General features: G+C 34.3%; 7 protein-coding genes across 7 annotated transcripts; 3 read left to right on the top strand and 4 right to left on the bottom strand.

Moving 5' to 3' along the window:
* The first annotated feature begins 21,902 nt into the window (after positions 1-21,902).
* LOC131612435 (short-chain dehydrogenase TIC 32 B, chloroplastic-like) lies at positions 21,903-26,055 on the top strand. The gene is made up of 8 exons (XM_058884229.1): positions 21,903-22,123; positions 22,308-22,539; positions 23,607-23,686; positions 23,878-24,034; positions 24,140-24,218; positions 25,318-25,402; positions 25,507-25,553; positions 25,674-26,055. The coding sequence occupies exons 1-8, from the start codon at positions 22,003-22,005 to the stop codon at positions 25,845-25,847; spliced, it is 975 nt and encodes a 324-aa protein (XP_058740212.1). The 5' UTR covers positions 21,903-22,002; the 3' UTR covers positions 25,848-26,055.
* Positions 26,056-32,374: 6,319 nt separating this feature from the next.
* On the bottom strand, positions 32,375-32,728 carry LOC131614724 (uncharacterized). The gene has a single exon (XM_058886282.1). It carries the CDS (start codon positions 32,726-32,728, stop codon positions 32,375-32,377), a length of 354 nt encoding a protein of 117 aa, XP_058742265.1.
* Positions 32,729-33,145: 417 nt separating this feature from the next.
* Positions 33,146-36,860, bottom strand: LOC131612436 (UNC93-like protein 3). Its single transcript, XM_058884230.1, has 9 exons — positions 36,476-36,860; positions 36,228-36,391; positions 35,950-36,127; positions 35,820-35,864; positions 35,101-35,357; positions 34,893-34,983; positions 34,634-34,746; positions 34,413-34,536; positions 33,146-34,247 (listed from the first exon to the last, which is right to left on the bottom strand). Exons 1-9 carry the CDS (start codon positions 36,653-36,655, stop codon positions 34,059-34,061), a joined length of 1,341 nt encoding a protein of 446 aa, XP_058740213.1. The 5' UTR covers positions 36,656-36,860; the 3' UTR covers positions 33,146-34,058.
* A 1,271-nt stretch (positions 36,861-38,131) lies between these two features.
* Positions 38,132-39,740, top strand: LOC131614725 (uncharacterized). The gene is made up of 2 exons (XM_058886284.1): positions 38,132-38,511; positions 38,885-39,740. The coding sequence occupies exons 1-2, from the start codon at positions 38,132-38,134 to the stop codon at positions 39,738-39,740; spliced, it is 1,236 nt and encodes a 411-aa protein (XP_058742267.1).
* A 780-nt stretch (positions 39,741-40,520) lies between these two features.
* On the bottom strand, positions 40,521-43,418 carry LOC131612437 (UNC93-like protein 3). The gene is made up of 9 exons (XM_058884231.1): positions 43,057-43,418; positions 42,754-42,917; positions 42,439-42,616; positions 42,293-42,337; positions 41,697-41,956; positions 41,491-41,581; positions 41,237-41,349; positions 41,016-41,139; positions 40,521-40,837 (listed from the first exon to the last, which is right to left on the bottom strand). Exons 1-9 carry the CDS (start codon positions 43,234-43,236, stop codon positions 40,649-40,651), a joined length of 1,344 nt encoding a protein of 447 aa, XP_058740214.1. The 5' UTR covers positions 43,237-43,418; the 3' UTR covers positions 40,521-40,648.
* A 6,080-nt stretch (positions 43,419-49,498) lies between these two features.
* Positions 49,499-56,363, bottom strand: LOC131610078 (eukaryotic translation initiation factor 3 subunit A-like). Its single transcript, XM_058881947.1, has 13 exons — positions 56,239-56,363; positions 55,856-55,928; positions 55,276-55,757; positions 54,637-54,852; positions 54,185-54,553; positions 54,060-54,089; positions 52,292-52,519; positions 52,046-52,207; positions 51,343-51,771; positions 51,060-51,266; positions 50,833-50,913; positions 50,468-50,669; positions 49,499-50,177 (listed from the first exon to the last, which is right to left on the bottom strand). The coding sequence occupies exons 2-13, from the start codon at positions 55,899-55,901 to the stop codon at positions 49,759-49,761; spliced, it is 2,871 nt and encodes a 956-aa protein (XP_058737930.1). The 5' UTR covers positions 55,902-55,928; positions 56,239-56,363; the 3' UTR covers positions 49,499-49,758.
* Positions 56,364-69,973: 13,610 nt separating this feature from the next.
* On the top strand, positions 69,974-71,671 carry LOC131612438 (organelle RRM domain-containing protein 2, mitochondrial-like). Its single transcript, XM_058884232.1, has 3 exons — positions 69,974-70,225; positions 70,966-71,034; positions 71,141-71,671. The coding sequence occupies exons 1-3, from the start codon at positions 70,120-70,122 to the stop codon at positions 71,374-71,376; spliced, it is 411 nt and encodes a 136-aa protein (XP_058740215.1). The 5' UTR covers positions 69,974-70,119; the 3' UTR covers positions 71,377-71,671.
* The last annotated feature ends 213 nt before the right edge of the window (positions 71,672-71,884 follow it).

Here is a 71,884-nt window from a genome sequence, read left to right on the forward strand (position 1 = left end):
GAGATGTGCACGATGGGCGACATGCCCCTAGTACTTAGCATGATGCCCCTGACTGATCGGGACATAGCTTGAAACCCACTTGGGATGCACGCCTTTGGCTATTTGGCATTTGAAAGATTCTTGGGATCTTGACTTGATTGCCCCAGATTGATTGGGCACAGCGTGCCATGCCCCTTGTATACGTAGAGACATTGCTTCTCGGAGTAATCTTGTCTGTCGGGATAACTTTCAGTCATTAATTGTACCCTGTGCAAGTTCTTTCTGATGCTAACATTTGAAATTATGTAGCAGAATCGTTTAATAATGAATTCATGAGCTGCAATGCATACGTTTGTCTTGATTTTTTTGTTGAAAAATATTAAAACAGGAGATGCAAAAGTGTGATGTTTGTAAAAACGTGATATTTGTAACAATGTGATGTTTGTAAAAACTTGATATCAACTCAGCATTAGTGGTAAACCTTAAGGAGTCGGGATACCTTTGTTGTGTCAGTATGCTTTCGAATTAACCATGCTTCAATTAGGACTTTCAAGGGTTGTAACGTGGCTTGGTTCACGGTTTAAGAAACAAAAGATAAAGGCTCAAAATTTATTTGTACCCATCCCAATCTTCGTGATGTTCTTCGATCCTATGCTCAGTTAATTCGACTTATGCATTCATGTTCCAAGAGACTTTTGGATTTGCACCTTCGATAATGACGATAGTTCGCAAGCAATGAGAACTTTTGAGATGACAGTCACTTCTTCCTTTTGGTAGTCACAACTTTGAGTCGTTCCGGAATTTATTGACTTCTCTTTTTTCATCTTTTTGATATCCCTAACTTTTGCCTGAACTGTCTTTTTTGATCTTACAGTCAGCGGGATGCCTTGATTTTTGCCTAAGTCATCTTTTGATTTTTGACTTAGCAAGCTTTTCTTTCTATATATGTTTTTCATTTTTTCTTTTTGAAAGATATTGACTGTCTTGCTTAACGATTGATGAAACATCTTTGGCTTTTGATCGACATCTCCAACACTTCTTTGATGTGTGCGGATGAACGCTTGTGATTGAAACCTTTGTTGAAAGGTGTACTGAATGATTCTCTTAAAATAGAATGCAAAGCCAAATTATTCTAGCAGTCGGCACCGTCTTAGATACAAACTACGCAGAGAGTCGATGAATATAAGTGTATGATCCTCATAATAATTATGTGTTCAGCTATAAGAAGAAATGTGCCTACTAAGTAAGGTGATCCTCACAAGATCATTTAACCTAACGGTCGCAAATCTCATATACAAAGAATCTAAAAACTCACTGTCGATTGGTTCAGAAGTCATCTGGTAATGAACTTGGTAGGAAGGACTATTGTCCGATTCCCCACAATCTACAAGTGAATGCTAAGGAGTATACCACATATTGTGCCAGAACTCCATGAGAAGGATCATAGTCACTAACCGACTACTCTGCTATGTGCGTGTCAAGATAATGGGCTTAATGTGATTGCGCGCGAATGAAAAGGGTGAAACATGATGACAAGTCAAATAGGTCGAGCTATAATGGCATGATTCGGATTGGTATGCATACTGGGAGTTGTTTAGTGTTGTTACTATAGGTTTATTGCTAAGATTCGTTATTTCCGAATAAGAACACTATGTAGCTAAGTATGACTGAACGACGTGGTGGAAGTGTGTTTCATTTATCTTTATCTTCTTATTTTGCTTGAGGACAAGCAAAGGTTCAAGTCTGGGGGAATTTGATAACACGATTTTATATCGTATATTTAGCCTAAAATCCATAGATATTTATAGCATTTTCCGTTTATTATGTTAATTTATTATGATATTACGCGTGTATTTGCTTTGTTTCAGGTTTTACACTTCAATTACGACTATTTGCGAAAAGGAAAGAAAATCGAGCTTAAATGACCAATATTTATGCTTAAAAGACGAAAAGGGGTGCTGAAACGAAAGAGGGGTGCAATTAGGACCCAAAAGGCCCAAAAGAGCGAACCAGCCCACAAAGGAACAAAATTGCGTGGCCCAAACCTGCCCAGCAAGTGGAGACGCACGTCTCCACATCCTCTATGCCACGTCAGCAAAGGGAGACGCACGTCTCCATGTTCCTACATCTTCTCCACTTGAGACGCACGTCTCAAGTCACGTACCCAGTCTCCCTGAAGAATCGGAGACGCACGTCTCCAAGTCCTGGTCTGCAAAAAGCTCCGTTTCTCACGCAAAGCAACTGCAAAGCCTCACCTATAAATAGAGGCAGTCACTTCAGTCCAAAAGGGGGTCCGATTTCCTGCCAACGAAGTGCTGCCGAAATTGTACCGCGAACTGCTTTTCCTTATTCTGCTTTCATTTAACCGTCTATTTTCTCACAACGATTTCTACACTGGAAATTGTTGTGAACTTTTCATAGATCTAGCCTTACGTTAGGTTTATCGCTTTATTTTCCTTGTTTTTATTTTCTGCCATTTAAATTCCGAAGAACGATCCAGCCAACCTGTGGTGGAAGTTCGAGTACTTCAAGATTCAATTCAATCCAGATTTATTTTAATTCAGGTTTTTTATTTACCGCCTTATTTATATTATTTATTTGCATGATATATTATATGCCATTTAATATGCTTATTATTATGAACCGAACCGATTTATGCATGTTTAATCGTATTAATATGTCTGGCTAAAATACTAAAGGTGTCGGTATGTAAAGTAAGTTAACCGTAGGGGTCCGAAATAAATTGGCTTAAATTATGTTTTATTAATTATCACTTATTTTTGGTTTATATGTCTAGTTTGAGTTAGTAAGTCTTAAAACCAATAGAGCGAAAGTTTGAGGGATTAGGACGGTCAAAGGTTAAAATCAATAGAGCGAAAGTTTGAGATCTTTAACTGGATAGTAGACATAGGACATTAGTTTTAAGGATGGCGAAAGCGTATTAAAACTAATTGGAACTTATTTATTTTCAAAAATTGTTTTTACACTCGAGCGGGATGGCGAAAGCGTACGTTAGGGATATTAGCATGTTCCGAGTCAACAGAGCGAAAGTTTGAGATTAGGAGATTTAAATAGATAACGACCTCGTAAAATAGGCATTTTATTAATTACATTGTTTCCAAAAAGCTCTTCTAAAATCTAATGGGATGGCGAAAGCGTACATTAGGATTAGGATAGTAGTCTGACTCAACAGAGCGAAAGTTTGAGACGAGGATTTTTAACCAATTGGAATTAGTAAAGATTTTTAATTTAATTATGCAAAAGCCAATGGACCTTCGGATTACCTTTAGTTAAACGAAATACATACTGATACCTGTCTTTTATTATTATTCTTTATTCTCTCACAATCACTTTCCCTTAGGAACAATCGAAATTTTAGTACTCCTAGCTTTACATAGTAACCTTAGATAACGGTAGATCGATTCATAGTCCCTGTGGATTCGATATCTTTTAAAACTACACGACACGACTGTGCACTTGCAGTTATCAGATTTATAGACACGTAAAGTCGCGATCAATATTCTTGTAAACACACAAAATATGGAATACAGAATTTTCCAATTCCACTCTCTGCTATTCTGTTAACACCTTATAAGAAAAATAAGATACAAGGACAAAACTAAAAAGTACGCTAATTTACAGGGACCAAAAGACTATTTAAGCTAATATTATCAGTAAAATTGCGGAAATTTGAGATGAATGTCATGTCATAACTATTTAAATTTAAAATAGAAGATTAGTTTCATGAATCATCTAAAATATGGATCAAAATGTATGAATTTAAAATAAAAAAGTTAAGGTTGTAAATTATTTAAAGGGAAAGGTTAACCATTGCCCTTGGGACACTCTTTAATTGATTAAAATAGTAAGTTTTTATTAAAATGCGTGTATTTAATGCATTGAAAATATATTGGAAATTGAAATATTGACTTTTATAAAGAATATTTTCTTTATTTAGTATGTTTAAATAATGCCCTGAGAACACTTGGCAAGACCCTTATTAAAAATAGAGAGAACAAAACATTTGAACTTAAAATAACTAGATCACCGACCCGTGCTTCGCACAGATATATTAGAAATAAAATTATGTTTATAATAATTAATATTTAATTTTTTATTTACATATAAAATTATTTTATAGGCCATTTAGATTATGTTTGCAATTATATTATTAATATTTTAATGTGAAAGCATATAAAATTATGTTGTAGCTCATTTAAATTATGTTTGTAATTAAACTATTAATTTTTTAATGTGAAAGACAATAAATTAAAAAAATACTATGATAATCTAAAATGTATAAATTTTAAAAAAAAAAAATTAATTAACAAAAGAATATTATTAAATACTTCTTTGTAAACTACATTTGATGTTGTATCTATATCTTCACATTCATCATTGGCCACTAATATCTTTAACCATTTCCTTGAAGTAACCCTTGATATGGCAACATATAATTGTCCATGAAAAAAATTGATTGTGGTAGATATACTCTAACATGTTTGAGTGATTATCCTTACTTTTATTGATAGTGGTGCCAAATGAAAGAATAAAAAGAAATTGACGTCGTTGAAATTTGAAAGAGATTCTTTTGTCAAAAGGATAATTAAAAATATAAAAAATAGTTAATTGAAAAAATAAAATATATTTTAGAGTTTTTACTTAAGTTTAATTGTCCCTGGAAATTCATCATAGTATAATATATTCGTAGATTCTTTTACATGTACATGTATATGTATATGTATATGTAGATTTTTATTTTTATTTAATTTTATTATTAAAATGATTAATTACACTTCAAGACATTTGATATGTACTACTATTAATGTGTATAAGACCGTGAACCAATACATACGGAAAAACTTATACACAAATATTAATTACACCGCTTATGTAAAACATAATCAAAGAAATATTTGAAGAATAAATGATATATTTTTTATAATTAACATTTCTCTAGGTGATAGATGATTATGAAATTTTACTCTACACTAAACATTATGTCCAAACATAATACATGTTTGTTCAATAAACACTTTATATGATGATAATATCACAAAAATTTGAGAAATCATTATACTTATTCTACAATACTTACATCTATTTCGAATTGAAACATTGCACCCATAAAATAACAAACTAACAAATACTATATCAATACAATAGGATTTTTATCGATGTATATATTAGAGTTAAAGACATTTACTTGTGCACCTACATGAATAATCATTTCACAGAACTCCCAAGCATGCAACAATGATTCAACACAAAGTTATGATCTTCTCCTGATTCAAATCATCCAATAAAAGATAATTAGATAGAAAGTTACAATAGTAGAGAAATAAAAGTTGTATCAATATAAAAGAGAATTGAAATATTTATAGTATAATAATTTGAGTCTCTATTATGTCACAAAAACTAATATTGAGGAGTATAAGTTAAGAGATACTAAAATTTTTATCATATAAAATTGAAGAGAACCACCAACGATTTGTATTTAGAACACATTGATACTTCAATATCACATATTTATATACAAAATAATAACTGACATCATAATAACAAATAATGACTAATAAAATTATTAATTAAAATTTATATTAATGCAATAAAAGGGATAAGTGTTCATTATCATGAAAGAAAATGAGTTACAGAATATTAAAAAATGTAGCTTGAGGATTATGAATATGAGTTCCGCAATATATTTATTTAGTTTATCAAAATCTTCTAGTAATAATCTAATAAATTACTAAAAAAAATAATGTAATCGTTTGATTTATGTGTTTTTCCTCAATAAATCAGGAAATTAATATATATAAAATGATAACTGACATGTTATTTTGATATAATAATTAAAATATATACAAAATTAAAATATAATTACTATCATCTAAATTTATGTAATAAAAAATTAAATGTTCAAATGATTTACATATCATTATAATATCATTAATAGTTTTGATCCTAACACAATCACGTGAAAGAACATCACAGAAAGAAAACTTCAAAATTGAACCATCATAAAACTAAATAACCAAATAATTATGAGTTGTTAAGCCAAGAACTGTTCTTGGATTCTTCGGAAAATTATGGATAGGAGAGTAGACATTGCTAGCTTCCCCACGGTATGGGCTGATATGTTGATTGGCATCATTTGATGTGCCATAATATTGCTAGGCCTCATGCGAAAATGTTGTTGTGGCTGGTGTGTCAAGGACGTTTGGCGACCAAGGAAAGACTGCACAAAATGGGAATGATTCATCACACGAATTGCGAACTCTGTGGTGTAGCTATTGAAAATCTGAGCACTGTATGTTTGAATGTAAATATGCAAGCAGCATCTGGAATATTATTCTGCAGTGGTGTTGAAAGAGTATACTGGAGTACTTTTCGTTTATATCGTATCCACAGGGATTATTGCGATACCACCGCCGTTCTATAGCCTATTTTGTCTTGAGTTAAGGTTACTTTGGTTTTGAGTTTGCAAAAGATCATTCAATATTTTAGTAGCAAAGAGTAAATTAATGAAAGTTCTAAGTTTAAAAAAAAATGTATCAAGATTCGATTTCATCGACCTAACTTTGTATGTCTCCTTATAAATATATGTATATGAACTCATTAACGATAAATATAATTACATATCGACGTCTATACCGTCCGTGTCCGCAACGATATAGCTGGATTTACCGTATTATTTAATCGTCGATTTCTCCACCGTTTAAACAATACAAATAACGTTTTAAAACCGATACAAAGTAAACATCAAACACTAAATCCATGTCTGCAACTTATAGTTTGATAGATGATAAAGTTAGGTCTAGATACAAAAATTGATGTCTCAAACATTTATACCATAGAAAAGCTTTAATAAACAAACTAAGCCATCTATGTTGATCATCATTTGTTCATACATAACATATTCACAAGAAAAACATACAAAAGTCAAGGAGGATTACATCTTATCTTGATACAAAAGAGATTTAGCTATCCATAGAAATGGTAGCTTGCTCAATAAGGTAAGGATGAAGAATGACAAGCATCTACGACGATTAATCGACGATTAAGGCTTTAATTCTCCAATTCTTCAGTTGCTACAGTAGTTTGTGGTTCTTTGAGCTCTCAAGAAGATGGAAAAATATCTTATTTGCTCCTTAAATAGCAATTCTGTTTTCTGTCCAGGGCGCGTCGCGCCCTCTAGCGCGCATCGCGCCATTACACTAGAATGTTAAACCGCCCAAGCGCGCCACGCGCGCTTCTCTCTGCTGGAAGCTTCAAGAAAATATCTGGCCCAGGGCGCGACGCGCCCTATTACCGCGTGACGCGCGCTATGCTCTGCCCACCAGTCTTCAAACATGGCCAAAACAAGCTCAAAGCTTCCCAAAATTAGCTAAGACCTATAAAATCATAACTAAAACACATATTAACATAAAATAAAAGCTAAAAATTATAAACTACAAATAATTATCTAAAACTACAGGGAATTGTACGAATACTTGATAAAAACGGTCGAAAGGTGCCACTAATTAAACTAAATATTAACACAATTTGGCACCTAACAACTCTCCCCAACTTAAACTCTTGTTTGTCCTCAAACAAAAAAATGATAAATTACCGGGAACACAAAATATCAACAATGAAACAACCAAGCAGAAACAAGAACAATTGAATGGTTCAAATTCCAAAAGTACACAAAGATCAATCCTTACCAATTTCAATCAAAGTACCATGATAAAGATGCTAATCCTTTATGCAAATTCTATGTCAGAAATTTCACAAGCAACAGAAGTTCAAGAATGAATCACACCTACGCACTTCTCTATTGAGAGAACAAAAATGGAGGATCCTAACACTCACCAGACAATGACGCAAACATCCAGAATTGATTATGAACTCATCTAAACAAAAGATATATAAAAAGCGTAAAAGCATGAATCACAAAGGACTTCAGGGTTGTATCTTGGCTTGGTTAACAAGGAAGTGTCATTTCTCACGGTCATTGAAACGAAAGTGTCAAAACCTAAGAGAGCATTCAATTACAATTCAATCCTCACAACCACACCAACCAAGTTTACCACATTATTCTATCCATCATTTCCTTTCTTCTACTTGCTCAAGGGTCACAAAAAAATTTCTTCTCTTTTTTTTTTCTTTTCTCTTTTATTTACTATATACATATATACATATATATATATATATACCCCTTGAGCAACATCTTTTTTTTATCCCCACCAATGTACACCTTTATTTCATTCTCCCCAACTTGTATATTACCATCACATAATTAAGAATGCTCCCTATTCTAAGGCAAAAAGGAATCAATCCTAACCATCTTTCATGGCAACAGTTCAAGGTAAAAAGGAAATCATCAAGATTCTATCAAAAATCGGTAGAGAGATCAATATACAACACAAGCTTAACCGATAAGAATCTTGGCAAACAGCTCAAAGTGGTTAGCAAATACTCACACACTCACCGGGTAGGTTACATTTGGATAGGAAGTTATTCTCATAGTGCGGAACAAAACGCCTTGATCACTTTCATGCTTAACACAATTTAATAAAAATGCAAGATTAATCATAAGGAAAACGAGTTAAAACGCACATTGCTGGTATCCAACACAATTATATATATACAGTGGAAAGTCTCCTCACAACTAAATCTGGGCTAAAGTGATTCACAATTGAACTAATTTTACCAACAGAAATTACTGACAACTAATTTGTACAATTAAAAGCATCAGAATCAAAGGTACTTGATAAATAAAACGATAAAGGATGTACCTTGCACGTACAGTTTTCAACTTATATCATCACCACTCAAATTGTATTGCATCACCCACATTCATCGTGACAACAAAAATTCGTGTTCCAGCTAATTAATCATCAGGACAACTATCAAAAACCATTATTTCTTCAACATAAACACTAAAATAAAACTACTTAAAAATAAATGCGATAATAAAATAAACTGAACTTATATATATAAAAAAAGCCACACCAAACGGTATTAACTATCCAAAGGCGTAAACTTAGCCTTTCAAAGTACCTCATCCAAAAGGATGGAACAAAATTAAAAACAAAGCAACAAAAAAATATTGTTCTAACATGCTAACATAAAAAAACTAAAAACAGCAAAACATAAAAAAAAAAAAATCTACTCCTCATCGGAAGTCTCCTGATCATCCTGCTCCATCCCCTCCTCAGGATCTGGCCTGCCCTCAGACCATGAAGCATAAGCAGAAAGATCATCCCTGGAACCTACAGGCTGCTGGAGAGATAACTGCCGGATGGAATCCTGCAAAAACATAAAAGCTCTTTGATGCGCCATGTGCATCTGATAGTTCCAATCACTTGCATCACCATACTGAGAACCAACAGGCGATGCAGCAGCGACCGGAATAGCTCGAGCAGCATCAGGAAGGTCAGGTGCATTAGCAGCAACACTATGAGGACGGCCTCCAGGAAGACAGTACCTGTTAGCAAAAATATCATCTATAACACCATCCATGGGAATCATTCCGCCAGGTGGAAACCGGACTCCAGCTTTCCTGCACAAACCCATAATAAGTCCAGGAAAAATCAATCTATATTTTACCCCATCACCATGACGAGTCCCATTTAGGGCGACTCTCTTCAGCTCATTCGCCACAATCCTCGATACATCCATATTATCGCCATTCAAGATACACTGAACCGGTCCTGAAATATCAATGGTGATGGAGGAATTGTGACTTCGTGGCCTTATGTTGTAAAGGACCACCGAGGTCACCAACTGAGCCTCCTCCGTCAACTGAGTACGAGTAAATATCTTTAGTAGCCCAGCCCTAGTCAGAGTATAAGTAAAACCAGGACAACAAATCTTTTCCCTAATACTCTCCACGTCCCAATTGCCTCTATTCAACTTGGGATGGTACTCACATTCTTCCACCAAAGCTAGAGGATTGTCAAGATAATCGAATATTGCATATTTGCTAAAGTCAATGACCTTACCTCTTACCCATGTTGTAAACGGGTATGCTTCAGTGCCTACCCAATTGCTCGGAGGCAAAGCGTTTGCATAGAACTCTCTGACAATCTCCACCTGATAGAATTGCCCTGGAGTGAACAATTTGTCCCAGTAAGTGTCAGACAAAGCAGTCCACGCCCTTTGGAAGTGGCCGTGGTCCACAGGAACTACCGTGCGCTCGCTCCATACGACACAGCTTTCAAGATCATGGTACCTAGCCTCCTGATCCGGTCCTTGAAATTTTGACCGATCAAATCTAGCAGCCTTCTTTCTTTTCAACAGAGGTGCCATATCTGCACAATTTAAACAAACGAGACACACACAAATTGAAACAAAGTTAGCACTCTTAAGCAAATCCTCACAATAGAAGCACACATCAGTCCACATTCATCATCAAACTACTAAATAGGCCTTACTACACACTTAGGGCAAAATAAAAAAAATTCACATCAGCATACAGGGCGCGACACGCGCTTAACAGGGCGCGACGCGCGCTCTGCGAAACCCAGAAAAAAACTTCATTTTTTTTGGAAAACAGAAGAGGAGAATATGCTTCTCCTCCCTTCTAAGGGTCTCAGCAAGCATTATATACAGAAATTACATGGTTTCTACCCTAGTTTTTCAAAATTATCAAGAAATTCCTAAATCTAAAAACCTAACTTCTAAAACTATATTAATGGAAAGAAAAGGGAACAAGAACAAACCTTTGTTGATGATGACAATGGAGAGATGAAAATTAGTGAGGAAATTTGCACAAGAAACTAAGAGCTTTGTGTGTGTTTTGTTTTTTCTTTCTTGAAACAAAGAGGAAAAGGGTGAATGATGGAGGCAACAGACCTCCAAAACCCTAACTTCCTTTCTAAACTCGGTTTGGGTCGGGCCCAGCATGGGTGGGCCCAAACAAAAGTTATTTTTTTTTCAAAAATACGAACAGCGCGTGACGCGCCCTCATCTCTACCTGGAAGGGGTAATTGAAGTCAATAAGCGCGCGACGCGCGCTTTTGGGGGCGGCGCGCGCTACACCAGAAACAGCTGAAAAATTACTTTTATCAGCACACCCTAAAATACCGGTAGATCAGTTCTGGCTCGACGACAACACAAAAATCCCACCTGCAAAAATAACACAAACACAAGTGAATATATACAACTAGGGGTGCCTCCCAAGAGCGCTTTGTTTAACGTCGGTCAGCTCGACGGTTAAAGGCAATCAAGGATCACCAAACGATAAAACACATGTTTCACGATTAAAATCACTCCCTCTATAAACCTTTAACCTCTAACCGTTAACAACCCACTCTTGCTTCGTTTTCTGGTCCTCTATCACTATAGCCCCTTGGCTTCTAACTTCTTTGACCAGAAACGGTCCTGACCATTTCGATTTCAATTTTCCCGGAAAAAGTCTTAACCGGGAATTGAAAAGTAACACCAATTGTCCTACCTTAAAGTCCTTCATTCTAATCTTACTATCATGATAGAATTTGGTCTTTTCTTTGTAGATTGAATTAGACTTGTAGGCATGCAATCTCTTCTCTTCCAACTCATGAAGTTGGATTTTTCTTCTTTCACCACACAACTTGTGGTCAAAATTTAAAAGCTTCAAGGCCCAATACGCCTTATGTTCTAGTTCTACGGGAAGATGGCAACTTTTACCATACACCATTTGAAATGGTGTAAGGCCGATCGGGGCTTTGAAAGCAGTCCGATACGCCCATAAGGTTTCATCCAGTTTCAACGACCAATCTTTCCTAGAGCTAGACACGGTTTTCTCAAGAATTCTCTTTATCTCTCTATTGGTCCTCTCAACTTGCCCATTAGTTTGTGGATGATATGGAGTAGCTACCTTGTGCTTTACTCCATATTGCTCCAACACTTTCTCAAGCGGGGCATTACAGAAATGAGATCCGCCATCACCAATCAACACTCTTGGCGTGCCAAACCGTGAAAATATATTTCTCTTCAAAACTTTGATCACGGTCTCCGCTTTGGGTGAAGCAATCACTTCGACACGTAATCTACAGCAACCAAGATGTATTCATTTGACATAGAGGAAGGGAATGGTCCAACAAAGTCAATGCCCCAACAATCAAATACTTCTACCTCCAAAACACTTTGGAGGGGCATTTCCTCTCTTTTCCCAATTCCACCCGTTCTTTGACAACTGTCGCAAGATGCAACATGGTGGTAAGCATCTTTGAACAAAGTAGGCCACCAAAATCCCGATTGCAGGACTTTTGTGGCCGTATGCAAACCATTATAATGACCACCATACGGCGAGTTGTGACAATGCCACAAAATGCTTTTTGTTTCCTCATCAGCGACACATCTTCTCAAAAGATTGTCACTACTTAACTTAAACAAGTGAGGCTCATCCCAGACATAAAAATTTGCATCATTCAAAAACTTTTTTCTTTGATTCCAAGTTAGATCCTCGGGTATCCAGCCGGATGCTTTGTGGTTAGCCATATCCGCGAACCAGGGTCTAACTTCTTGAACCATGCACAGTTTTTCATCCGGGAATTCATCCCTCACTTCTTTTTCATGTTTTGTTACCTCGGTATTCACTAACCGAGATAAATGATCCGCAATCAAATTTTCTGTCCCTTTTTTATCTCTCACTTCAAGATCAAATTCTTGAAGCAGAAGAATCCACCTTATAAGCCTCTGTTTTGAATCAGGCTTGGTGAGAAGATATTTGATTGCGGCATGATCAGTATAACACACTACTTTCGAACCAATAAGGTAAGAACGAAACTTTTCCAATGCAAATACAATTGCGAGCAACTCTTTTTCAGTAGTGGCATAGTTAACCTATGCCTCATTTAAAACTTTGCTCGCATAATGTATAGAATGGAAATTTTTGTTCTTCCTTTGGCCTAAGACCGCACCAACCGCATAATCGCTCGCATCGCACATGAGTTCAAATTCAAGCGACCAATTAGGAGCGACAATTATGGGTGTGGTGGTCAATTTTTCTTTGAGTTCTAGGAAAGCTTTTAAACATGATTCATCAAAAAATAATTCCGTACCTTTGTTGAGCAAATTACTCAAAGGCTTTGCGACCTTGGAGAAATCCTTGATGAATCTTCTATAGAACCCAGCATGTCCCAGAAAACCCCTTATGCCTTTCACATTCACCGGAGGGGGAAGCTTCTCAATAACTTCTATTTTTGCAGGATCGACCTCAAGTCCTTTTGAAGAAACCTTGTGGCTAAGAACTATCCCATCTGTTACCATGAAAGTACACTTCTCCCAGTTTAAAACCAAATTTGTTTCAATACACCGCTCCATCACCACATCAAGATTCTTCAAGCACAAGTCAAAAGACAACTCGTACACAGAAAAATCATCCATGAACACCTCGATGCTCTTCTCGATCAAATCTGAGAAAATAGCTTGCATGCACCTTTGAAATGTTGCAGGAGCATTACATAGTCCAAATGGCATTCTGCGGTAAGCAAAAATGCCAAAAGGACATGTAAAAGCAGTTTTCTCATGGTCCGCCGGATTCACGGTTATTTGATTGTATCCTGAATAACCATCCAGGAAACAATAGAAATTTCTTCCGGCTAGCCTCTCTAACATTTGATCCATAAATGGTAATGGAAAATGGTACTTTCTTGTAGCTTGGTTCAACCTCCGATAATCAATACACATACGCCACCCGGTCACCGTTCTCGAAGGGATCAATTCATTCTTTTCATTTCTCACAACCGTCAATCCACCTTTCTTTGGAACTACATGCACCGAACTCGCCCATTCGCTATCGGAGATAGGATAAATCATCCCCTCCTCTAATAACTTCACAACCTCTTTTCTAACAACTTCTTTCATGGTTGGATTCAATCGCCTTTGAGGTTGTGCCACGGGCCGAAAATCATCTTCTAACATAATCTTATGCATACAATAGGTCGGACTAATACCCTTCAAATCAGATAAAACCCATCCTATTGCTTCTTGATTCTTTATCAATATTTCCTTCAATCGATGCCCTTCCTTGCTAGACAAACCACTATTAATGATAACCGGCTTAGTGAAATTGTCACCGAGAAACACGTATTTCAAGTGAGACGGTAACACATTCAACTCCACCTTTGGCTCTTCAACTTTAGGCTCATCTCTCAATTCTTCCTGTTGAATTTCAAATGGATTTATCTCATCACAAGCCTCAAGATTTCTCAAGCAATCTTAAATTTCTTTCTCTTGATCTTTGGTGAGCACTTCAAGAGCTTCCATCAAAGTTTTCTCAAGAGGATTAGACAAGTGCATTTGGTTCTCCACTTTCATAATAGCTTTTTCTGTAGCATCGATTCTAAAACAATCATCATCATCACTCGGATGCTTGATGGCTTCAAAGAGATCAAGACATAATTCCTCGTCTTGGTACCTTAATTTCATTAAGCCATCATCAATGTCTATCATCATTCTGGTCGTCTTCATAAAAGGCCTTCCTAAGATCAATGGTATATCAGGATCTTCTTCCATGTCTATGACGACAAAATCAACAGGAAACCAAAATTTTTCAACCTTGACAAGCAAGTCTTCCGCAACTCCATGAGGATGAGCTGTGGACTTATCCGCTAATGATAACGTCATTCGAGTTGGCTTCAAGTCATTAATTCCTAACCTTCTCACCATAGACAATGGGATCAAATTAATGCTAGAACCGGTATCCACCAAACCTTTGCCTATATGAACATTTCCAATAGACACCGGGAAGGTTACCCGTCCAGGATCATTTGATTTAATTGGTGTAGTGCATTGAATTAACGCATTACAACAAGAGCTCACCGTTACTATCTCCGGATCCAAGAATCTTCTCTTTTTGGTAATGATGTCTTTGATAAATTTCGAATACATCGGCATTTGCTCTAATGCCTCGGAAAAAGGAACATTTATTTGCAACTTACTAAAAATGTCCAAGAACCGAGCATAATGCTTTGCATCTTCTTTCTTTGACGGACCGGGAGGGTAAGGTAATTTTTTCACATGAATTGAGTTCTCTTTCATCTTCCCCTTTTCACTCACACTCGATTTTTTTCTTTCTTTTTCCACTTCTATCTCCGGATTTTCTTTTTCCACTAATTCTTTCTCTTTCTCATTTTCAACTAAATCACCCTCAACATTTTTTTCTACTTCAATCACTCTATCTTTTTCACTTTCAACAATTTCTTCCTCAACTATTTCTCCTACACCCATATCAATATTTCTACCGCTACGAGTTAGAATGGACTTACAATGCTCACGAGGATTCTCTTGAGTAGTGGCCGGAAAAGGTCCTTTGTTTTGATCGGCAAGTTGTTTTGACAATTGCCCGACTTGAGTTTCAAGATTCTTTATGACCGCATCCGTACTCTTTTGGATTGCAATTTGCAATTGCATGAATTGGCTAAGAGTGTCCTCTATTGAAAGCTTTGTTTGTTGAGGTTGTTGATTGTAACCACCTTGATAAGGATTTTTGACGATTCGATGGACCCGCATCCTGCCTCCATCCTTGTTGATAACCTTGATTACCTCTTTGTTGGTAACCTTGGTTATTGTTGTAAGGTTGTTGTTGTCGCCCCACATATCCTTGATTAGGATTTGAAACATAATTCACTTCTTCATCAGGTGGAGGATAAAAACCAGTTTGATGGTCACCCCTACACAATTCACAACACATTACTTGTTGATTTTTAGTAGGAATCCCATTTATCTCTTTGATTTGTTGAGGGAGTTTTGACATTTGTTGAGTAAGCAATTCTACTTGTTGAGTCAATAACTTGTTTTGAGCAAGTATTGCATCACTAGTATTCAACTCAAGAACTCTCGGCTTTCTTTGCGATGTACTACGATTGTGTTGTCCTTGATAATAATTCAAAACCATTCTATCAATGATAGCAATTGCTTCCTCAGCAGTTTTTGACATCAAAGACCCACCCGCGGTAGCATCTAAAAGTGTTTTCGGTTGTGGTTGAAGTCCATTTCTAAAGATATGGATTTGATTCAATTCATCAAATCCATGCCCTTTGCATTTTCTAACCATAGACTTGAACCTCTCCCACGCTTCATTGAGAGCTTCATTCGGACCTTGAGAGAACTCCGCAATAGAAGTTTTCGCTTCCATGAACCTATTGTGCGGAAAGAACCGATCCAGAAATTTCTCTTCTAACTCATTCCAATTAGTCATGACATTGTTTGGTTGATCAAGGTACCATTCCTTAGCTTTTCCTATCAAGGAATGAGGAAATAGTCTCCTGAAAACCTGTTCTTCTTCGGCCTCCAGAGCACCAATGGTTCCGGCGATCTCATAGAACTTTGTTAGATGAGTAAAAGGATCCTCGTGATCTGCTCCTGTGAAAGGATTCTGGTATAATAATTGAAGTAACCCCGTTTTCATTTCGGAGTTCCTTCCATTGGCTTGATCACGAGCAAATTGTGCATTCAGACGAGGGCTATTAACACAAGGCCCTCGAGGTGGAACATTAGGATCCGCAGCCATTTCTTCCTCAACTAAGTTTTCAACCGGAGTTGAAGAAGAAGATGCTTCTTGTTGTTGTCTTCTTTCCCTAGCTAGTTGTCTCCGTCTACGAGTTTTGCTATTCTCTCTATGCGCAGTCCTTTCAATCTCAGGATCAAAAAGGAGTTGATCTGCAGGTACACGTCCTCGCATAAACTATAATTTGAAAAACTAACCAAGCAAATTAACAAACACAAGGAATAAAATTTTAGACACAAGAGATTAATTATAAGACTCAATACAAAACAAACTATTGCAATGCTTGCAATATCTAAACAACAGTCCCCAGCAACGGCGCCATTTTGTTGAAAGAGTATACTGGAGTACTTTTCGTTTATATCGTATCCACAGGGATTATTGCGATACCACCGTCGTTCTATAGCCTATTTTGTCTTGAGTTAAGGTTACTTTGGTTTTGAGTTTGCAAAAGATCATTCAATACTTTAGTAGCAAAGAGTAAATTAATGAAAGTTCTAAGTTTAAAAAAAATGTATCAAGATTCGATTTCATCGACCTAACTTTGTATGTCTCCTTATAAATATATGTATATGAACTCGTTAACGATCAATATAATTACGTATTGACGTCTATACCGTCCGTGTCCGCAACAATATAGCTAGATTTATCGTATTGTTTAACCGCCGATTTCTCCACCGTTTAAACAATACAAATAACGTTTTAAAACCGATACAAAGTAAACATCAAACACTAAATCCATGTCTGCAACTTATAGTTTGATAGATGATAAAGTTAGGTCTAGATACAAACATTGATGTCTCAAACATTTATACCATAGAAAAGCTTTAATAAACAAACTAAACCATCTATATTGATCATCATTTGTTCATACATAACATATTCACAAGAAAAACATACAAAAGTCAAGGAGGATTACATCTTATCTTGATACAAAAGAGATTTAGCTATCCATAGAAATGGTAGCTTGCTCAATAAGATAAGGATGAAGAATGACAAGCATCTACGGCTATTAATCGACAATCAAGGCTTTAATTCTCCAATTCTTCAGTTGCTACAGTAGTTTGTGGTTCTTTGAGCTCTCAAGAAGATCAAGAAGATGGAAAAATATCTGATTTGCTCCTTAAATAGCAATTCTGTTTTTTGTCCAGGGCGCGTCGCGCCCTCTAGCGCGCATCGCGCCATTACACTAGAATGTTAAACCGCCCAAGCGCGCCACGCGCGCTTCTCTCTGCTGGAAGCTTCAAGAAAATATCTGGCCCAGGGCGCGACGCGCGCTATGCTCTGCCCACCAGTCTTCAAACATGGCCAAAACAAGCTCAAAACTTCCCAAAATTAGCTAAGACCTGCAAAATCATAACTAAAACACATATTAACATAAAATAAAAGCTAAAAATTATAAACTACAAATAATTATCTAAAACTACAGGGAATTGTACGAATACTCGATAAAAACGGTCGAAAGGTGCCACTAATTAAACTAAATATTAACACAAATTGACACCTAACAAGTGGGTGCAAGTTATGGTTCCAAAAAGTATTGATCTCCAATGGATAAAGAAATACACACATAGAAAAGGGTGGAAACATGGTTTTTTCAAGGCAGTAGTGGTTGAGACTTTGTATGCCATATGGGCACAGAGAAACAGAGTCACTTTTGATAAAGATACTTATACTTTTGATATTGATAGAAGTAATTATAGATGCACTTGTATATAGAGGTTGGATGCATTCCAAATATAGGGAGAAAATAACTAGTCTGTTAATGTAAATAAGTTTGTTTTTATTTGGCTGTGCTAAAGCCATACCTATTGTAATTTGCCCCCACTTGGTAATAAAATTCTTTTATTCCAAAAAAATTATGAGTTGTTAAGCCATGTATGAAATTGAAACCAAATACAATAACCTACAAAAAAAATTTTTGTAAGCTATAAATTCTAAATCAGAATACTCCAAAGACTTATTACAGGTTTAATTTATTACTTTCAGAATGTTATGTGTTTAACCCCCGGTAAATCAAAATTCTTCAAACACATTTTTATCACGTAAAGTTTCTCAATATTACCTTAAAGAACATATGAACGATCAACTTTTAGATTGAGGTTAAAAATATTATTAGTTTAATAATTTATACGTTAAAGGTAAATGAAAGAACAAATGGAACAATAGTAACAAATAATTTACAATAAAATAGTAACAAATGGAACAATAGTAACAAATAATTTACAATAAAATAGTAACAAATGAAACAATAGTAACAATAACAATACGGTGAATAAAGATATTAGGGATAAAGATATATCTATTTATTTGAACAATTATTTAAAAATTACAAATAAAATAACAAAAATTACATCAATAAAAACATTCATAAGTGACCAATCTGTAAACTTCCCAAGCAGCAATGATCAAACACAAATTTATCGTCTTCTCCTGATTCAAATAGAAAAAATAATATCAATAAAAAAAGAATTTAAATACTTGTAATAGAATAACTCAGTCTCTATTATGCCACAGAAACTAAATGCAAGACAGATATGTAAAGATTTATTTTGTAAAAAATGATGATAAACCATTATCACATATTTATATGCACAATGATTTTGGATATGGATAGAACAATAACAAATAATAAAAATAATAATGTATTATTAAATTTAATATAATAAATAAATGAGTGAATGATCCTAATTAAACAATAGCAGTTACAAAATTGAATTGAAATTGAAAAAAAAACGTTCAAATAGTTATGAAATATTTATAAAAACAAATTGTTATTTTTTATATTAAAATATATTACAAACTAATGTCTTAATATATGATATGGTAAATTTGAGTTAAATAAATATATTATTTGAATAGAAACATGTAACTATTTTATTATATTTATAAAAATATCAAATTTATATAATATAATAAATGAGTGAATGATCCTAATTAAACAATAGCAGTTACAAAATTGAATTGAAAAAAAAAGTGTTCAAATAGTTATGAAATATTTATAAAAACAAATTGTTATTTCTTTTATATTAAAATATGTTGCAAACTAATGTCTTAATATATGATATGATAAATTTGAGTAAAATAAATATATTATTTGAATAGAAAGATGTAACTATTTTATTATATTTAAAAATGTCAAATTTATATGAAAAACAAAATTAAAAAATATCCATCTTAATGTATAGTTTACTTTCTAATTAAAATGATATAGTCAAATATTTATTTTTAATTAATTAATGTGACCACAAAAAATTAAATAAGTGAATTAAAGTCATTTCTTATTATAACTTATTAATAAATATTTATATAAATACAATAATTAAATGAATGGTAATCAAACAATAGCAGTTACAGAATTGAAATGAAAGAAAAAATACAATGAATATTTATGTGATATATTTCTATATTTATTCAATTAAATTAATATTTTATGATATTTTATCTAATTGAGTATTTTAGTTTTCACTATCCTTACTATTTATTATCTATATTTTCTATTGATTTCAATTTAAATTAATTTTGGACATCACTATTTATTCATTATTATCAATAGAAAATATATTTTAAAAATATTTTTAATAATTTAATCACAAAATAAATTCAACAAAACATATTACTTAAGTAATTTATTTATATAGTATATTTGTCGTTAATTGAGTAAGCGTTATTAAATATTTGTCTAGATTATTATACAAAACTATTAAGATAAAATAATTTAAAAAATAATTATTTTATATTATTGTTATTATTAATATTAGTGAAAAAATACTTTATTATATTATTTTAATTATAATTACTATTTTTATTATTATTATTATAGTATTATTTATTCGTAAGGTAGTGTCAATAAGCGTTACTTTTTAATCTATTATATATATATATATATATATATATATATATATATATATATAATAATTAAAATATTTTTTAAACATTTTTTGAATCCAACAATTTATATTAAAATATTATTTATGTATATTTAGTTTTATTCTAATTTAATTTATTATTTATTTGTATTATTTATTACTATGGCTCAATATTATTATTGAAATATTTATTATTTTTATTACTACTTTAATTATTAATATTGCATCAATTATTAAATAATATTTTTATTATTACTATTATTTTAATTATTAATATTGTGTCATTATTATTATTATAATAATATTATTAAAATATATATTATTTTTCTTATTATTTTAATTATTAATATTGCATCAATTATTAAATAATATGTTTATTATTACAATTATTTTAATTATTAATATTGTGTCAATTATTAAATAATATTAATTGTTACTTATTATTTATATTATTATGGTTAATATTATTTTTATTATTATATTTTTAATTATTATTTATTCTATTATTATTATAATTATTATTTATTTTAATATTGAGTTTGTATAATTAGGGTTTGTATTTAGAATTATTTCCAATTGACATGTGCCAATAATTGTTATCAACATGACATGTGGCTAGGGTTGTCATCATGACTTCTTTACATTTATATTAAGTGGCTAGGGTTGTCATCATGACTTCTTTACATTTATATTAAGTAGATAAATTAGTTTAGTGTAACATATATGATATATAAAAAGACAAAAACTATTTGAATTTCAAATAGATAATTAATTTTGTGAATCGTCTAAATTAAATTAAGGTGGCCAAAACTATAATTAAACCTTAAATATATTAAATACTCCATTTTATTTTCTTATAAATCTATACAGATTCGTCTCAAATTTTTATGTAAAAAATTAAAACTAACTTTAGTGTATACTCCCTCCGGTCTCAAATATAAGCAACAAAAAAAAAATTCTATGGTCTTAAATATAAGCAAAAAAAAATCAATATTTATTATATTCAATGTCACTATTCCAAATATACCCCTACAATTTTTTACATTTTAAATGTTTGCAACAATTTCAAAAGCAAAAAATAGGGGTAGAATTAGAAAGAGAATAAGAATTAAATGCATTAAGACATTCTCCTTAAAGGGTGAGTTTTTTTATAAATTTACTTATATTTGAGACCGGAGGGAGTAAATGAGAACTGGACTATAGAGCATCTTGTATATCCTCAAAATCATTTTGAAATACATACATTATCTTTTAGGTAATTGAACCTTATTATTTTTAATAGTAACCAAAAACAGAGCAAAGATTTAGTAATAATAAGTATTAAGAGACTGTAGTTGCAGCCGCTGAGAATTAAATGCTTGATCTAAAATTCAGAAAAAGTAAATTTACAACCCGACAACCTTCAACCTCCAAAATTTATGTTTTTCCTTTCCTTTTACTTACCTCAATCAAGTACATTTATGTTCTTCTTTTCCTCAATCAAATCCTTGGCCCTACATTCTCTACCGCTTATAATCATACCTTCCTCCGCCCCCACCTCACCATTTAATTATTTCGTTGTTATATTCCTCAACATATACTATACATGGCTATAATACATATATATAGTTATTATTCTCTTATTCGTATAAAGTGGTTGGTTCCTCAGAAAGAAAATACAAGTGCTAACGTTGGAAAATGGTGGGTGTTATTTCGTTGATAACAGGTATGGCTGGTCCAAGTGGGTTTGGATCAGCTTCAACTGCTGAGAAGGTTACTGAAGGAATTGATGCTAGCAACCTTACTGCTATTATCACAGGTTAATCATCTCGGTAACATCGACGCCTTTGAAAAAATATGTATATGTGTCTGTGTTACGATAATTTTATTTATTTAGTTTAAATTACTACTGGTGTCGACATGTCAGTATCAGTGTTGTGTTTATGATGTCCGTGGTATTATTGAAAATCTTAAGAAAACTGTTTAAAATTAAATGAATGCAGGAGGAGCAAGTGGTATTGGGTTGGAGACAACAAGAGTGTTGGCTCTTAGGAATGTGCATGTCATCATTGCAGCAAGAAGCATGGAATCTGCAGAGAAAGCCAAGCAGCAAATAATACAAGAGAACAAGTTTGCACGAGTGGATGTAATGAAACTTGACTTGTGTTCAACAAAATCTGTCAGATCATTTGTGGACAATTTCCTTGCTCTTGATCTTCCTCTCAACATCTTAATGTAATGTTTCTTTTAAACCATGGAATTATTATCTCTAATATGAGTACAATATAAAAAAATCATTCATTTATATTTTGACAACTTTTATATTTATAATAAACTATGAGTTTAATTCAAATATGGTATAGATGATAAAAAAAATCTAAAACATATAAAAAAATGTAATTATAAATACTAATTTTTATTTTTCTATTATGCTAATTTATTGTAAAATTTTAATAGAACTATAGATTATTTAGTATGAATTTTAATTATATTTTAATGAATACTGAAAATTTTTAGACAAGATCTCTCAAAATTTAAGTTTTTTATTCGTTAAATAAATATATGATCTATTACATTGATAGGGTATATTGATTATTTAATATATTTAAAAAAATATTTTTTTATAAATAGAATCGAAAATACAATATGATATCCTAAATAGTTGTCACATTATTAATGATGCCGTGGCATTTCAATTAGACTATGTACAATGGTTACATTATTCAACACCCTACTTTTTCACTTTTTATCTTCCACATCATCTTCTCTCTCTTCCACCTAATAATTCAACACCTATTCAATTTTTTTTCACTACAATGGTTTTGTTTAATAAAATTCAACACCCTACCCCACATCATATTCTTATTTTCTTTTAAAGTTTTGTTTTTATGATTATATATTAATATCTATTATCAATTAAAAGTGATTTTTTTTTATGAGTCCAAATCAAATGAACCAAGTCTCTATTTATAGAGGAAAAAAATAATGAATTTTGATAAAAATAAAAATAAATAAAAAATTTATTTACTATGAAATAATTAATTTTAAATGATTAAAAGAAAATAAAATCTAAATAATCACAACAACCAATAAAATTGTGTAAAGTGTTGCATGTGGCTCCACTTTTTTCTCATTCAACATGTTGAATCTTTTCAACACCAATTAATCCACATCACATTAAACACCTCATTCAACAAACCATTGTAGACATTCAACTATTGAATAATTTTTTCAACACCCCCATTGTAAATGGTCTTACACATTACAAATTTGGATTTAGTAGTTGATTTTTGAAATGTCAGAAACAATGCTGGGATCATGTTTTGTCCCTTCAAGCTTTCAGAAGAAGGGATTGAGATGCAGTTTGCAACAAACCATCTTGGTAATGTCTTATTAATTATTTCAAAAATTATTTATTTGTTTTTTAATATAAAAAAAAAAGTTTTTTTTTAGATTATATATCTGATGTATTTATAGATCAAGATATGTTGGTTAATCAATTAAACTAATAAAAAACTTATTTTGAATCTATTAATTATTTGTTACCCTATCTAATCTTTTTTCACTTCTCAGGTCATTTTCTGTTGACAAATCTTCTTCTTGACAAAATGAAACAAACTGCAAAAACAACTGGAATAGAGGGAAGGATCATAAATCTATCATCAATTGCTCATAGATACCCTTACTGCAGAAAGGGGATTAGATTTGACAAGATCAATGATAAAAATGGGTACACTTTTGCTTTGACTTTAATCAACTAAAGTAAATTTGTTACTTCATATGGTTGCAATTTCTTTAATTTTTGTGTTGTTATAACTTATAATTTTAATTTCAGTTATTCTAGTAAAAAGGCCTATGGACAATCCAAGTTAGCCAACATATTACATGCAAATGAACTATCCCGTCGTCTTCAGGTGAGCCTTATATGTTAACATAAATTAATTAAATTAATTGCAATTTAGATTATATTATAACATAACAATTATATAAAAGAGAGATAGAGATATGATTACTATTAGTAGTAATTTTTAATTCCCCTTCCTATTATCATTGGTATTATATTTGGGAAAGTAATCGAATTTTATTGATAATATAGCAAGCACAAGGTTGGCAAAATGGGCACACCCTGACCCTGGTATGTTTGGGATGTCCATAATTTCTTTTGGGTGGACCAAACTTTTAGGTTTGCACTTGATATTTTGGGACGTCCACAATTTCTTTTGGGTGGACCAAACTTTTAGGTTTACACTAATATGTTTACATTGTCCCACTCTCTAAAAATAGAGACACATACACGTACTTTAGGGATGAAATAGATTTGACCGATCTATAGTATAAAATAGTTAAACTTAGATTTTTATAATTTTTTTTATCTAATTAAATAAATATATATTTTTTTTTTATGGTTAATTAAATAAATCTATAGAACATTGATTTATATATATATATATATATATATATATATATATATATATATATATATATATATATATATATATATATGTATATATATATATATATATATATATATATATATGTATGTATATATATTAAAAAATCTATTAAAAACTTTTAATATATTAATATGTTATAGATCAAATTCAATCTTTAAAATTTTATCGTAGAAAATACTCAACATTTTTAAAGTATGGTTTAACTTGGCTTGGCGTATTCTCACCCTAACAAACATTAAAATTCAAAAATTATCTCTATTTTGTCACGCACAATGTAATTTCATTTTTTTTCTTCTTACGGTGCTTTTAAGAATGTAAGACCCACATATCTGTCTCACCCTATTTTTTTGGGACCAGTCAAATTTTTAAACCGATACTCTCAATTATACATGTTCCAATATGTTTTTCTTTAAAAAAATTGAGAGATGGATATACTCGTTTCCCACCATAAAATCATCATATAAATATAAATGGACTAGTCAAAGAGTGTATAATTAAATTAATTTTTGGTTTGGTTCATAGAGCATGTTTTAATTTGTTGTGTCAAATTTGTGAACAGGAAGAGGGTGTGAATATTACAGCCAACTCTGTTCATCCAGGAGTAATAATGACTCCTCTTATGAGATATTCTTCTTACCTTATGAGTATGTTAAAAAAGATTAAATAATCCTCCATATTTTTAGTTTTTATTCTACTTTTTTAATTTATATTAAACCAAATTAATTTATATACTCCATTGTGTATGCAGAATTCTTGAAGATCTTCAGCTTCTACATATGGAAGAACGTCCCACAGGCATTTTATTTAATTTAACCCTTTTTGTATTTTCAATACTCATACAAAATTTCACATTTGAAAACCTCAAAAGCCTATATAAATATGTAGTTAATCAACTTTTTTTTGTTTAATTGGTAGGGAGCAGCTACAACATGCTATGTTGCACTTCACCCAAACGTGAAAGGTGTGACTGGGAAATACTTTGTGGATTGCAATGAATTCAAGCCAAGTTCATTTGCTAAAAATAAACAGTTAGCAAAGAAACTTTGGGATTTTAGTGACAAGTTGATCAACTCAATCTCAAAAGCTTGATGGAGCATGCTTGATGTTTGGTTTACCAATTTATCATGTTAACTCGTTATTATATGTCATATTAATTATGTGATGTTGTAAGCTGTGTGTTTGTTGTAAGGTGCATGTTTATTTACAGTAAAATTTATGGCTCTATAAGGATAAGGATGTTTATATGCATGTGTGTCGTGGGGTCTGAAATAAATGTCATTCCCCGTCATTTCTATCATATTTATATTTTACATTTGGATATGAAATTAAGAGGCTGATCTCTTGGACGAGTGATATAACCTTCATTTTAAATATGTATTTGGATTTATCCTTTTAGATTCATACCACCATACAAGCCTACTCTTATTAAAACACTAAAAGTTAGCTTCCCTTCTATGATCAGGGAAAGCCTCAGATGTATGGCAATCGGTGTATGTTTGTGTTTGTTCTGTGTGTCTTCCAGATCCTCTTTCCATTCATGCAGGTGCCTTTATATTGGCCTCCGACAGCTTCTCATTAACTCATTAAAGACGTGTCTCTCTGTATCCCTCTTCCACTCATGGGATTGTAACGTCTGTCGTTGCCATAAACACACGTAATCAAAGTCATGTAACGTTTGTCTAATCACCAAGCTACACTTATGACTCTTGCTCTTCTCGGGTCCGGTTTCATGTAAATCAAGTTTAGGGGGTCGATCCCATACCTGACATCCTATTTAGCTTAATCGGCCCTAGACTACATCCCGACACGTCTTCTACTGGCTAATCCCATCCGACTACATACCCGACTAAGACCTGATTGAGTAGTCGGATATGGTCTCTATGAGCAATCATGTATACTGGCCTATATTCCATTCTCTGTCCGAGTTCACATCCTGGCCCTGATAAAAATATTTTGGAATGTACAAAAGCTCCCCGGGCACGAAGTTCAAAAAAGTGAAGTGTTCGAACAAAAGAAGTCCAATGTTTTTTTATCTCGAGGTTGGGTTATGAACTCGGTCATCTAACACACTTCATAACCAACCCGGATCAAGTGACGTGGACAATCGTTGCATGTGAAGAGACGTGGCTTTTCGGACAAACTTTCTATTTCCTCAAGTAATGATGATTTTGTTGGGAATTTGACCCCAACGATCGTTCCACTTCCACGCCATTCCTCAAAGGGTCCCTCTATTTAAAGCTCTTTCCCTCTTTCATTTCCGTCTCCCCTCAGTAAAACCCTTTATTTTCTCAATGTTTAAACATTCTCACGTATCTTCTTTATCTCCTTGACTTATTTCCTTTTCCGTGTTCCTTATACTTTCCTTAAAAAATAGTAGTTATACGAGAGTGTGATAGTGAGGGAAACATTTTTGAAACCCCAAAATTCCAAAGAGAGAAAGAACTGTGGGGTCAATGCATGAGGGAATGTAAATATAACCTAGGCCAGGAGGAATTCGATCGCATTATATAAGAAGTTTATGATGATATTTACGCTTCTTTTAGTGATTCTGACTCCGAATCTTCCTCATCAAGCTCTGTAGAAGTATTGATGGAAATCACTGACTCCTTTGACGAAGAAGTCATGAGCTATGACCATAGCTCTATTGACAACCTATAAATTGCCAAACTCCGTTCCCTGAGAAATATTTCTTCTGTCGGGAATGAAGATGATGTCCTCTTGGATCCTTGCATCCCGGGAGAACGTGTTTGCATTTCCCGTCTCAAAGGCCCGAAGAGCAAGTTCTTTCATTTCTGTGTCGGGGTACTAGAGGATTTCATGATCCACCTACTCTTTTCCGACTTTCAAGTGGACATCTTGAAAACCTTAAACATTTCCCCTTTCCAACTTCACCCTAACAGTTGGGGGTTTATAAGAGCCTTAGAAATAGTTTGGTTTGACAGTAGAAAATTAGCAAGAAATCAGAATAGTTTACTCCAAGCTTCACGGAGTTTTACCCGCAGATACGGGTTTTTTGCCATCCCTATGTATGAGATAGTTGTGAGGCTGTTATTATTGGAAACATGAGCATTGATTGTCTTCCTTGTAAGTTGCAACACCTCACTTGAGGGTTGTGACACATGGCTCTAGGACTTTCAAAAATGATGTCATGTTGTCTTAGGGTACTCAAGCATTCTTGAAAGTTTGATGTGAGATCACGATTGTAAGTGGTGTGGACACATTCTTCCATGCATGTTTTCGAGGATCAAATGATTGCTTGAAGAATATCTAAGGGTTTTTGGGTAAATATCCCTCTTTTTGCCATTTCCAAAACCCTAAAAGTTCTTTCTCTTTTCTCTACAATTGCCCTTAGTCTTTGTCAAATAGTCTCCCATCAGCCGTTACTCTGATGTCTTCACGTCATTTTCTCAAGTGAACCTTGCCTAATCATCAAATTCATCTCTTTTGAAGTAACGATTCAGAGTCTATTTCTCTTTTGTACTTATCTTGCCTTTGCTAGCTTCTTAAGAAGATTCCAGTGGAGGATTTTAGGGTAGTTACGGCCAATGGTGGAAGGGTAGCGGTAGCCTCGCTCTTAGGGAGGTTGTTCAAGTTTTTTGCATTTTCTGCGTTACTCATGATGAACCCCATTATTTTACATAATTTTAAAAAGGAACGCAAAGCTGATACCAATATTAAGACACATTATTGCACTTTTGGTTACGACCCCACAAACGGTAAAGTGAGGTGGTGGTTGGAATCCTAATCTTGTATTTATGCTCATGGTCATTCTTTTTTGTGTGTTCACAATAATTCTAAATTGGACAACTCTAGCGTAAGAACACGCAATATGGTGGTAAACAACTCAAATGTGTGGGTGGGTCAAAAAACGTTAGATGTTACATCTATCTTCTCCAGAAATGGGGTTTGGACCACACTTTTAACGAGATGGGCCCCTCTTTAGAATATGGAGTGTTTTTCGCTGAAAAAGATATAAAATGTGTGTAGTAAATATGAGGGGTGTATCATTCCTCATCATGAACGTTTGTTTCCTTGATAGGTTTTCGCCTTCCTTTCAATGATTTGAGGTGGACGTTATGAATCATCTTGTAATATCCCCTTCACAACTGCATCTGGTGATTTATGCTTATATCAAATTCTTCCAGTACTGGTGTGGGTACAAGAAAAGTGTGTCGACCTTAACACTTATTTTCCATTTCTTCAATGTCTAATATCGTTTATCATACTCCACACGTGGTCAAAGCTTGCTCTCCCTCAAACAAAGTTAGAAGATGGTTTAAGGTCTACTCTGATAGCATGGAGAATTTTAAAGACTGCTACTGCATGGTTACCCTCATTACTTAGAAGGCTCAAGAGAGTATGTATTACATCTAACATGGGGTTCCCACTAAATTTAATGATAGGTTTTCAAATTTATGGTGTCATAGCCACTTTTTTGGCTAAGGTTGGGTCTTATGTGTATGTTCAAGACGAGTTATCTAAAAAGGAAACCTATCTAAAACGAAAATTGGTCGCATTTTTGGGAAAGCTTAGGATTTGTTGGCGGCCATGCGCCTTCTAAGGCAGGGACATAGAGGCATGCTTATTGGTGGAGGCTGCACTAGAGATAAGAGGTGTGTGATCATCAGTAAGTAGCATATAAATTATGTGACTTTCTTAAATAAATTTCTGGTCATGGTTCCCATGAATCCCATGATTACTTACTCATAGATAAGATGAAAAGTTACAATATGATGCTTCAAATAAAGAGGACGCATAGAGTCACAAACGTAGATCCCATTGTTGTTGATGCCTCTTAAACCTTCTTACCCCAGCCGAATGGAGGTGTCGGGTTCTCCCAATTTACCTGTAGCGGGAGGTGCCTCGCACTCTCCATCATGCACAACATGTTGCAATTTCTCCAAGGGTGTTCCCTTGATGTGCCTTCTAGTAGATGGAAAAACAACAGCATAACCTGGAAAGTTGTGCTTGATTTGAGAGGATTTGATCCTAGAGGGTGTTCAAACTCGACCCTGGATGTGTGGTTTCCGATGGTTCTGGCATACCCTGATCCCTGGGCGACTAGGGAATTTCAATCTTTCATATCTAAAGTTGATTGTGCTTATCTTTTTTTACCAAAGGTAATGGTTTTCTTCAAGAAGAACATGCAAAAAAAGTCGCATAAAATGCATCCGACTTCAGCTATCCTGGCCTTTGGTGTTATCGGAAAAGGGATGCATCTTTTTGCATGGCCATCTTTGAAAATAAAAGGAGGCGCTTATCTTTCATTTCTAAAGTTGATTGTGCTTATCTTTGAAAATAGAAGGATTGAATTGGAACCATAAGTTAGGATAGGTGTGCGCACAAGGATAAGGTCAAAAGAACCCGTTGGATAACATAATACCCAAGTCTAACGTAGTGCGCTACGTATCACAAAGTAGAAGGAACACTCATGGATGACCCTCATAAATAGAAGAATAAGAAAATATTTTATGTAAGACCCAAATCTATGACTTACAATGTCGTCTCAACCCTTAGGTCAGTAAATTTAAGCCCCAAAATTTTACTTATTTTAACTAGTATATGTATATGAAAGAAAAACATCAAGGTGTGTAAAAAGATTAGTAACATCGGAGGATTAGGTTACGATAATGAGTCTAACATGAAAAAAAAACATCAAGGTGTACAAAAAAGAATTTTATACATAATCCTATATCATTTTATACTCTATGTGATTGTCATAGTCTAAATTTAGTGTTTTGTGACATGACTAATTATTGTCTTATAGCTACATCTTTTTTTGGAGTGCTACAACTAATGGATACAAAATTTTCTTCTTCTACGAAAATATGGAAAATTTTACAAGATCATATTCCTAGCTTAACTCTTAAATCTATGTCACAAACACATTGGAAAAGTAGTATTGAAAATGTAAAATCTTTGAGATTTCAAACTTCACAACTAAGAGACGCTTCATTGAAATTAGGTGAAGCTAACGACGAACCTAAAATGAGGGAAGTTGAATGCTTTTCAACCTTATGAGCTTGAAATTTTTGATTTTTTGTTAGGCTTAACTATCTGGTATGTGATCTTGTTTGTAGTAAATTCAGCTAGTAATAATTTTCAATATAAGGATATGCGTATCGATGTTGTTATAGAATAATTGAAAAATATTTTTTTTTAGGTTCAGTAAACAAAGATTCTTTTTTAGGTTCATTGAGTAAATATTCTTTTTTTAGGTTCATTGAATAATGAATGTATCTGATCTAGGGGTGGCAAAACGGACCCGGCCCGCGGGGAAAGCTCGTTTTACCCGCACTTTTACGCGGGGCGGGGCAAGGTTTTAAGCCCACTCCCTTTAATGTGCCCGCCCCGCCCCGCACCGTTTTTTTGTGGGCTTTTGCGGGCATTAGCTTTTTCATACAATTTTACTATTTTTAGGCCTAAAAGGTTCAATGATTGCGGGCTTCCCCGCCCCGCCCTCACTTTTTTGCGGGGCGGGACAAGGTTTTAGGTCCGCACAATCAAATATGCCCGCTCCGCCCCGTTTTTTCGCGGGCTTTTGCGGGGCGGGCCTAAACGGGGCGGGCCTAAACGGGGCGGGCATGCCCGTTTGCCACCCCTAATCTGATCTACCTAAAAGACCAGATACATTCATTATTCAATGAATCTAAAAAGAGAGTATTTGTTTATAATAATAGTTTGAAGAAGTACGCTAGTAGCATGTCAATGACTTGTATACTCCTATCAAGGACTTGTATCTCTTATAATTGAATGAGTTGTTTGGACTGTTTGTTACAGTTTAAATAAATAGATTTTTTCTTTGTATTTTTTAAAATAGATTTTGTAAAGTCGCTTTTAAAAATATTACAAGTTTTTTTATATTCATTTTTTCTAAAATAAAACACTAATTTTAACATCCTATAATATAAACATATATTATTGAAGATCAAAATTTAGTCAAAATCGTAATTGTTTCAAAAAGTTGTATTTCAAAAATGATTTTTATAAAAATCTATTTGAAAATAGCTTCAAAATTAAGTGATTTTTTGAAATTTTGATATCCAAAAAAAAATTCAATAAAAAATAAAATATCCAAAATAACATTTTAAGAATAATTATTTAAATCAAATTTTCATTTGAAGTTTTTATCAAAAATTTGTTTTTAAATTTTTTTTACACAAAATTTTATAACACTATAAAAATCATTTTTTTAAAATAAATAAAACGGGCCCATTAAGTCTTTCTGTGAATTTATTAATTCTATAAGCTATTTTAAAATGAAAGGATTACTAAATTCATTGTTTGGATTTACAAAGACAAATGACATCCATGTTGACATAACTAACGTATTTAGCACAAATTCTCTACCCATCACAAAAAGTTGGGTAGTGTACATTCAACCAATGATATAATGCCATCTAATTTTAACACAATTAATTATTTATTAAATATTACAATTGATTGTTGTTTTCGAGGTATTTTACATAGGAGCTAACTTTACCCAACTTTTTGAGTTGGGTAGATAAGAATTCACCTAATATCATTACAAGTTTGCAGAACAATGTTTCCTATACACAAAGTATAACATTTTTATGCGATAGAAAAAGTATAGTATCTGATGTAGAAGAGTTAGATCATTCTTCCACAAACAATCCAACAGCTCTGACCACACAAGTAGAAGCTGCTACTATCAAGGCAGCAAAGATTGGAGGAACAATTAAATCAATCTTAGACTTCACAAACAAATGAGAAGGAAAACATAGAACCTCTCCGGGAACATCCAATGGCATTCTAAGGAACCCATCGTTTTCACACTTCTGAGAGAACAAAGAAGAAGGAGAAATCGCTGAAACGAACGTAACTTGCGGTGAGATTGACGCCACTGCCACCGTAATGGTTAAGAGTGTTACCCAAGTGGTTGCATAGGTGAGTATTGGCCATGGTGTTGTGAAACGTAAACGGAACAAGTTAGAGAGCCAAAGAGACATTTTGAGGAGATGAATGAAATTGTTAGTTGTTGGTGTTTCTTGGGTGGGTACTTATGTATTAAAAACTGGTGTGAAACTACCTAATCTGACAACTACTTTTGAATTTTGAGGATGTTGGTATGAAAAATTGGTGTACAAAGGACCAATGATTTGAGAGTCATATTGATGGTTTTGTTGACCAAGTTTTGTGGTGCTGAAATTTGAGTGCGTAATTTATAGTGGGTTTGGTTGAGCTGTTTTGTTAAATGAATTTGAGTCACTCCACAAATTAAAAAAATATAAGTATCCTAGTACGTGGCAGCAATTAAAGCTAGTAATTTTGACTCCTAAACTAATGAGAACGAGGAATGATTGTTGCAATCCCTATATTTTAGTAACAGTAAGTACAACTATGTTGACTCGATTATATTGATTCATTATGCCCTCTCAAGATTAAGTTACCGTCAATAAATTTAAATCTTGTCGCTAATATCTTCAAACTTGGTAAAGGCTTGGTCAGAATATCAGCTAGCTAGTTGGTCCTTCCTTGACATATGAGAAACTTGAAGTTTTCCAGCTTGTACTTGACTGCAAGCCAGTTTCCTGCATACTACCCAGCTGCAACGGTTCTGTATCCTCCATAAATATTGCCTGCAACCCAGCCTTCTCAATTATGTCTTGATTGCCTCCTTTGGTGTGAGTCCGAGCTTCCATGTGCAGACCCTCTCCCACTAAGTGTTTCAATTGTGAACTGTTTCCTTGCTCCCTAAAGGAATTTCTATGACCTCCCTTTACTTCAACACATTGTCTCGAAGTCTGTTTTGAGGTTGTCTCGATTTTATGATGATTCTCTGTTGTGCTTCCTTCAACTACTACATTTCTACTCATCATGCTAGGAATTCTTATCTTGTCGCATTCATGAATGATATGCCCAAGATTATTTTCAAAATTTGTTATAGGTGAGGAAGCTCAAGACTATCATTTATCTCTAAGGTTGGTTGGTGACAAAGAGATAATCATGAAAGTTGTTTTAGAAGAAATCATTGGTTAATATTAAATACTTGTGTATATTAAATCATTGGTGGATGACGGAAGTATCAGCACTTAATTTTTCTCACTTTGCTAGTTATTTACAACTTTAGAGAAGCTTAATCCAAAATAACTTGTACATGTGAGAGAGAGAACTTTCATTCTGTGAACATCTTATTACCTCATCCCAAATATTCTTCAGTAAATAACTAATAGCCATATGAACTAATAAATTATAACTGTTACAATCTATACAATTGAATCAACTGAAGGCAATGCCACCATAAAACAAAGATGACAGAGCATAAAAGAAACATTATATTCACTCACTGGTGGAGAGTGATGATGCATTCCCCACCTTGAGAGCCAACCATAGAAAACTGCAGAATGACAGGCATAGTACAACCAACATCACTATGATAACTGCTTGGAGTGAAATGTATGGGGCCACAAAGAACACGATAGCAATTGTAGCGCTTTGCCATATCTTTAGCTGTGCAAAAGCCCCTTCCTGCACCACAAAGTAATATCAATTGACATTAGAGATATTGGTAAAAGAAAAAATGATGGAAAATGAATCAAGCAAAAAGCATATGCACAATAAATAATGAGGATGTCTATGATGAAGTTAAAATGTGTTTCTGCGTGATTAAAGGGGAAGGTTGCATTTGTGTACCATGTCATGCTTAAATAGCATTCCTAGCAAAGCATTGAGCTGCGTCATTAGAACTCCGTTGCCGATGCCCAATAATGCAGCCAAAAAGAGTATATATGAAGTACCGAGAAATCCGCTAGATATGCTGCATTAGGAACACCAAAGAAAATATAGGCGAAATGAAATTACATGAGGGAAATAATATGCATAAACATCAGCCAAACATAAGGAATATTGCAAACCTGAAATTTAGCAGAAGTAATATCAGTGCAAGAGCCTGAACAAAAGCTCCAAAAGAAACTATTGATGTAATGGATGTGAGACCAGAGGTGAGACGACCAGCGGCTAGAGAACACTGACATATTTAAAGAATAATGACCAAAGAAAAACAGATATAAGAAGAAATAAGAAAGAAATGCTCGCAAGTATGATGTAATCGAATCACTTTCGAACCACCACCCAAAGGATTACATTTTAGCATCATTCAAGGTCAATACTTACTATTCCATCAAAAGCTCCATATGCTGCCATTGCAATACCAACACCGGAGACACCAATTGCTGGAGTTACAATGTACTTGGTAAATTCCGCCCTGTGAAAAAATATTTCAGTAACAAACATTACAGAATAGACGGGAACGAAAACAAGAACTCAGAGAACCGTTATTGAAGATCGCGAGGAAAATAACTTATGGTTCGTGTGACATTACCACACAAATGCTTGTTGTAGACCTGAATATGCTATAAGGGGTATGATCAACAACATCTTCACATCAGACAATGCACTTGTGAGTGAGCTACATAGAGACTTGAGGGACTTTGATTCACCAGCATCAGCTTCTGAATGCTTGTATCCTTCCTCAATCTTACCACTCCGTTTATGCAGGAAGCACAGTAGTATAGCACCAAAGGTCATGACAAAAAGGAAGACTACAAACAATAAAGTTGTGCCGATGGTACCTCCTCCCTGCAGTGATGAGAAACGAAATCAAATCTGAGGAATATGTAAAATATTCTAAATCAAAACTTGCTAGCATCTGAAATGAGACTCATTGTTAAAGGGTACAGCAAAAAACCAACTCATATTTGGACTTCCTTGGAAAAGTTTGCATATTGTACAAACTAACATATTTCCAAATATTGAACAAACTTAGTTTTTTATAACTAAAACAACATGAATACAAAATACAAAGTTTTTGTTAGTTACTTCCACAACCTGGATTGTGGCAAAAGGTACATCAAAACTAATGTGCTTTTCTAACAGAAATATTAAAGCTCAACTAAATTTGGACCAAGATTTCTGTTAATCATAACTACTTATTTTCCATCATAAGCAGCAACTCTTCATTCATGGAATATAAGGATAAATTTCTTGATTATCAAAGCAAAAAGATGACACAAAAGCATTTTCAAGATAACCAACACATACCTGCCCATCACTGAGTAGAGAAAATGTAATAAGATTTCCAATAAACTGCAAAACAGACTTAAAAAAGGAATCAATTTTGAACTCTAAGTAGTTTTTTTAAAGTCAAAGTCTTAAATAAAAATATTACAACCTGATGAAGTGCATACACACTCCAGAATTCTCCATTGAAGTCACCAATCACTGCACCTTCATGTAAATTGTTATCTATAGCATGACTGCGTGCAGTGGAAGTTAGATATGTTCCCTGTCCAACCCATATAATAGAAGCACAAAACCCGAGATACACAGAAGCCGGAACCAGTGTATACCTGCATAACAGTAACTCAATGCTTAATCATATGCAAATTAAGTTAGAATCACGATAAACTCATGAATATCAAAAACAAGTTATCTTGCACTTGCAGTTACCAATTAGGCTTCAAATTTGCAGCCAAGTAGAGCCAATAACCAGAAGTTCCAATAATCAAAGCATTCTTAGATCCAAGAATCCGCACCGCCAAAGAAGCAAACACAGAAAAAAACGTAAACGACAAATAAAGTATCCCAAGCGAAATCGTACCCAAATCCTCCTCCTAAAAAAATCAAAAGTCATCACAAATACAATTTCTCACCAGCATTGAAATTCAGCATCACAATTAAGAGAAATGAAAACTAACAGTGTTGAGAGTGCTCTGTAAATTTTGAGCAGCTCCATAAGTAAGAAAGATCAATAAAAACGATACAGTCAAAATATGAACATCTCTTGTGTGCCTTTTGTGTGGTTGAAGTTGAAGCAGTGATTCATCTGCAACAACCAATGGCGTTTCTTCGTCGCGGCGAGTAATTACAAAAGCCATTGGTTGAAGTTGTGAATGCAGTTTATGGATATTGATTTATACATACATACAACAGAAAACGACAAACCTAATATAGTAAATTGGTTGCTTCACGACGTTGACAGCAACAGAAAAATTGTCGGCACGTTAAAATTTACGATCATAGAATATTGGAAATTTGTGAATGAGAACATGCAGCCAGTAAAGATTCAGAATATTATAATTGAGAACATGTAGCAGTTTCTTTGAGTCTGATTCTTCTTCTTCCTATAAGAGTATTTTTACATGAATGGTGAATGGTAGTTGGGAAAGAAAATGAGAAAAAATATATATAAAATACCAAAACCAGTCTGTGATGTTTTGGAGGGAAATATCTAAAACATTATAAAGGATTCACTTGATTGAGCTGTTGAATTATTATATGGGAATGTGCTATTGAAATGATATAAAATGCAATGAATCATCACTTGAAGTTTTCAATCTTAACAATAATGCATTTATTTTATTTATTAAAATAATTAATTGAAAACGTGGGGCAAATATTTTTTAAAGTGAGTAATGATTTTTATTTAATTAATTAATTATGTTTTTTGGGTCAGTAATAATGTAGAGAAAGCTTAAAAAACGTGTCGAAATATTTGATTTTGAGTAAGTGGACAAAGAAAATATTAATTTAATAATAAAAACTTCATAATTAATTTAGTGGGTGGTGGGAGAGGAAAATACTTAGATTGACACAACCATACCACCTGTACTTACACACAACCAATCATATTTTTTTTATTAATTAAAAATTAAAAATTAAATTGCCTCTCTCCTCTTTTATCTCAACCACCCCCATGATGCCAATTAAAAACGAGATTAATATTAAATAAATTTATATTCTCTCTCTTTTCATTGGTTGTGCCTAAAAAATTGGATTTAGGTTCGTGTCCATGCAAGTATTTCTCGGTGGGAGAACCCATGATTTGTTTTATTTTATTTAAAATAAATATTTAAATAATTTAACAAGATGACACGTATTTGTTAAGTGTGAGGTTCTGTTTTGTGAAAATATAGTATTTGGTTAATAAGATATCTGATAGTTATAATTTATGATTGATGGTTAATAAGATATCTTAATATTTTTAGTTGATGATTGAAGATTTATAGCTGATAAGTAAATTGAAATATTTGATAAAATTAACAGTTCAATTAGTTAATAAATTAAAATAACATTAAAGACATTTATATATAATTATTTTATTTTAAATTAAATTAAACTTTTAGTAATAGGTTTTAGTTAAAATAATAAGGGCAAAAATTAAAGAAAAAATTATAAGCTATGAAGTATAGGATAAAATGTTATTTAAAATAGCATATGAAAAATGAGTTATAAGCTAATTAAATAAGTTAGAACCGGTGCTTAATTTTATTTCTCCCAGAATCGAAGAAAGTGATAACCATCAGTTAATTCAGCCGTTGACAAGAGAGGAAATCCATGATGCCCTGTTTGCTATGCACCCAGATAAATCCCCGGGGCCGGATGGATTTAATTCGGCGTTCTTTCAGAATTTCTGGGCTATTTGTGGGGATGACATTTTTTACGCGGCGACGTCGTGGTTGGAATGTGGGTTTTTTCCTCCTACCATAAATGATACTAATATCTGCCTTATCCCTAAAGGGGTAAATCCTATTTCCATGAAGGATTTTAGACCCATCTCGTTGTGTAATGTGGTTTATAAAATTGTTTTGAAAGCTCTTGCTAATAGACTGAAGGTGCTTCTAGATAAGTGTGTGTCCGAGGAACAATCTGCGTTCGTGGAGGGTAGATCCATTCTTAATAATGCTATGATTGCTACAGAAATTATACATACCCTCGAAAAGAAGGACGAAAGGCAATAAAGTACACTTGGCTCTTAAAATTGATATCAGTAAGGCTTATGATCGGGTGGGTTGGGGCTTTTTAAGAGGAATGCTGACCAGGATGGGTTTTGCAGAGAAATGGATACATTGGATGATGATGTGCGTTACTTCGATTCACTATTTTGTTCTTGTTAATTCGGATGCCATAGGACCTATTGAACCAGGAAGAGGATTGAGACAAGGGGACCCTCTGTCACCTTATCTTTTCATTCTTATCTCTAAAGGGTTGTCTACCCTGATTAAAGAGTCGGTGACCAGCGGAAATATCCACGGGGTTCAAATTTGTAGAGGGACACCTATTGTGTCCCATCTACTTTTTGCTGACGACTGTTTTCTGTTTTGCAGGGCAAATCTTACGGAAGTTAGATATCTAATGAGTTTACTTGACACCTATGCAGCTGCAGCTGGTGAGGAGATTAATTTGACAAAATCAGAAGTATTATTTAGTCATAACTTAAGCCTGCCGGCGCAAGAGGATCTTGCAAATATTATGGGAGTTCGGCATGTGCTGGGAACAGGAAAATATTTGGGATTGTCGTCTATGATAGGAAGGAGCAAGAAGGCTATTTTTTCTTTTATTAAGAATCACATTTGGAATCGCATCAATTCTTGGAAAGGGCGATCTTTATCCCGAGCAGGTAAAAAAATTATGATCAAGTCAGTTTTGCAAGCTATTCCAACTTGCATCATGAGCATCTTCATTCTTCCGGATGTGGTTGTTAATGAGATTGAAAAAATGTTAAATTCATTTTGGTGGGGTGGAGGTTCTAACAACAAAGGAATAAGATGGAAGGCTTGGGATAAATTGACTTGTCCGAAAGCTGATGGAGGCTTGGGTTTTCGGGATTTTAAGGCGTTTAACTTTGCTATGGTGGCTAAGCAAGGCTGGTTCCTCATGACAAATCCGAATGTTTTAGTGTCCAGAATCTTCAAAGCGAGGTATTTTCTGAGATCTAGTTTTCTTGATTCTAAGTTGGGTTATAATCCTAGCTTTGTTTGGCGGAGTATTTGGAAGGTTAGAGAAGTCCTTACTCTTGAATGTAGATGGCGGATTGGTGATGGTAGAAACATAAGGGTTATGAATGAACCATGGCTAAGGGGGAGTAGAGAAGGTTGTTTAATGGGTCCTCAAAATCAAGTGGTTCGAGATATTTTACAAGTTCCATTGACAAAAGAAGCAGCTGAAGACCGTATGGTCTAGAAGGATGATGCTAACGGTAATTATAGTGTTCGGTCGGGATATAGAATTTGAAGGAAGCATCAGGAAAGTGGTGGTTCGGTTAAGGAAGGAGTTTATTGGAGTAACCTTTGAAATATAATAGCTCTGGCTCGTGTGAAACATCTTCTTTGGAGGATTTGTAGCTATTGTCTCCCAACCAAGGATCTCAGGTCCCTTATCTTTGATATTTGTATGAAGGAGGATAGGAATATCGCAGGAAGAGTGGCGGTTATGTTGGAAGGGTTATGGAAGAATAGGAACGATTTTGTTTGGCATAATGAAAAGGAAGACGCATCTAAACTTGGATGGCTAGCATTCTACAAGTGACAAGATCGGTTTATGGCCCAAAATATTCGGGAGCCGCGGTTAGTTAACGGAGAAGTGGTTTCATGGAACCCGCCGCCTCTTGATAGTTTTACATGTAATGTGGACGCCGCCTTTAACAAGCGTGTAGGGACTACGAATCAAGGGTGGTGTATCTGTAACGATCATGGTAACTTTGTTGCTGCAGGTGCTGCTTGGGATGGTAGTATTTTCTCGATGCTCGAAGCGGAAGCCTTAGCTCTTAACGGAACAATAAAGCAAAGTCAGTGATTAATATTAAATGCGTGTGTACATTAAACCATTCCATTGGTGGAAGAAGTATCAGCACTTAATTTTTCTCACTTTGTTAGTTATTTATTTTAGAGAAGCTTAATCTAAAAATATATATGTGAGAGAAAACTTACATTCTGTGAACATCTTACAAACTCATCTCAAATATTCTTCAGTAAATAACTAATAGCCACATGAACTAATAAATTATAACTGTTACAATTTATACAATTGAATCAACTGAAGCCAATGCCACCATAAAACAAAGATGACGGAGCTTAAAAGAAACATTATATTCACTCACTGGTGGAGAGTGATGATGCATTCCCCACCTTGAGAGCCAACCATAGAAAACTGCAGAATGACAAGCATAATAGAACCAACATGACTATGGTAACTGCTTGGAATGAAATGTACGGGGCCGCAAAGAACATGATAGCAATTGTAGCGCTTTGCCATATCTTTAGCTGTGCAAAAGCCCCTTCCTGAACCACAAAGTAATATCAATTTGACATTCGAGATTTTGGGAAAAGAAAAAAATGATGAAGAGATGAATCAATCGAAAAAAGCATATGCACAATATGAGAACAATAAATAATGAGGATGTCGATGACAATAAAATGTGTTTCTGCTTAATCAAACGGGCAGATTGCATTTGTGTACCATGTCATGCTTAAATAGCATTCCTAGCAAAGCATTGAGCTGCGTCATTAGAACTCCATCACCGATGCCCAATAAAGCAGCCAAAAATAGTATATATAAAGTACCGAGAAATCCGCTAGATATGCTACATCAAGAACGCCAAAGAAAATATAAGTGAAATTAAATTACATGGAGAAAATAATATCCATAAACATAAGACAAACATAAGGAATATTGCAAACCTGAAATTTAGCAGAAGTAAAATTAGTACAACCGTCTGAGCAAAAGCTCCAAAAGAAACTATTGATGTAATGGATGTGAGGCCAGAGGTGAGACGACCAGCAGCCAGAGAACACTGACATAGTTAAAGAATTAAGACAAAAAGTCAGAAAATAGAAGAAAATAAGAAAGAAATGTCCGGAAGCATTAGATAATCAAGTCACTTTCAAACCACGGCTCAAGGAACTACAGTTTTGCATTTCATGTCAATACTTACTATTCCATCAAAAGCTCCATATGCTGCCATCGAAATACCAACACCGGAAACACCAATTGCTGGAGTTACAACGTACTTGGTAAATTCCGCCCTGTGAAAAAGTATTTCAGTAACAAATTACAAAATAGACAGGAAAGGAAGCAAGAACTCAGAGAACCATTATTGAAGATCACGAGGAAGATAACTTATGGTTCATATGAAATTACCATACAAATGCTTGTTGTAGACCTGAATATGCTATAAGGGGTATGATCAACAACATCTTCACATCAGACAATGCACTTGTGAGTGATCTACATAGAGACTTAAGGGACTTTGATTCACCAGCATCAGCAGCTTCTGAATGCTCGTATCCTTTCTTACTATTACCACTCCCTTTATGCAGGAAGCACATTAGTATGGCACCGAAGGTCATAACGAAAACGAATACAACAAACAATAAAGTTGTGCCTTTGGTACTTCCCCCCTGCAGTGATGAGAAACAAAATCAAATCCCAAGAATATGTAAAATATTTCTTAATCAAAACTTGTTAGCATCTGAAATGAGAATTCAATGTTTAAGGGAACAACAAAAAACCAACTCATATTGATATTGGGACTTCGTTGAAAAAGTTTGCATACTGTAGCAAATGTTTATCAAAAGTTATGTGTTTTTCTAACAGAAATACCAATCATAAGAAGCAAATTTTCATTTGTAATTGCCACAAGAATGGGCAAACATGAAAAATATAATAACTTGATTATTAAAGCAAAAAGATGACGCGAGAGTATTTTCATAAGGTGAAGACCAACCAACACATACCTGCCCATCACTGAGTAGAGCAAATGTAATAAGATTTCCAATAAACTGCAAAGCAGATTTAAAAATAATCAATTTCGAACTAATTAGTTTTTATTTAAAGAAACATAAACAATGAAATCACCAGTTTTGAGTAAAAAAGTTATGACCTGATGAAGCGCGAACGCACCCCAGAATTCCCCATTGAAGTCGCCAATTACTGCACCTTCGAGTAAATTGTTATCTACAGCATGTCTGCGTGCAGTGGAAGTTAGATATGTTCCCTGTCCAACCCATATTATAGAAGCACAAAACCCAAGATACACAGAAGCTGGAACCAGTGTATACCTGCATAACAGTCACTCAATGCTTAATCATATGCAAACTAAATTCATCAACATCAAACATAGTCCATGTTAATGTTATTGACAGCAGAATAATAATACATGAATATCAAAAACAAGATAACTCCCACTTTCAGTTACCAATTGGGCTTCAAATTGGCAGCGACATAGAGCCAATAACCAGAAGTTCCAATAATCAAAGCATTCTTAGATCCGAGAATTCGCACCACCAAAGAAGCAAACACAGAAAAAAACGTAAACGACAAATATAATATCCCAAGCGAAGTCGTACCCAAATCCTCCTCCTAAAAATTCAAAAAATCATCACAATTACAATTACTCACCAGCTTTCAAATTCATCATCAAATTCACTAATACATCACCAGCTTTCAAATTCATCATCAAATTCACTAATACAGTAACTAAAGAGAAATGAAAACTAACAGTATTGAGAGTGCTCTGTAAATTTTGAGCAGCTCCATAAGCAAGAAATATCAATAAAAACGCTAAGCTCAAAATATGAACATCTCTGCTGTGGCTTTTATGCGGTTGAAGTTGAAGCGGTGATTCATCGGTAACAACCAATGGAGTTTCTTCGTCGCGATGAGTAATTGCAGAAGCCATTGGTTGAAGTTCTGGATTCAGTTTATGAATATTTATTCACAGAATAAAGAATCAAAAACCTAATAGTAATTTGGTTGCGTCACGACGTTGACGCCGCAACAGAAAAATTGCCGGCACGTTACACTAGATTATGCATAGAAGAATTGGAAATTAGTGAATGAGAAATTGTGGTGAGTAAAGATTCGGAATCTTCGAACAGTCCCTTTGAGTTTGATTCTTATTATTTATATTTATCCTAAGTTTCACCTCAAAAGATTTGTCATTTTCCTTAAATTTATTTTGGTAATATTCGCGGCAAATTTTATTTGTGAAATTTTATCTTTCATGCAAATTTTAATTAATAAGTGAAATAAAAAAATTGTGAAAAATTAAAACTAAACAAAAATGATTAGTGAAAAGAGAAGAGTTTTGAAAACGCAACATTATTGGACATATTATAATTGTTTTTAATTTAATAATTGATGGTCAAAGGAATTTATTAATGGAAATATGTGACACAATTTGATAGGAGTTTAATAAAAACGTCATAATCTGACTTCTAAAAATTTATTTATTTAAACATGTTAATTAGATTCTCTAATAATTATATTGAAAAAAGAAGCATTATTGAATATCGCCTCCTCACATTGTTCTTTTAATTAACAAATGTTAATATAACAAAAATCTCCTACATTTATTATTCGTCGCTATCATGATCTCTCTTATAAGAGGATAAAGATGTTCAAAACCAAACCGACCCAATAGAAAACCGTAAACCAAATCAAATCGCAAGAAATGGCATTTGATTCGGATTTGTTCGGGTCATCTTTTAATAAAACCGGTTTGCGGTTTGTATTTTGTAAACTGAACCAAACCGCATTATGTTACAACCTAACTTTTATTTAACTCACATCCAACTCAAAATTAAACCTATTATATTTTAGCCTTATGATTACGAACAATTTTCTCATCCTTACACATATGATTTCAATCTCGATCTTCTCAAACCTCTAATAGCATTATCGCGCCTTCTTTGTCACATATATCTTCTCTCTTTTGTTTTTTTTTTCATCTTCACTGATCTCTCGTCTCTTCTATTTCTTTTTTTATTATAATAAATTTTTATATTGTTTTATGCTATTATTTTATGCTTATTATTCCACTTTTGTCTAATTTAATTTTTATATATTAAATGGAAAGTTGTTGTCAAAATATGACGAGTTTTGTTGTTTTTTGATAGTGTATGAATTTCTAAATACAAAGTTTTGTTATCATCTATACGTGTATGTATGACTCAATAAAATATTTGTTCAAAACCAAACCAAGCGAATTGAAACAAACTGCATTGGTTTGGTTTGATTTGGTTCGTTTTTTTCTAAAAACCAACCGAATTAAACTAAATTGTAAGATTTTTTCTTTTGCGGTTCAGATGATTTTTTTCGTCAAAACTGTATAAACTGCACCGTAAACATCCCTACTCTCTAGAACATATTTTATTTTATTATACTTTTAAAAACATTAAAAGGAGCTCACATAAGGAAAAAGAATATAAGCAGGAGGAGATATAAGGATTGCAAGTTGAACATCCAAAACGTTTCAAATGTCTCATTTATTTTAACTTTTCCCTCTCCTCAATGAATCCTCTTCTTCTGTCATTTTCTCTCTTTATTCAAGTAAAACAAGTGTAATACAAGCAAAGAAATAAATAAATAATAAGCGAGAAAAAATATTAAAGAGAACTAAGATAAATTTGTAATAGAAAAGGCCGGTCCAGGTCTAAGATAAATATTAAAACAAAATGTGTTTGTTATATATATATATATATATATATATATATATATATATATATATATATATATATATATATATATATATATATATATATATATATATATATATATATATATATATATATATATATATATATATATATATATATATATATATATATATGGGGACGTATCAACCTTGTTTAACAATTTATGTTGTCAAGATGCTAACCTCTAACCAATTTTCTCCTCTAGGAACTCAAAGTCCTAGCGTTGAATACGACCATTCAACATAGGGAAACCCGAATATTTCTTTATGGTAAAAGTTCTCTTGATACCGATGTTGGAGATAACTAAATTCATTTTACTCCTCTTAGTGATAGCGGAGAAGAACACATTTCATTAAGCAAGATTCGCTTTAAGACCAAAAAATCAGGCAAAACGATTCAAGATATAAAAAATGATCCCTGGTTGAGAGTTAGAAACCTTCAGGAGAAGAAGACCATCACAAAAAAATGTGATAGAGGGGATCCATTACGAGATGACCTGACAGGTTTTCAATGGCCTTTATTGACTGCTCTGATGATTGTCTGCGACAAAAATTCCTTGCAAATAACAAAAAGATAGGGTGAAAGGGTCATGTTGTCATGATCCTCTATTCGAAACAAGATTTAATATTCGTCTCTCATTCCAAAGAATAGACATAGAGGAGTTAGTTACACACTGCATGATCAATTTTATAGTAATGAAAGGAACATTATTCCTCGTAAAAAATTCCAAAAATAATCTCAATTAACATAATTTCAGGCATTTTTTATATCTATTTTGAATCGTGATCATGACCCATAGCTTTTATGCATTTCTATACTCTATATACAAATGTAACTAATCCTTTAAAAGGGGAATTGCTTAAGGAACTTTTATTGGGTTTGGTTGAAAATATATGTTGAAGAAGTCTCACATCACTTAGTTTATTGAAGGAAGAGGGAGTCTAAGGCTATATAAAGGATTCAAGTTCTTCGTTACAAGACGCACCAGTCAAAATCACTTTAAGCTTGTATTTGAATTTCTTTATTCTGTTATGCTCTTGTATTATAGTGTTGTGAGATGTAGTTAAATATTTGTTTTGGACAGTGTGGGTGTACTGGGGGTCTGGGGTATTTGAGGGTATATTATGTGTTGTAATAATTTTCACGTAGTGTTATTCTCTGGTTGTCTATTGACAACGGTCGTGGTTTTTTCTCCGGTTTTGGAGTTTCCACGTTAATCTCTCGTGTTGTTATTTTTTTCCTCTTTTTTCTCCTTGTTTGTTATTTTCCCAACAACTGGTATCAGAGCTTTTGGTTCGATCTGGGGATATGAGTTCTTAGTATGTACTGTGGTTGAAGCTTTGTTTGATCTTCCATATCAGAAAAGAAGGGTGGTGTTGTGAAAGAGTTGTTGAGCTGCAGTCATAAGTTCCACTGTGCAGTTTGGGTTAGAGAGAATTGATGGAAGAATTATTTTTTGACTTGTGAAAAGTTCAAGTCAAAGATGTGTTGATAAAATCAAGATTACACAACGTGCAAGATTATGTCGGTGGTTGAAGAGCTTCCTGCCAACAAGAAAGTTACACCATAAATTTTCAACCTGGTTTTTGGCAAGTGAAAATTCTTGGAGTGGTTTAACTTCAAGTGAAATTTATTCTTCATGATAAAGTATATTATTATCGGGGATGACAATGTGAAATTCTTGAACTGGTTAATCTTCAAGTATATTCTTCATGAAAGAGTATGATAGTTTTAAAACTATGATTGTCGGGGAAGACAATGTGAAAATTTTTGGAGTGGTGTAGCTTCAAGTGATTATACTCTTTATGGTGTAGTATGATTGTTGGTGAAGACAATGAAAGTTGATGTATTATTTTCAATCAAGATGAAGATTGATGAGATTGCTTGAAAATATACATGTTGATACTCTTTATGGTGGAGTATAATGTGGGTGAAGACAATGAAAGTTTACGTATTATTTTCAATCAAGGTGGAGATTGTTGGGTTTGGTTGAAAATATATATGTTGAAGAAGTCCCACATCGCTTAGTTTTGTGAAGAAAGAGGGAGTCCAAGGCTATATAAAGGATACAAGTTCTTCGTTACAAGATGCACCAGTCAAAAGCACTTTAAGCTTGTATTTGACTTTTTTGTTCTCTTATGCTCTTGTATTAGAGTGTTGTGAAATGTAGTTAAATATTTGATTTGGAGGGTGTGGGTGTACTGGGGCCCTGGGGTATTTGAGGGTATATTATGTGTTGTAACAATTTTCACATAGTGCTATTCTCTGGTTGTCTATGACAACAGTCGTGGTTTTTTCTTCGGTTTTTTCTTCGATTTTAGAGTTTTCACGTTAATCTCTTGTGTTGTTATTTTGTTCCTCTTTTTTCTCTATGTTTGTTATTTTCCCAACAACTTTATGAATCGCTACCACACCTTCGTGAAAAATCAAAAAATACTCCTAAATTTTAGAGATACATCTTTGAACGCATCCCAAAAAACATACATTTTTTAATCAGACCATAAATCTACGTTAAAAAAATTACGGAAATACATCTTTGTGTACACTACGAAGATGCATCTCAGGACGTTGTTTAATCAAAAATGCGTCAGACCCTTTCTCCTTCCTCATTTATGAAAATACTTTCTCAAACTCTAAACCTCTCAAGTCTGAAACTGTCTCAACTTAGTAGCTCTCAAAATCATTCAACCCACTTCAAATTTTTCCATCAACATCAAATCATTGAAGATGTCACTTAACATCAAACTAACTTTACATTTGAAAAGTTTGTGATTTTTATAAAAAAAAAAAAATAAATTGATTTCGATATACATTTGTAAAAATTGAGCATTAGGTTAAGTAATAGATAATTTATATATATTATTGTGATTAAAAAATGTGTTTGGTAGATAGTAGTTTTAATGATCAATGCATTGTTGTGGATGTTGGCATGAACAGCATTTCTACCATTAACGAGTAATAAACTTGATCTTGAAATCTACTATATTTTCTTTATGGAAAGATAGATACATACAAATAATGATGGAACCACTTGATCTTGAAAAATCTACTATCTTTGCATCTATCTATCTTCATGTAAAAATTTCCATTTTAACCTAATTCTAACAAACCCCGACGTTAATCTAACCAAAAAACTTAGAGCATTGTTTGGTATGACAGCAAATTTGGAAACAGTTATGTGGTTTTGGCAACTCCAAAGTGATACTCAACATTAGGGGTGGGAATAGGCCAGACCGACTAACAAGGACCTACGGTCCAGCCTACATAGGTCTAGGTCAGACTTTTTATATAAATAGAAAAGGCTCAGACTTTTTTATAAGTCTATTTAGCTAAAAAGGTTAGGCCACAGGCCATATAAAAAGCCTTTTAGGCTAGGCCACCGGCCTATTTAAATAAATTTGAATAATTTTATTATTATTATATTGTATTTTATATTTTGAATTAAAATATAAAAATAAATATTAGTTATCTTAAAGAAATTATGAAAATAAAATGAAAAAAAATCTTATGAACAATGTCATAAGTGAATTTTTTTTTAAAATAACCATGTACTAAAAAAATTACGCAAATAACCACGTTTTGAAAAAAATTACGCAAATAACCAGGTTTCTGAAACCCTTAACACCAAGGCGCCATCTCACATGGCTTATTCCCTTTTTTTTAGTCCTAGGCGCCATCTGACATGGCACACTCAATCCCAATAAGTCATGTCAAATGGCGCCTCCCTTCAACTTTTAGGAGGAGGAGTCATCTCATATGGCGCCTCCTTGTATATTTTTGTTCAATTTTCCATTTGAAAATGCACAAAGCGCCATCTGAGATGACTTATTGCAGAAAAATTGTACATAGGAGCCATCCCAAATGGCGCCTCCCTTCATCTGATACAATGGTGGCGACATCTCACATGGCGCCTTGGTGTCAATGTTTTCTGAAACTTGGTTATTTGCATAATTTTTTCCGAAGTATGGTTATTTGCGTAATTTTTTTCTAATACATGGTTATTTAAAAAAAAATCGTCATAAGTTACTTCCATACGTTTTTTCAAACAAATAGTATCACAAAATTTATACTATTAGGTAAACTCAAATAAGTCAATGCAAACAAACATTTAGTCTCACTGATCTTTTTAATTTGTTAATCTATATAAAGTTGAGTTGAATGACTTATTTACAAATATTTAAATGAAATAGGCTTTTAATTAAGCTAACAGGCCAATCAGGCTTTTAACTTTTTAGCAGGTCAGACTCAGGCTTGGCAAAGCCTAGCTCAGCCTAGCCTATTCCCACCCCTACTTAACATGCAATAATTAGTATGCTTTTCAAAAAAAATGTAAATAGCATGGATAACAGTTCTTAGCACAAAAGCATATGAATGGCATGCACACATGCATAATAACAAGCTTCGCAAATCTTTTTATTTTTGATTGAACAAAACAGAGAATAGGTTCGTAAATAGAAAACAAAAGGTCAGGAATACATGCCTGGCTTGAAATTTTGATTACCATGTCCAATTCAACTGAATCATAGATAAAACATTTTGTTGACATGCTCTTCAACAGAACCAAGGAGTCTATAAGTATTGGAAGATAAACAAATGAAAACTTGGTATCAAAAAGAATTCTAGAACTCAAACTGAGTAGAGTACAAAGAACTCGAGCAAAAATCAGGATAACCGGCACAATATAAGGCAAGACCCCTAAAGGCCACAATGGAATGGGTAATAAATCACGGACGATCACGCGAATTCCTGGAAGATGACCATGATGAAGATGACCGGGAACCCCCACCAAATGAAGTGCCACGGTCCCACCTGTCACCATCTGGCCTGCTGCCACTGTTGCCCCATCGATCTGCTTCTGGAGGAGGAGCAGCTGTGGCTTCAGCTCCTGCTCGCCGGAACTTCGGAACATATTTCCCGGGAGCTGGGGCTGTGGAAGCTACAGCAACGGCAGGGCGAGACTCCAATGGACGGGCAGGAGGCTCATGAGCCCTCATAGCTGGTTCAGCTGGTCTGCCCAGTAATGCTTCCCTCTTTTCCCTCTCAATTTTTTCTTCGATTTCTTGTTCCCTTCTCCTCTTCTTTTCAGCGATCTCGTCCAATTTTGCTTGGTGTTCAGCCTGTTCCTTCTTTTTTCTCTCAGCCTCTGGAATTCAAAAAACACCATACATGTTATCTAAATTCAAAATGGAGGATAGTCTACTGTATAGTGTAATAGATGGTATACACGGATTCCACAGAAAACAGACATTTACTAATGAAGAAAGAATGAAATACAAGGGATGGGATCAAAAATAAAATCATGACTGCTTTGGTGGAATTTAATTAAATAGACGCTTTAACAAGTCTCGTGTAATCCTTTCAGTACAGACATGAAAAATAAAACACAAGCTCGGGCTTCTATATATTCCAGGAAAACAAAATAATAATGATTACCTTCGTGCTTACGAGCTTCTTCCTCCTCGCGCAATTTTTGCCGTCTCTCTTCTTCAACTTTTAGATAATACTTCAACTTCCTCATTTTATCCCTCTCCTGCCTCCTGGACTGTAAAATCCTAGATATACGCTCCTCCCTTTCTCTTCTCAATCTGTTAAATTCTGCTTGGCGATGACTGACAACTCTCTCTTGATATATCTCCTGTAAAGTCAATCACGTACCAACATCAGTAGTATTTTTACCAGGTAAATTTAATAATTAGTATTCTGACTTATATGATGACAAATAACATCAATTGTTAAAAGTTAACATTATTGACGAAGGTCAAGACATAGAAAGTAGCATATGAGTTAATGATACTAACTTTATGGCCCATCATTCGACTAAGCCTCTCTTTCTCATTGAGATCTCCAGCATGGCGCTGTCTGCTCAGTTCTACCTCTTGCTGCATCAAACCAAGGTCTAACAGTTAGAACTTAATACAAGAAATAAACTTTTTTAAATAAAAAGTTACAAATGAAGATTCTGCTCCAATGCGAGATGAAAAATATGCAAAAAATCAATTATTTTCATGAGTAGAAATAGACATACTTGTTGCTCATGCTCATGAAGAACCCTCTCTTCCACTAGGCGTTGTTGATATGCAGCTTCAATAAGCGGAGCAGCCTCTTCTCTCTTTGCTCTTTCCAAATAATCCATGGTTTTAGCTAATTTCTGCAATTTCTTCTCCATTTCCTGCTTCTCCCGGTGTTGTTCAATCAAAGCCAACTCCATCAAGGTTTTCTTAGAAATTACACCCTACAGATAGAGGTCATAGCTAGCATTAGCATAACAAACAAACCAATAACTTAATTGATTGCAGGATTCAACTTACCCCGTCTATGATGGGCTTTTTACCCTTTCTCTTAAAGCGCTTTTCAGCTTCCTGAAGTATAGCCTGAGCTTCCTCTTTATCTTTTTCCTCCATTTCCATTTTAAGTCTTTGTTTCTTCCTCAGCTCAACCTCAGTTTCAAGCCGCTTTCGTTCTGCTTCTTCAGTAATTTTAAGCAGTCTTAACCTCTTAGACTCCTCCTCACGTTCCTGTTCAAGAAGTTGTCGTTCTTGTTCTTCTTTCCTCTTCTCAATAATTGATTTCCGAGCAAGAAGCCTCTTGTGTTCTTTGGCTACAACCTCTGGCAAGGTTGGAAGCAAGCTTCCGTGTTTAGATCGTTTTGCATCAGGAGGACAGATCATTTGCCTCGCCTTGTTCAACTGCTCGGCAAAATTGGCCAAGTGATCCCTCAATCCATCAGCCTCAAGACTCTGATAAAACCAAGCAATTGCCATAACATTGGTAAGAGACAATACTATTATACCATTAAAACATCAGGTTCTTAGCTTATATGTAAACAAATATAAAATTTCACTGCCTAAACCATAACAAAAATTAAGGTAAACATCTTAGCCTGCGCATTTGATATTGGTGCAAACAAAATAATCTCATAACATGCACACACCACTTCAAACAAACAAAAAACATACCTACTGCAGAGCAAGTTTAACAAAGAAAATCAAACCAAGATAAAGGTAAACATACCGTCTTGCAGAAAATGACAACATTTTTCATGTGGTCAACTTTCATCGACAGAAACTTCTGCTTAACAGCATCTACGGAAATTTTTTCCACAACGGAAAACTCAAAGAAAGGAATCATTCCAGCTAAGTTTTCAATCTTCATTGATTGGTACACATTAGACACCTAGAAGAGGGAGGGTGAACAGGTTTAAGTACACACATAAAACAGAAGTATTAAATAAGTAGTCCAGAAAAAAAGAGAATGCACCTGTTGTAGCAACCTCAAGGTAGCTAACTTTTCAAGTGCTGGGACATACTGCGAAAAATGCACCTCTGGAACCGATGAAGCAAAGGTAAACTTACCCCCTAATTTTGAAATTTTATTTAGCAAGGGTAGTACTTTTAGTGCGAGATCCGAGGGTAGAAATTCATGTTCCAAAAGATAGTAAATGTCTTTCACTTCTTGTGAAACACAAGACATTACACCCTTTGATGCCTGTAATGAATCCAAACATAAATAGTTCAGAGTGAGTCAAAAGTACCTATTTATTGCAATTATATTACTCCAGAGGTCATCTAACCAAACCAAAGTGAACCTGTTGACAATAGGTTCTATACACAACACCCAAATGGCCCAAGATATATCTGAATAACTAAATCAATTACAGGGAAAAGATGTAATAACATAATATCACAACTAACGCAATAACAGACATAAACTTCAGCATCAGTCTACTATAGAAAATGTTAAAATGATTATGTAATCAATTAACTGAAATCAAAATAAATAGTTCAGGATTTGAAAATCAAAATAACTAAAATTAAATGTGAGTACTAAATCATTTACAGAGTAAAGTTTAAATAATTAAAGCATGGTAACTAAACTACTAAAGCAATTAGAGAGATATGAACATCAGCATCATTCTAGAAAATGCTAAAACTGATGAGATCGTCAATGCATGACACACATGACATCCATAATATACTGAGATAAAATAATTTTAGGATTTGAAAACTGTTTGAAAGATAAGATTCTCAGTGTTTGTATTGTAATATGTCTAGGGATGCACTTGTATTTCAAGTAATTGTACTGCTGGTACTTGACCGATAAATCAACCAACAAAAATATGAGAATTAGATTAGCGTTTACTACGTCAACAAATTATCTTATCACAGTCCTTTTTCCATCTAATCCACAAAATATCGACAATCAGCATAGGGAAGGTATACGGAGGTTTAAATGAAGGCATATCCACAATCAGACTAATGAAAGTATATGTCTTAGGGTGCACTTGTATTTCAAGTAATTGTACTGCTGGTACTTGACCAATAAATCAACCAACAAAAACATGAGAATTAGATTAGCGTTTACTACGGCAACAAATTATCTCATCACAGTCCTTTTTCCATCTAATCCACAAAACATCGACAATCAGCCTAGGGAGGTATACGGAGGTTTAAATGAAGGCATATCCACAATAAGACTAATGAAAGTATATGTCTTAGGGTGCACTTGTATTTCAAGTAATTGTACTGCTGGTACTTGACCGATAAATCAACCAACAAAAATTTGAGAATTAGATTTGAGTTTACTACGGCAACAAATTATCTCATCACAGTTCTTTATCCATCTAATCTACGAAATATCGACAATCAGCATACGGAAGGTATATGGAGGTTTAAATGAAGGCATATCCACAATCAGACTAGGGAAAGTATATGGAGGTTTAAATGATTACCACCACAACAAATATTAACAACCAACGAATGGAATGCAAAAATCAAAACATGGTACCATGGAGCTCGGCAAAGTTTAAAATGAGATTATGAGGAAAGAAATTCAATCGAATATTGATCAAGATCAACCAGACCAAACACTAATAGAAAATAAAATGTGTACAGATATTACTTGAAACCCTGCCTTCAACAATACACATCGAAATAACAAATGACTGTAGGAAAAGGAATTTATAGAGCTGTGTTTCAAATAATGAGAATATCTCTAATCAAAACAAAAAATATTGAGAATATCTTACCAGTTCAGCAAGAAGTGATGACCTTGAGAGCTGGAAAAGACAAAACAGAAACAAAAGCAAATAGTAAGATTTGCAAACAGATATCAATATGCTATAGGGAGTTCAAATGAGGGAAAGTAAAATACCACTTCTCTACTATCGGGCTTAGATTCGAGATTAAAGCCTATGAGATTAGCCATCCTCAAATTCCGCTCCTTTTCATGCTCTAATTCTAAATGAGATGCACCGTGAGTGCGGTCATGAGGAGGCACTGAGAGTGCAGCTAGAACAACAGATGAAGCTATCAATTGCAAATCCTTCTGACTCAGATTTTTGTTGAAGCTTTTTTGTAGCAAAAAGAGTTTGAACCACGCGTATGCATGATATAAATGACTTGAAGATATCCAAAATATTTCAGTCAACTTAACATAGTAAACTGTCATCAATGATGGTTTTGGAGTTTTCTTGACCATGCACATTAACCCATGTATATCTTCAACAGACCTAAAAGCTTCCTGCATGCAACAAATTGTCTCGGGTCGGCCAACAACACTAAAAGAAATACCTTGAAGATGTACGAAATTGAGAAGTTTCAAACCTGCCAGAGTTCAAGCTCAGTGGCAATTTTCAGCTGCTCAAATCTTGTATCCAGATATAATTGCAAGCTTTCAGGAGCAGAAAGATCAGGTCGGTCTCGTTGGTCCCGATATTTGTTAAGATTAGCCAAATGATTTCTAATGATTTCACAAAGTCTCCGGAATTCAGTTGTTCTTTTGTATTGCTTACAAAACTGGAAAGCTCGGTGAGCTGTCATCTGCGCATAGCAATAGAGTCTCTATAAGTTTGACATAAAGCAAGTGTGCATCCTAAATTATTGTTTTCACAATAAAACGTATGAGTATAGGAAATGAAAAAGAAGAATCGGTTGATGAGTAACAGCAACAACATATCCCTAATTTTCTATTTATTGGAAAACCTGTCTGCCACAGTTAAATGGCTAAAACACTGGATTTAAAATCAACAAAAGAGATAACTTGGAATATACACATTTCATACTGCAATGACGGCATATATATAAACATGTCTCACAAGACCAGCCTCACAAAGGTAAAAGAGCTCCATGTTAAAATCAAAACTATAAAGTATAAAAAGCAAATAGCAAGGCAAAGTCAGATAACATTCTATACTTAAACATAAATATCAACAATATTGATTGGTTAAGACAAGAAAAAATTACAGCATATAAGGCTTCCAACTTGGAGTTGTTCCGCAATATCTCCAGCACTGTCCTGTAAGTTTCCCAAAGAAATTTAAACCAAGGGGTAACAAGCTCCCGGTCGGATCGATCCTTTCCCTTCTCTCCACTGACATAGCTCAGCATCAAGTCCTCAGGCCTTTTATCAGCCTCCAAGTCATCAACATCAAGAGCCTCTTCTAAGGCCTGAGCCTGGCTACGAGCTTGCTCAGCTTTCTCTGTTGACAGGTGCATGAAATGCTTAATCACCTCCTCCAGCGAACTAACATTCACTTGCTGACATATGATACGGTACTGAATAAGCCCATCCTTAGCAAACCGTCCTTTCCTCATGTCAACACATAGCTCTACATACTTAAACATAATCCGTTCGAGAGTTTTCTGCCATGCTCGGTATCTTTTCGAAGTAATAAGGTCGTGCAGAGTCTGAAGAGCATCCTGCTTCTGCCCGACATTGATCAACTCTGTAGATCAAATCAAATTATAAACAATTCAAATGCATTACATTTTATAATAGAAAAACGCCAAGATTAAAAACAAAAGAAAAACTAAAATCACAAACCTTCTGCCCTTTTGAGGGCATTTTCAGGCTTCAAGAATGACGTCATATTGCGAATTCACGAAATAAATCCCCTCTGCAATTAAAAAGAATGATAATCAAAATAAAATAAAATTAACGCCAAGAACAACAGTAAAATACAAATTCATAGCAAAATTGACTAGAAAAACAGCGAATCCAGCAGGATTAGAATCAAACTAAGCAGATGATCTAGATAGCTAATTGCGGCCAATAGTGGCGCGATCGCGGGTGCGGTACAAATCACTGTCACGGCAGTCTCAGATGCATTTCACGAGAATAACGATGAATAAAAAAATGGATAAAGAACCGGAAAAACTACAGTATAAGATGACGGATGGTGAAGAAGAGATGAAGAATCACAATACCTAGGAGGATAAATCAGTAGCGTCGTTGAATTACAGTAGCGGCTGCTTCTTCTGCTAGGGTTACGAAAATGAAGAAATGAACTTTTGCTATGTGTTTCCGATAAGAAGAAGTGAGACTCTGGGCCCGTAAAGCCCAATCTGTTCGTGAAAAATTTTAGGCCTGAATACTTGGGCTTTGAAAAAAAGAACAGAGAATTTCTTTTTATACATGATAGAGTGAAAAAAAAACTCCTAAAAACCCCAAAATACCCTTCAAAGATAAATCTCTCAAAAGAAGTGTTTTTAGATATGCATCTCCAATAGCACCTTTAATACTTGAGAAATGTGTTTTGGAGATGCATCTTCGAAAGCACCTCTGAAAGTGGTTTGTTTTTAAATCATCAAAGTTTTAAAATGATAATAAAAACGCTAATAAAAAAACGATAATAAGTACAAAATGTTGTTTTGAAAATAGTAAAAAATTATATATATATATATATATATATATATATATATATATATATATATATATACATATATATATATATATATATAAATTATTCTGGAATAAAAAAATATAGTTTATTGTGTATGCATAACTCTCGTCTCCTGGCCCCTCCTCTGCCTCATGTATCCCACTGCAGAATGTCAATTAGGTCTTGTTTCTCTGATCGAGCCAACTTCTGTTGATCAAGCTCTAGAAGATGCAGACTGGATAATTGTCATGCAAGAAGAACTAAATCAGTTTACAAGGAATGATGTATGGGATCTTGTTCCTAGATCAAAAGGATTTAACATCATTGGTACGAAGTGGGTCTTCGGAAACAAGCTAAGCGAAAAATGAGAAGTTGTAAGAAACAAAGCTAGACTGGTGGCTCAGGGCTATAGTCAGCAAGAAGATATTGACTATACAGAAACCTTTGCACCAGTGGCCAGGTTAGAATCTATTCGCTTATTGATTTCTTTTGCCACTCAACATAACATCACTCTATATCAGATAGATGTTAAGAGTGCCTTCTTAAATGGTTATATAGATGAGGAAGTCTATGTCCACCAACCTCCTGGTTTTGAAGACTCTAAGTCTCCAAATCATGTTTTCAAACTAAAGAAATCATTATACGGTTTGAAGCAAGCTCCTAGAGCTTGGTATGAAAGATTAAGTTCTTTCCTTCTGGATAATGGTCTCACTAGAGGAAAAGTGGATACTACTCTCTTTTGTAAAAACCTTTAAAAAGGATCTTTTGATTTACCAAATTTACGTTGATTATATTATATTTGAAACATCTAATGCTACACTTGGAAAGGAGTTTGCAAAGCCTATGCAGGCTGAGTTTGAGATGAGCATGATGGGAGAACTCAAGTATTTCCTTGGGATCCAGATCAATCAAACATCAGAAGGAACGTATGTTCATCAAACCAAGTATGTGAAAGAACTTCTGAAGAAGTTTAATCTTTCTAAAAGCAAAGAAGCAAAGACTCATATGCATCCAACGTGTGTCTTAGGTAAGGATGAGGTAAGTAAGAAGGTAGATCAGAAGTTGTACAGAGGTATGATTGAATCTCTTTTATATCTCACTGCTTCTAGACCTGATATTTTATTCAGTGTTTGTCTGTGTGCAAGATTCCAATCAGATCCTAGAGAATCTCACTTAACAGCTGTTAAGGGAATTTTGAGGTATCTGAAAGGTACTACTAATGTTGGTTTAGTCTATAGAAGATCTAAAGAATATAACTTAGTAGGATTTTGTGATGCTGATTACGCTTGAGATAGAATTGAAAGAAAGAGTACTTCTGGAAGTTGTCAATTTCTTGGAAATCATTTGATCTCCTGGTACAGTAAGAAGCAAGCTACCATTGCCCTCTCTACTACAAAAGCAGAATATGTTGCTGCTGTTGGGTGTAGTACACAAATGCTCTAGATGAAGAGTCAGCTAGAAGATTATCAGATATATGAGAGTAATATTCCTATCTTCTATGATAATACTTCTGCTATTTGTTTATCTAAGAATCCAATCTTACATTCCAAAGCTAAACATATTGAGATCAAACATCATTTCATTAGGGACTATGTTCAGAAGGGTGTTCTATCTTTGAACTTTGTTGATACAGACCATCAATGGACTGATATCTTTACAAAACCCCTTGCTGAAGATAGGTTTAAGTTCATTCTGAAGAATATCAGTATGGATTTATGCCCAGAATGAGAAGATGAGAAGTTCTGACATATGGATTAGTTCTGAAATGAGTTTGTTTTTATCTTCTTATAAGAAGTTCTAATGTTGATCAATTAGAAATTCTGTTTTTGTTATTACTAACGTTTCATTATCTAAGTTAATTCAGAATTTCTTTTAAAGCAAAACAGTTGTCACCAGCTTTCCAGATGTTGAACACGTGTTCACTCCATTTGGACAAGCACGCGTACAGTTGAGGAGACGCCGCCCTAGGTAACTGTGCAAATCATTTCAAATATTACGTTATCTCTCCTAACGTCATTTCTCATTAAATGCATTTGATTCTATGTTTTTTTGTAATCATGTTCATTCAAACGCATATTGCATTTCATTTCAAATCCGTCTCTATATAAACTCATCTTCATAACAATTCATCTCTTTGCATTCTCTTTCTTCATTCATTGTCTCTTTCGTTCATCTCTCCTTCTCATTGTTGCATAAACCCTAGTTTCTAAACCGAATCTCAGAGTGAATTCATGCTTTCATCCCCAAGTACTCAACAAAAAATGTCTTCAGCACATCTTGTTCAACACAAATATGGTTATCATCCCCTGAAGACTTGTTCTATTCCTAATGAGGAACTGGAAGTTCTTTGCAAAACTATGGTGGATTTTGACAATCTATTGGAACATGATTTCAAAACCAAGGCTGTAATGCTGGTACAAGGCTGATCAACTTACTTTGAAAGATTGATTGGACCAGTTTATCCCCTCTTGGTGATGGATTTCTGGACTCATGCAACAGTTACTCCAACTGCTATCATCTCCTTCGTATTAGGGCATGAAGTTGTTGTGACTGAGAAGATGATAAGGAAGCTTTATAGTCTTGATGACTCTAAAGGAATCACAGGTGCTCTTCCTGGTAGAGTTGTTTGGGAAAAAGTTGATAAAGAATTGTCTACTTCTTCTGGATCTGCATCTCATCAAACTACGCCGTTGAAGCCTTCCTACAGAGTTTGGGTTGAGATTATTCTGGGATCTCTCTATCATAGAAAGCGATCTCTTGCCTCAACGTATGTAAATCAGGATCAGAAGTATGTACTTTTCTGCATTGGAAAAGGTACTAAGGTTAATCTCTCAAACATTCTATTTCAACATTTGAAGACAAATATTGAAGAATCAAGAGATGAAGAATGCAAGAAGTATCCATATTTCAAGAAGAACACCATTCCTCTTGCCAGAATGATTTCAGACATTCTGATAGAAAGTGACTTGTTGGATCTTCTGAGAGCTGTTGGTACGCCCAAGTTCTTAACTGTCATTCAAGGACACATTCTGAATGCTTTTGATCTACAAAGGATGCTTCTGATTGAGAAGGTAACTTCTACTCCAAGAATATTTCCAGATATTCTGACTAGACGAATCCCTACTGAGAGTTTTTCTCACTTGTTAAAAGAAGAGCTTGACAAGTCTGTTAAGCGCTATTTGAAGTCTTGTGTCAAAGTTCAATCTTCTGTTGATCCTGCATGGATTCGAGGAAGAGTTCTTCCATCTCTGACTGAGTTGAAGAAGAAAAAAAGAAGAAGAAAGAAAAGAGATTAAAAAGAAAGGCCTCATAAGCAGAACCTATGCCAGCTAAGAAGCCAAAGCTACCTTATGATCCTCTCAAAGTACAATTTGATGAATATCGTGATAAGCGCATCAAGAAAGCTTTTCGTGAAGATGTTGTTGCTTGTTCTTCTCAGAAAAAGCCTCCTCCTTCTGAACCCCAAAATTCCTCAAAGAAAGCACCAGATATGGTATATCCAGCTGTTGAACATCCATCAGAAGTTGCTGCTCATGCACCTCTAAGGAATCTGGCTGCAATTCTTCAGGCTCTTGAGAATGGAGATTCTGATCTTCTTGTTCCAGATTATGCTGAAGATGCTTCTATGTCAGAAGCTGATGCTGAGAAGCAAAGTGCTGAGAATCATCCCACTGAGAAACTTCCTGTTCAGGAAAATCAAGATGATGTTCTCATGCTAGATGCTGCTGTTGAGCATGCTATTCCTTTGAATGATGGCTGTGAATCTTCTTCTGCTGAATCCTCTCTTCTGGTGAACACTATGAAGGCTCTTCAAAAGAATCAAGATGCTCTAGCTTCTCGCTTGGATAAGCATGAAGATACTCACAATGAGTTTCGCTCATTCATGAAGACGCAGTCTACAAGCACTTCTGAGATTAAAAACCTTCTGGCCAAGATAGTCTTTAGGCTAGGCTAGTCGTAGTCTTTTGGTCTTAGTTGTTTCTTGTTTCTTGCATCTGTTTCTTGCATCTGCTTCCTCTCCTTCTGTATTGTCTGATATGTTTTGTTGAATCAATGGATTATTATCTTCTCTCATATTGTTTGTTTTTCATCTGAATCTTTTAAATGATTTTTGATGTTATGACAAAAAGGGGGAGAAAACGTGATAATTGATTTGATTTATTATATCAGTTGCTGGGAGTAAGTCTCAATATTCCTAACAATATTTGCAAGTTCTATGTCTTTGAGATTTTTGTAGGATTGAAGATATTCTGAAAAAGCTCAACATGAGAAGCAAATACATGGGGAAATGTAATTCTATAAAGAAGCATGTTCTTGGAATTGAAGCAAGCTCAGTGCTGTGAAGCTTCAAGATCAGAAGCAAGAAGGAAGAATGTTCTGATATTCTCGTGGAAGAATATGTTCTAACACATTCTTATCCCTTATATGTTCTGATACATATTTCTTTTAAGAACTTATCAAAGTTTGCTCTGACAGTTGTTTTAGCATTACTCTGATATATGTTCTTTCTTAAAAGAATGTTCTGATTCATTCATGCTCTGACTTTTGTCGTCTAGTTTGTTCTGAAACATTTCAGGATGTAAAGATGCTCTGATGATGCTCTGGTACATTCAAGAATGTTCTTATACAATCAAGCATGCAATGATTCAAGAAGAAATTCAAAGCTCTGAAGTTGTCCTATGGAAGCAAGAAGCAGAAGCTCTGAATGTTCTGAAGTTCTAGGCAAATGTGAACGTCTCAACTGAAATGGAAAATACTCAGGGAAGTCTTTTATTTATAAATTCTTCCAGTATTTATTTCAGGGGGAGATTGTTAATCTCAGGGGGAGACATATTTACACACTTTGTTTATATGCTTATGCTATAACTGTGTAATTGTCTTTGGTCATCTGATATTCTGATTGCAAATTCATATCAATTATATATGTTTTTGTCATCATCAAAAAGGGGGAGATTGTTAGAACAAGAATTGTTCCGATCAATATTCTTAGTTTTGATGATAACAATGTATATGACTTTTGTATAAGACAATGTGGTACTCTAATCCTATGTGTAATACGGTGGGAGAACTGACTTTATCCGAAATGTCGCGGTTAAGCAAGAGTCGTCACCGACTTTTATTTTATCCAATTAGGAAAGGCTAAAAGAACAGGAAAAGACCTTTTAAAAGACTTTGAGTTCGGGGGGTAAGTTATACAAAGGGAAGGTGTAAGACACCCTTTGCATCCATGGTTATCCATGGGCTCTTAATTGCTTAGCTCATTTTGTTTGTTTGAATTGTTTGAAAAGATTTTGAATAAGTTTGAATAAGAACTTTAGCTTGTAAATAAGCGTAGTTTTTTTGAAAAGTTTCTTTAAACATAAGTGGGAAAAGATTTTTGAATTTGAATTTGAAAAGGAGCAAGCAATTAATAGCAACTACCCTAAGTTTAGAAATTGATTCTTTTAGCTTTTCAGGGCGAAAGGGTCTATCCATACCATGAGAGGGAAGGAAGTCTTTCAATTAGATGTTAAGGGTCATCGAGGTTTATCGTTCGCCACAAGACTGTCCCTTCCATAAAGAGGGCAGGTAGTCTAAGGGAAGGATAGAATAGTCATTAATCTTTTTAGGCATCATGCGAGGATACCTTAGCAATAGGACAATCATCTTTATTTTTCCGAGGCAGCATCGAGGGACTAGATGATTTTTATTCTTCAAGGCAACCTTGCTTTAGGTATCCTCGGAATCGAGGGACTTGACTATTTAAAGGCAACAATAATTAAGGCAACAAAGCAACAATATAAGGCAACAGGCAACAAGAGGGATCACCCTAAAGGTGTGTGGGTGCACAATCACGTGGTTCAATTCAGTTATTTATCTTATAATTAGTGAGCTAATTTGTTTTAAACAAGGCTTGCACTCCCTAGGATTACTAACCACGCAGTTAAAAAATAAAGGCAGAAAAACATAATGTCCTTTTACAATAAACACCTGCGGAGAAGGGGAAATAAAAGACAGAAAATAAGAGGGAACAATAATTAAGATAAACCCTTGAATGCCTTGATCTTCCTCAAACTCTCAATCGACTCTGAAAATTAAAAGGAAAATAAACAAGGGTTAGTGTATTACAGATTCAATGGCTATTGAGGCAAACCCTATTAAAAGGCAAAATAAAATAAAATAAAATAAAAATAAAGTGATATTTAAACAAGAGAAAGTAGAAAACTTAGCTCTTTGGTCGGATGAGGCTCGTGGCTGAAAGATCTTGGTTAATCCTGAAAATTAGCCACGAAAAAAGGAAAAAAAATGTTAGTGCAATGAATGATCTACAAACCTAATTGCGAACAGTACAAGGCAAACAAAAAGTTTTTAAGTGAGGGCAAACTCTGATTTCTTTAGGGAATGAAGTTTTATGAGAAAAGACACTAAGTTAATGGACAACTTCTACCTAACAGTGATTAGTGATCATGATGAAATCAGGGTTTAAGGCATAAAATATTTAATTAACCCAAAAATAATTTATTAACTAAAAACCTTAGTTTAATTATTATTGTAAAAGAAATTTTGATATTACGAGAAAAATTGAGTTTTCGATTAAAAATAAATAATTATCAAAAACACTATTATTTGGTAAATAAAATATTTTAGGGAAAATACAGAATAATTAATAAAAGGAAAAGAAGACAATTAAAAACAAAGAATTATGTAATTAAAAGAAAATTAGAAAAGAAAAACTTAGCTCTGATCAGGTGTGGTAGGCCTGTGAGGTTCCATGGTGCACTTGCAGTCCTAGGAACGTTGGATTGATCTGTATGAACATCTGACGGACAGATGTTGAAGGTACGTCGTACGCATGCATGTCTTTGCCACACTGAATCTGTAAGTGACATAAATCAAAGAATAACATGCAAAATAAATGCCAAAGGCAAGAGTTGAACCCAGGTCCCTTGGGTTGCTATGCTCTCCTCCTAACCAATGATGCAGCGCTTTGTTTTTGAAATATAAGCATCAAACAAATATAATATACAAAAATATTAATTAATGGAGGAAGTCAAACACTGGGGCCCAGAATATGTACGCGCGACCAATCACAGATGAAGAGAGGGTCAGTTCCGATTGACTGTCGAATAAGGCTGCAACACGTGCGCAGTCAAGGGTCAATGCTCCACCTCATCATCTTCTTCATCCTCTCCTGCGGATTTGGCCACGAAACTACCCAGGGAATTACCTGCGGATTATTCTTCGAATCCTGTAAAAAATCAAAACTCAAAGCAGCGACGTTAGGAAAACATCATAAGTGCCCAGATCGATTATCTATGGCCTCCTGAACCGAATGGCATGATCGTTTGGATTGGATACGACTCCCACCATAGAACACGAAAGCTTTCACCTTTCAAGCCCTAGCCATGGTGATATGAGTTCTTCACGGTAAAGCTTCGCAAAGATTATCATAACCTTCTCTAAATGATCTCAGGAGATCAACTGAATGGTTAGTTCGCAAAAAAACACGTTGAAATGCAAGCTACGAAAATTCCAAGAGTATGCATGAACATGTGGATTTGGTATGCACGTTATGGTCATTATAGAAGCCTAAGAGAGATGTATCCTTACCTTTCCTTACCTCAAGGATGATCTGAGACGTTTATTTGGCTTGTAAGTTGCTAGAGTTTTGGTATGGAGTTACACCTATTCTTGAATAGTTTTTCTTTAGAAACCCTAGTGATCTTGCCTTTTTTCCCTCCCAATTTCGTCCTCTTTTAAGGCTGCCAATGTTGTGCTTATATGGCTCAAGAATTTAGGGTTGGAAATAAGGGCTTGAATCATGAGATTGGTGAGAAAAATATTTGAAGAGATTTGATTGGAAAATCAACATAAAACCTCCTATAATTGACTCAATCTTTCTTTATTCAAGAGATTTTATTTACTTGAGCCCCACGAGTAGTTTTGTGATTAAAAAAATCAAATCACTCATTAATATGAATTTATGTTATTTTTCTTTGATTTATATTGAATAAAAATAAAAAATAAATAAAATAAAAAATCAAATTCCTTCATCAACGAAATTCCCATGGTTTCTAAGTGTTCTTTGGGCTCTTATATGATCCAAAACAAAGTCCTATAATTTAATTCCTTATTTTTGGTGTTTTACCTAATTTATTTTGCATTTAAATGAATAAAATTCAAATAAATAAAAAATAAAAATTCCAAAAATATGAGATTGGTTTTATAGGTCCTTATTTGGGTCATATGTATGTTTGAAATCCAAAACCTAGGCCCATTAGTCAAGAAACTCAAAATTGTCCAATTAGGGTTTCATGTTCTTCTTGAATTTCACCCAACTTGTGCAAGTCATAACTCCTTCATTTTTTATTGTATGGAAGTGTTATTGAGCTTTTAAGAAAGCTTAGAGTGTCCTCTAAATGATGCTTTTGGTTTCATCTCAATTAAATATTCCATGCTCAAGTTATGAGCTTTGACCCAAAAGGTGTTTTTGTTGACTTTTTTAGAGGACCTGTAATGTATTGGCCCATATCTCCCAAATGTTGCATTTCTAGCCTTGGCATGTGAGAGACAAAGTTGTAGAGAATTCAATTTCCTTCAAATTGAGATTTGGATGGAAAATTTCTGATGTTCCATGTGAAAGTTATGGCTGGTCAAAGTTCAGTTGACTTTAGGTCCAAAAAACCCTAATTTTTAGAAAGTTTGAGTTTTGATGATTTTAGAGCTTTCCTTGATGAAACATGATCAACCCTTGATCACATGGTGAATGATACTTCATACTGAGGATGTTGACCACAAATCAGAAGTTTTGACTGTGGTTTGACCATAGTTTGACTTTTAGGTCAACCAGTCGATTCTTGATTATTTGAGCTTTTGTCTAGGCAATCTTGTGAATCAGAGTTTGAATCTTGGCATGAGGACCCTTTTGAGCATATGAGAGGCCATGGAGTCCACTTGAGGTATCAGAAGTTGATTTCTCTTTGAGAAGATCAAAACCCTAGTTCAAAGGCATTCATTTAGGAGGTAGGTAGCTTTGAGCAATTGGAGATCTTTGAGCATTTGAAAGTCAGATGGACTGAAATATGATTAAATATGATGGGCAAATTTTGGGGTATGACACTATGCATTTTCCATTTCAGGAAATATATAAAGAGTATGCACAATTCAGCGCTAAGAAGCACTGACTCAGAAGGTTCAGTATGCAACATCAGAACACGCTCTCGCAAGACATCAGAAGATGGTTAAGCAGAATCAGAACATGGTCTATTGAAGCATCAAAAGAACTTGAGATCAGAAGCACTGAAGTTCTTATGGTATCACGCTAGAAGAACTTCAAAGTCAGAAGACAAGAAGATGCTCTGCACCAAGCTGTTTGACTCTGATTAATTCAAACGTTGTATCTACAAAGATCAGATCAGAAGCAAGTACAAGATGACAGGCTACGCTGACTGACAAAAGGAACGTTAGAAGCTATTAAAGGCAAAGTCAGTTAAAGCAGGAAAAGCAAGGCTCGAGGTAGTTGACAAAAGAGTGAAACATTAAATGCAATGTTGTACGGATCACGCAACGCATTAAATTCTCCCAACAGTCATCTTCTCAAAACGCATATAAATAGAAGTTCTGATGAGAAGCTGAATACAACACTCTTGCGCAAAATACAGATATGATGTCAAATTCAAAAGCTCTCAAACTTCATCTTCAACCTCACTTCATTACTGTTGTAATATCTTAGTGAGATTTAAGCTTAGAACTTAAGAGAAATATCACAGTTGTGATTATAGCTTATTAAGAAGCATTGTAATACTCTTGAAAGAATTTGTTTACATTAATTTGTAAAAGGTTCCTAGAGTGATCAAGGTGTGATCAGAATACTCTAGAAGACTTAGAAGGTATCTAAGTGGAAAACCATTGTAATCAAGGTTGATTAGTGGATTAAATCCTCAGGTGAGGTAAATCACTCTAAGGGGGTGGACTGAAGTAGTTTCGTTAACAACGAACCAGGATAAAAATCATTGTGCAATTTTTTTTATGTTAAGAGTTTTTAAAGTCACACTTATTCACCCCCCCCCCTTTCTAAGTGTTTTTCTATCCTTCAATTATGGTAAGAACTTGTAAGGGCTAGTGATGAGGTGGAGTACCATAAACAGTTACAACAGCTTGAGCACACATGTGTTGACTTTAAATAATTTTTTGACTATGTGAAAGACACATGGTTGATTCTGCATATGCATAGATTTGTTAAAGCATAGATCAATACCACGACCAATAGGTATGTTTGATTTTAGCCATATTTTGTTTATCTTATTATTACAAGTACTTACTTATTTTTTAAGGGTTGAGTCTACGTACGCATTGGAAACTAAAGCAGATGTTGGAGAACAACTTAGGTGATATGTGAAAATGCTGGGAGACTATAAATGGCAATCTCAAGATAAAATTGGGCAACATCAGAGCTTCATTTGAGAAGAGTTTTTATGAAGTTGAGCATGCACATACTAGTCCATTTATGGGAATTTGTGTGGATCGATATTAAGATCTGCTTTGAGGCTCATTGTTGAAGAGTGGTTGAGGGTTGACATTGTGAGTTAGGGAGATACACATTGAGTGGTGATGGATACCAATTGAGACTATTCATATCCATTGGAGAAAGCTAAGTAAGGAAGGAAAACAAGAGGTATATGCAGATGATGGATCAGAGGTGGACATAAACAACGCAATTTATGCAATTTGGAAAAGATTCAGGTCACTAGATGTCGCAAAAAAATGCACTAAAAAGTAGGGTGTGTGATATTGCTTATCCCACTACAACAAGGATGTGCCCACCTCCTGAAAAAATAAAAACCAAAGGAGGGTGAAGAAGAAAGAGAAGAAACTCATGGGATATGATGTTTATCGTGGCCCTTCATATCATGAGTATGTTGATCAAGCAAACTCAAGTTCTCAAAAATCTTCAAAGAGGTCATGTTCACAGTTATCCAAAACCTCCAAGAAGAAACCATATAATAAGTTCATGGTACAATTTCCAGATATATCAAACCATTTAATGAAGGATTTCCGTTGCTAGCGATCATACTGTATTGGAAGAATTTGCAACCAGATACAACTTCTTGGATGGTAGGATTTTTCAGACGATTACAACATTGGTAACACCTTACACATGTAGTGCCGCAATATGTTAGATTAAAATTGTAATGTGGTTGTTATATTTTGGATTATATTGACATTTGACTTCATGATATATTTTGGGTTATGTTGCATAAGTCTTAAAATAGTAAAGAAGTATCCAATTACATAAGTCTCAAAATAATACATAAGTCTCAAAATAATAAAGAAGTAAAGAAGGTAATGTTTCAGACTCATCGTCACGAGTTACTGGTCTGCCCATAGGTAATGGTTTGTCCTGAGCTACACATAGTGACCAAAATATCTCAGTGAACTCATCCTCCTCCTCCTCTGCATCGTGACATTGTAAATAACGATGAAGCCCATGTGAAATAAATTCTAACCTCAGATATGAGAGTCCTTCGTCATAAATAGTAACCCAAACTTCTCTCAGCTCATCCCGAGGTGGTGATACCAAATGAGGATGTGACACCCATAATACCAATCCAAGTAACCATTGTCTCCATCATATGGGGTGTTAGCGAAAACTCCCTCACAGATCACATCTAACACGCTCGAAACATATCCAGACAATCCTCTCTTGCCAACAGTTAGAAAATATTCGTGAATCCAACACTGTTACACAACATGAATATCATCAATTAAAATATTATAAATAAATAAAGATAAGTCAAATTAAAAGAAAACATTTTGTACTTGTAGAAGATAGGTATATCCGCCAAATATCCGCCAAGCTACTTGCACGTATAGAATGAAGCATCTCCTAAATATTTGTAAAGTGTGATAAGTGCAATTGCCCCCAACTATATCTACCATATCCATCCAAGTTCCTAAATAATAGTAAATATTTTGCCTCTACAAGAGTAAAAGTCTTGGGGGCAAGAATGATGCAACATAACAACAACATATAGGCTCTAGCAACATAGTCAAATCTACTAGCAGCTCTCTGACGCACAAATATCACCTTCAACCAATCCAACTTATAATAAGGATACTTACAAGCATATATCTCCTCAGTTGCCTCCTCAAAGGGAACACCTAACAGATCAATAGCAAGATTAATAACATCAATATCAGTGAAACCTTATGCAGGGTCACATAACTCACCCCTACATGTTATATGAAGAAGACAAGAAGCATCGTCCAATGTAATGGTCATCTTGCCAAATAGCACATGAAATGACGATGTTTTTGAATGCCATTTTTATACAAAAGGCCGATACTAGAATTTGATATATCCTCGACAAACTGGTTCTCTAGAGAAAGACTAGACCAAAGTTAGTAAACCAAGTCTCTATCATCGGTGGGAGACTGTATGGAACCCATCATATCAATTTGCTACCATGTGCAGCGACCTTTAATTCTTTCTTCAGATGTCTTTCCTAAAAACAATTTATAGTATATATGTTATAAAATATAAGTAATTACAATATGAAATGATTCAAAATAGAATGACATATATTAATCTACCTCGTGAAACCATAAATGACGAGCAACATGACTCTGGTACCTCACCGGAAGAGACTTATCGAATGGCCCTCTAGGGAACTCCGGCTGTTGCGGAGTAACCTCATGTGTATCTACCTGATGTCCCTCTTCATCCACCGTCTGTCGAGGTTGTTGTCCTTCACCTATTCGTCACATAATATCGTCGTTCCGACCTCTTTTTCTGTGCACCACTAAAAATAAAATAAAACAATGAATAACAAAACATGACCCGGATAACATATGATAAAGTTATCCAAAAATCACACAACAAAACCGGAGAACCTTGGCAAACGTTATTCGGTTTGAGTTCAATAAAACCGAAGAACCTTGGCAAACATTATCTAGTTAGTACATTTTTTCGCATGCAAATCAGATAACTTACTTGTAAGTTACTCAGCGTATAGTAACGATGAACCGATAATCTTCTCTCTGTGTTTTCTAGTTTGAACTCTCTTAATTTAAAAAAATAATGGTTGTGTTCTCCGAATTATTATTGTCGCAGGAAAATGAAATGAGGAAAAGGTGATTTTTTTATGGTATACAAAAGCATTTTAGTCTAAACTCATAATTTTATAAGAGCAGGGGATAATTGATTGAAAGTTTGAGATATGATATAAAATTTTCATTTAAATTTCCTATGAGTATTAACTAAGCTGGCTAGAGCCTAGAGGTAGAGGGGGAAGAAATTACTCAAAATTTATTTTTTAATTAAAATAATCTATGAGCAATATTATTAGGTCTTACGATCATTTTTCATTTTGAAACTTCAAGGGTTTTAACATCCTCGTCACCGTAAAACCTTAAAATCTCCTCCTGTCTGAATCCAACTTGTCCGATGGCATTTGTCTCTGGATTTCAGCGCCTACTTCGCCATTCCCACTCCCACTTCACTTCGATTCGTTTCAATTCAACTCTCACTTCCCCCAAACTTTTCGTCAGCGGTGAGTAACCAAATACCAACCTTTCCATATATTTTATCTCCTTTTCTTTGCATCATAATTTCAATCTAATGAAGCTCCATCTTTTAATTGAAAAGAAGTTGTTGAAATCATGTTGATTCGGCTGCAAAATACTCTGAAACTGGAAATTGTTTAATTGGAGAGAAAAAAAATTGTACAGGAAGCTCTTTAGGTCAAATATAATCTACATGTCTAGTTTGGTTTTACCTGAAACTTCTGTCTATAGCAATGCTAATTCAATCAAGTTCTTAGGTCTGTTGTTCACGACATTTGTGTTTATGTTTAATTTATTTATTTTTTCAAATTATTACCTGTGCTGACGTGTCACTGTTGGAGTCGTGTTTCCAGTGTCCGTGCTGCTTCATAGAATTGGTGAATTCTTACTTTGATATCTGCAGCTAATAAATTGTTATAGTTCGTGTTAGGCATTCGGCAGCCAACATAAAATTATGTTGAATCTCTATGACATGGATCAAATACTTAGTGTTTTGATGACATTATGGCGTAGTTTTGATCATGTATTCAATTTCACTTAATGGGATAAAACTTCGTTTTTGTTGTTGTTAGTTTGTTACTCTCATATCTGGCTAGTCTTCACTTATGTGAACTTAACAAACCTGTGTTTTTGGTTGATTTGGCATGTGCAAAATATCTCAATTATGTGTTATAACATTTTAAAATTTAATTAACATGCCTTTTCTTGTATTTGTAATTTTGAACAGGTCTTTCGAGATTGACAACGGATGAAAAACTTACTGAAGCATTTTCTCCTTTTGGGCAGCTCATGGAAGGTAATAATGAGCATTTTTATTTTATTATGGCAGTGTATTCAATTATAATATCCTTATTTTGCTTCATTTGTTTTGTGTTTGATCATCAACCATTTTGATTATACAGCTAAGGTGATAATTGACAGAGCCTCTGGAAGATCGAAAGGGTTCGCTTTTGTATCGTATGCAACTGTAGAAGAAGCTGAGAAGGCAAGAGAAGGAATGAATGCTAAATTTTTGGATGGATGGGTTATATTTGTTGATCCTGCCAAACCAAGAGAACCTCGACCTCCTCAGCAATCAGAATCTCAGCCTTCTCAAACAGGTTTCACAGTTAATAAGACCGTTGGATGGTGTGGTTGATGATTGAGGAAACTTGATTGATTACTCTTATGGTGTTGGAGGTAATATTGTAAGGACCCTATGATTCAACATAGCCAACTATACTCTGATTTTTTTGTACTAATCAGTGATAATTGATTATTCGAGTTAGGCATTACTAGTGTTGTTGAAAATTTTGATGTCAAAGTGGAAACTAATTCTTCCTGTATTAATCTGATATGAACTTCCTCCATACTTTTCACCATTATTTGTATTATTGACAGATATCTGCTATTGATTTTTCATTGCTAAGGTAATTTCTTATGTATTTCAAGAATTTGTTGTTGCAACATTCCTTCACTTTTGACAAATGAAGCTTTTCATATCAATTGAGAAGCTGCAATCTTTTGGAATATAATCAGCACAACACTATTATTTTCTTCTCTAAGACACTTCAACTTTTCATTTGAGAGCAATCCCAAATGGATTGAATGATAGGAGCATAGAAATGTATCTGATTAAGATAAGATGCAGAGATAATGCAGGATTA

The sequence above is a fragment of the Vicia villosa genome, linkage group LG6 (assembly GCF_029867415.1).
Source record: "Vicia villosa cultivar HV-30 ecotype Madison, WI linkage group LG6, Vvil1.0, whole genome shotgun sequence".
In the NCBI taxonomy this organism is placed as follows: Eukaryota; Viridiplantae; Streptophyta; class Magnoliopsida; order Fabales; family Fabaceae; genus Vicia; species Vicia villosa.

Coding starts and splice junctions, on each gene's coding strand:
- LOC131612436 (XM_058884230.1), bottom strand. CDS start 36,655: ATGGCTTTTGTAATTACTCGCCGCGACGAAGAAACGCCATTGGTTGTT. Junction 34,984..35,100: donor CTACAACAAGCATTTGTGTG/GTAATGTCACAC, acceptor ATTTTTTCACAG/GGCGGAATTTACCAAGTACA. Junction 34,537..34,633: donor TTACTTCTGCTAAATTTCAG/GTTTGCAATATT, acceptor TTCCTAATGCAG/CATATCTAGCGGATTTCTCG.
- LOC131614724 (XM_058886282.1), bottom strand. CDS start 32,728: ATGTCTCTTTGGCTCTCTAACTTGTTCCGTTTACGTTTCACAACACCA.
- LOC131610078 (XM_058881947.1), bottom strand. CDS start 55,901: ATGACGTCATTCTTGAAGCCTGAAAATGCCCTCAAAAGGGCAGAAG. Junction 54,554..54,636: donor CTGAGCTTGAACTCTGGCAG/GTTTGAAACTTC, acceptor TGTTGCATGCAG/GAAGCTTTTAGGTCTGTTGA. Junction 50,178..50,467: donor AGAAGCTCGTAAGCACGAAG/GTAATCATTATT, acceptor TTTGAATTCCAG/AGGCTGAGAGAAAAAAGAAG.
- LOC131614725 (XM_058886284.1), top strand. CDS start 38,132: ATGCACCCAGATAAATCCCCGGGGCCGGATGGATTTAATTCGGCGTTC. Junction 38,512..38,884: donor CTCGAAAAGAAGGACGAAAG/GCAATAAAGTAC, acceptor TCTGTTTTGCAG/GGCAAATCTTACGGAAGTTA.
- LOC131612437 (XM_058884231.1), bottom strand. CDS start 43,236: ATGGCTTCTGCAATTACTCATCGCGACGAAGAAACTCCATTGGTTGTT. Junction 42,918..43,056: donor TACAGAGCACTCTCAATACT/GTTAGTTTTCAT, acceptor TTGAATTTTTAG/GAGGAGGATTTGGGTACGAC. Junction 41,957..42,292: donor CTCTACTCAGTGATGGGCAG/GTATGTGTTGGT, acceptor TCATCACTGCAG/GGGGGAAGTACCAAAGGCAC.
- LOC131612438 (XM_058884232.1), top strand. CDS start 70,120: ATGGCATTTGTCTCTGGATTTCAGCGCCTACTTCGCCATTCCCACTCC. Junction 70,226..70,965: donor CCCCAAACTTTTCGTCAGCG/GTGAGTAACCAA, acceptor AATTTTGAACAG/GTCTTTCGAGATTGACAACG. Junction 71,035..71,140: donor TTTTGGGCAGCTCATGGAAG/GTAATAATGAGC, acceptor TTGATTATACAG/CTAAGGTGATAATTGACAGA.
- LOC131612435 (XM_058884229.1), top strand. CDS start 22,003: ATGGTGGGTGTTATTTCGTTGATAACAGGTATGGCTGGTCCAAGTGGG. Junction 24,219..25,317: donor AACTATCCCGTCGTCTTCAG/GTGAGCCTTATA, acceptor ATTTGTGAACAG/GAAGAGGGTGTGAATATTAC. Junction 25,403..25,506: donor ATATTCTTCTTACCTTATGA/GTATGTTAAAAA, acceptor TTGTGTATGCAG/AATTCTTGAAGATCTTCAGC.